The sequence below is a fragment of the Argopecten irradians genome, chromosome 16 (assembly GCF_041381155.1).
Source record: "Argopecten irradians isolate NY chromosome 16, Ai_NY, whole genome shotgun sequence".
Taxonomy (NCBI): domain Eukaryota; kingdom Metazoa; phylum Mollusca; class Bivalvia; order Pectinida; family Pectinidae; genus Argopecten; species Argopecten irradians.
In genome coordinates, this window is record NC_091149.1 from 5,758,701 (window position 1) to 5,830,789 (window position 72,089).

The 72,089-nt window shown below is 37.4% G+C and overlaps 1 protein-coding gene across 1 annotated transcript; it reads left to right on the forward strand.

The window, feature by feature from the left end:
* The first annotated feature begins 25,049 nt into the window (after positions 1-25,049).
* Positions 25,050-36,061, forward strand: LOC138311000 (C-type mannose receptor 2-like). The gene is made up of 3 exons (XM_069252414.1): positions 25,050-25,791; positions 34,029-34,205; positions 34,869-36,061. Exons 1-3 carry the CDS (start codon positions 25,491-25,493, stop codon positions 35,114-35,116), a joined length of 726 nt encoding a protein of 241 aa, XP_069108515.1. The 5' UTR covers positions 25,050-25,490; the 3' UTR covers positions 35,117-36,061.
* The last annotated feature ends 36,028 nt before the right edge of the window (positions 36,062-72,089 follow it).

A 72,089-nucleotide genomic window follows, 5' to 3' on the forward strand; every position in this document is an offset into this window, starting at 1 on the left:
TGTACTGACCATATGTAGATACACTGCAGTGTCTACAGATATATGTATGTTATGTACTGACCATATTGTAGATACACTGTAGTGTCTTCACATATATGTGTCTTATGTCTTGACCATATAGTAGATACACTGCAGTGTCAACAGATATATGTGTGTTATGTACTGACCATATTGTAGATACACTGCAGTGTCTACAGATATATGTATGTTATGTACTGACCATATTGTAGATACTCTGCAGTGTCTACACATATATGTGTGTTTGTCTTGACCATATTGTAGATACACTGCAGTGTCAACAGATATATGTGTGTTATGTACTGACCATATTGTAGATACAATAAAGTGTCAACAGATATATGTGTGTTATGTACTGACCAATATTGTAGGTACTCTGCAGTGTCTACACATATATGTGCATGTACTGACCATATTGTAGATACACTGTGTGTCTATACATGTATATGTGTTTTATGCATTGACCATATTGTAGATAAACTGCTGTGTCTACACATGAATGATACGCTTCAGTGTTTACATATATTGATTCATATCTTTGCCATATATGAATGTTATGTCTTGACCATATTGCAGTATCTACATAAGCATGTGCATTGCATGTACTATGTCTTATTCAGATTGTAGACACACTGCAGTGTCTACCTGTATATATGTTATGTATTGTCATACACGTATGTAGTCTTTGTTTAGTCATACTTGTGTGATAACAATTCCAAAGAATTGACTTCACTTTTACTACATGTGCACTTTTGATATAGCTATGAATAAATCCATAAACATGTATCTGAACATTGTTTTCTGACATATGCTCTTTTTACAAATGATTTGCTATGATAAAAAAATGTATTATTTCAACATGAAACAATTCAAAAATCATATATGATTATTTCAATAAAGAAAGCAGAAAGATATGATGAAAATGCTGAGTCTCATTACAGGGTTATGTTAAATACATCTGACCCCTTTCCAATTTGTGTAACATACATGTACATTTTTTTAGCCTAATCTTTTTCTGGACAAATATCAATAGTATCTCTATCACAGAGCATAATATTTTACATTTGTGTCAATTGAAGCATGAAGAACTTTACAGGCAAAATATGTTTATACATTTTGTATCTCTGCTCAAGTTGCCCTGTCACTTCCCATCAGAAAACCATAATTTGGATTACATGTAAATGCATATGCAGTAATAAAGAAGATGATGTATAAGATTCAGTTGACTTATTTGTATTATCAGACAAGCTGCATTTTTAATGTTTTTAGTGCAAATAGTACATTGCATGTGTCAATCTTTGATTTGAGATTAAGAGCAGAATTTTTATTGATGCTGAATCTATCTGTACTATACATGATGTACATGTATATAGGTATGTATATGAAAGGTGTCGTTATTCTAAATGATTGTATCTCTGCAACTTTCACTACATAAGTTAACATGATCTATCCAAATTGAACACTTTTTTTAAGAATTGTAAAAAAAAAAGTAGAACTTTGTGTTTGTGTCAGGATCCCCCTAAAATTTCAAAACATAGATTCCTTTGTTTTCATTTCATATGTTTTGTTTACATGTCAATAGACTATTTTTGCTAAACTGGACTGGATCAATTAGTTGACCTCCTCCTGGAGGACAATTCTAGTTTGTATTTGAAGAACAAATTCATTACAGTAAAAATTTGAAGAATCATATTTAAAAAAAAATATATATAAAAATGATCTGGATATTAAATATCATTATAGATTATCTAATATATTTTGTCATTGACACTTAAATTGTTTATTTCCATTACTTGTAATCAGTAATTTTCTAAATATCAATCAAAATGTATATATTTAAAATAAAGATAAGATATCATAGTCAGTATTTGAAGTTAATCTAGTATAACAATCCACAAAATATGTATGGGTATATATATCGTATCAATGTTTTTTTTTATATTTACACGGCATATACATGTAGCTTATGTATATATGTGTTTAGTTCTATTGGTATTGATACAAATTAATATTTACGATGAGGTTACGGCATATTAGGTACAATGTATATACTTACACGCATGCACATTGTACATATATGTGTCACGTACGTACAGTAGATCTACATGTATATCGGCTGATAACACATCCATGTTAATTAGGTCCTCAGTGATTATGAAAGTGTCACTCATAAAGATGTCCTAGTCAATCAATACTAACAATTTAGCTATAAACATTCGGGCCACCATAGAAAATAATCGGCGTCGGACACGTGTGCTTCAACACATGTAACTTTTAGAGATGAAAGTCTGGGGAAATCCCCGTTACTAAAAATAGTTTTATCTGTCGTCGTCAAGATATATTTGCTGAATTAATTTTATTTTTTGAATACAGTCAAAGAAATCACTGTAAACATGTTTCTTGACATTTTTGCGTAAGATTTCAGAGTTTTTTTAACTGCAAAATTGAGGACCATTATCCGTGTGTTCTGGTAAAGTCGCCGATCGGTTTCGCACAGGTGCTTGTGAAACCGATCAACGTCAAGTCGTGGGACTGAGCAATTTTCCGTGGATGCATCTGTTGATTTATGGAGTCGTAGTATTGTTAATATGGTATGTTATGAATGATAAATTTGTGTGTATTGTTCAGTATTTTCCTGACTTTCATCGTATCTATAAGTTATGCCAGATTGGTGAGAAAAAATGGTTAAAACTGACCACATATTGCTATGTATCGCGTAAAACCACACATCACACGTACTTTTTAGATGAAATCTTTGTTTTTGAAAAAAAATGTTTGTAGATATTGCAAGATAAATATAAAATTGGGATACTAAGTTATCAACAGTATGAAGTTCAAGCATTATTTTTCAGTACTTTTTGATTAGCGAGGGATTCAATATCGGGTCCGTGCACTGAATGTTACGCCGACAGAAAGACAACGTCATCAATTTAAAATGTTCCGTTTTTCAGTCTGCATCTTTTTTAAACTCAATAAAACATCATGAAGACATTGTTAAATGAAAATTTCTTAAGGACACAAACTATTACTTGTTATCTCTAGTTTTTAGCAGATATAATCAGTATCTCGATAGCTCCTAAAATAAGGGAGTTACGACGATTCGTTCAACACCGACACGTTATTGGCGTAGTTTGGCGTATCTGGGAGTTAAGGGGTTAACTCAAGGCCAAAAGTGAGGTGGTGCCAAGGTAGGCATTAGGAAAGATAAAGTCAGTTAGGAAGAAGAGAAAAGATAAGATCCTAAATTAAGTCGCCTTTTACGATCATGCAATAGGGGCAGCAGGTAAAATTCTAACGCCCTACCTGCATGGCCATCAACAGTACGGTCCATGGACCTTTTGCTTTATTATCTTTATGAAATTCACAAAAGCACTCTTTGATTAATGTTGAAAAGAGCCTGCAATCTTACCAGAGCAGATCCTTAACACAACTAGATTGATCCCTATTACACATGGAGAGCGTACAGTTTATCTACATCTGTGGACATCCTATTAATCACCAGGGTCATTAAAGATGCTCCACCGCCGACAGACCAAAAATGATATTCATCATTTGAAAAATAATTGGTGTTTAATTCGTGTATATAATAGTCTAATTGACACAAAAAATAATATAAGATAATTTACTTTGCCTTTGGTACATGCACATTCAGTATTTCATTTCATATAGGATATAGTGGTACGGATTTTTTTCGGGATGCAATTAATTATTTTTCATATTTTTAACTTGAAGTAAAATTAGAAGCTCAAACTTTCCAATTGTGGTAATGGTGTAAAGTGAGTATCTTTTGTAACTGAAGAAAAATAGTAAATCGTCTGCTCCTGATTTTAATAGTGAAAAATACCATTTGTCAGCGGTGGAGCATCTTTAATGGATGACCTATTGTCATCATGCACCGTCCGTCGTCGTGCGCCGTCCGCCGTGCGTAAACAGTTCATTCAAACGACTTCTTTTCAATAACCGAAAGTTTGTTTTTTTGTATGAGTTTTACGGCCCATCGACAACTAAGGTCCATTTAGGGCCAAACTACAAGTCATGCATTAATATCAGGATAAAAGATCAGGGTAAGAAAAGGCAAGTAAGGACTAAAACACAGATTGTAACGTTTTATTTGATAAAAAAGGTTTGCATGGGATAAAATAGTTTTTGGCTAAAACACATGAGAAAACTCATGCACAATGTTGATGAAACGATGAAATGTTGAGTTGATACGATGATATGATGAGAAAACGTTCATATTTTGTTTAAAATACCGATCTCTTTGAGATGATTGAAAATACGATTATGTCTCACGGCATGAAACAAAGTGTAACATGTCGGAGACATCATAGTACTTATATCGTATGTGTTTTAAAATCAATACAATGCAATAAAACATGCTCCATTGTGAGAGGAGAAATCACATGCATGGCTCTCCGACTGGACAGGTTAGGATTTAGTGTAGGTTGTATTTTAAACAGTTTATTGTTTGTTTCGGTAGACCACCTTTGTTGCCAATGGTGTTTAATGTGTGACTGAATGTAAGGTTTGATGTCGTTGTAAGGTAATTTCAAATGTGTTTGTGCAAGGCGAAGAGCAGTCTTAGCTGCTTTATCGGCCTTTTCATTTCCCTTTATACCCACATGGCTGGGAATCCAGAGATAAGTAATTTGAGTTTTAGAAGACAATCGAAATGTTCGGATCAAAAGATTTTGGATTAATGTGTTTTCTAGGGTTTCTTGATTTCAAAGCCTGATGAACCGAAAGAGAGTCGGAACAGATAATTGCCTTTTCAATGCGGTGTTCTTCGATATGGTCAAGCGCCAGACCGATAGCACATGCTTCCGCAGAGAAAATGGAGGCAACATCCGGGAGTCGGATAGAGGAGCAGTGATTAGATGTACAGCATGCTGCCGCAACATTATCACCATCTTTTGATCCGTCAGTGTAGATCTGAACATGGTCAGGGAAAGCCCTTATGCACTCCCGAAAGGAGAATTTGTGTTCTTCGGGTAATGCACTGGATTTTGCCCTCTCATTTAGAGATAAATTGATATCAGGTGTTTGAATGAGCCCATGGTGGTACATCCGATACGGTGTACTCGTCAATGGTGTCGAAATTCATATTTAGTTCCAGCAAAAAAATTGAAATTCTGATGACAAATGTTGGTATGAGCTTTTGATTTTGTGTAAATATTTCTTGATGTTGTGGATTGAATACAAGGTTAAATGCGGGATTTTGGGGTTGGACTTCAGTTGAGCAGCATACTGTAAGGATAATTTCTTTCGTCGATCGTCTAGAGATGGCTCATTAGCTTCCACATGAGAGACTCTTCACAGGTGTTGTTCGAAAAGCTCCAAGTGCGAGACGCAGTCCCTGACTCTGTATAGGGTCAAGCATCTGTAGATAGGAGCTGCGAGCCGATCCATAGACCATAGAACCGTAGTCAAGTTTTTGATCTAATAAGTGCCCGATAGATACGTAGAAGCATTTCACGGTCTGCACCCCAATCAGAATGGGGAAGAACACGTAGAATGTTCAGCGCCTTCGAGCACTTATCCTTCAGATGTTTGATATGTGGAACAAAAGACAGTTTCGAATCAAATACTAGTCCAAGAAATTTAGTTTGTTCAACTACTGGAATTTTAATTCCACTGAGTCTGAGGTCAGGATCATTGTGTGGTTTTCGTTTTTGACAGAAGTGCATACAGACAGTTTTTGATCTTGAAAATCTAAAGCCATTTTCGTCAGCCCAATTTTGTAATTTGCCTAAACATTGTTGTAGTTGTCGTTCTATAGTGTGCATGTTTTTTGATCTGTAACAGATCAAGAAATCATCCACAAACAGAGACCCTTCCGTAGATTGACCAAGACATTTAGTTATGCTGGTAATTTTTAATCCAAAAAAGTGTGATAGACAGGATACCACCCTGAGGGACGCCCATCTTCTGTGTTTCTGTTTCTGAATAAGTTGAACCCGTTCGAACTTTGAAATGCCTGTCAGATATAAAATTTGAAATAAACCTTGGCAAATTACCACGTATACCGATATCATGGAGATCGTTCATGATTCCATATTGCCAAGTTGTGTCGTATGCCTTTTCAAGGTCAAAGAATACGGCCACAAGATGTTCTTTCTTGGCAAATGCTTCTCGTATAAATGTTTCTAGTCTAACTAAGTGGTCTATCATTCCCCTGCGGTTTCTAAAGCCGCTTTGCAAAGGACTTAAAATATTGTTTGATTCCAGGAACCAAACTAATCTAGTATTTATCATACGTTCTAGAGTTTTACAAATACAACTCGTCAATGAAATAGGACGATAGTTATTGGCATCAGTAGCATCTTTCCCGGGCTTCGGAAGGGGTATAATATTAGATTCCTTCCAGGACTCGGGAATTTTGCCAGAAGAGTAAACTTGATTAAATATAGTTAAAAGACATTTTAGTGAAGAGTCTGGTAATTGCTTTAAAAACATATATGGAATTTCGTCTGGTCCAGCTGCCGAGTCCTTTGATTTCTCAAGGGACTCGAGCAATTCAGGTATCTCGAAAGGCCTATTGTAACTTTCACTATTGGAGGATTTAAAATTAAGACGTCTCTTTTCCTTTTCTTTTTTAAATTTTTGAATTTTTTTGGAATGATTTTTGACAGATGAATTTTTAGCAAAATTTTTGGCAAAGGCGTCAGCTATTTCGGATTTTGAAGAATTTTTTTTATTTTTGTTAATGAGGTGGGAGGATGGTGTTGCTTTTCTTTTCCCACTGATTTTACCAACCTTTTCCAAACTTTCTTCGAAGTTGTATTGGAGTTAATTTTTGAAACGTACTCTTTCCAAGTACTTTTCTTGTCGGACTAAATAGGCCGATGTAAAAATCACCACAACGAGAACAAATTATAGCATATATCACACACTTCGATTTGCAATTCATGTTTGCTTTTACAGTAAAATGCAAGCCATTTTTAAACACATATGTACTACATTCAATAATAATTGGACATGTACCGCGTCTAGGTGTCTTACATTTCGACACCACGGAGTTATTGAACCTGGAACTTGTTAAAGATGCTCCACCGCCGACAGAGCATAAATGATGTTCATTATTGGAACAGTATTGGTGTTTAATCGTGTTTGTTTGTTTGTTTGATTAATTAACGTCCTATTAACAGCTATGGTCATGTAAGGACGGCCTCCCATGTATGCGATGTGTTGCGTGTATGTTGTGCGAGGTGCGTGTTTTAGGAGACTGCGGTATATTCATGTTGTGTCTTCTTGTATAGTGGAACTGTTGCCCTTTTTATAGTGCTATATCACTGAAGCATGCCGCCGAAGACACCAAGCAACACACCCCACCCGGTCACATTATACTGACAACGGGCGAACCAGTCGTCCCACTCCCTGTATGCTGAGCGCTAAGCAGGAGCAGAAACTACCACTTTTATAGACTTTGGTGTGTCTCGGCCAGGGGACAGAACCCAGAGCCTTCCTCACAGGGGCGGACGCTCAACTCAAGGCCAAAAGTGAGGCAGTGCCAAGGGAGGCATTAGGAAAGATAAAGTTAGTTAGGAAGAAGAGAAAAGATAAGATCCTAAATTTAGTCGCCTTTTACGATCATGCAATAGGGACAGCAGGTACAATTCTAACGCCCTACCTGCAGGGCCAGTTTAATCGTGTATATATATGTCTAATTAACACAAAAAATGATATAAAAATATTTTATTTTGCCTTTGGTGCAAGCGCAATCAGTACTTCATTCCATATAGGATATAATGGCACGGAATTTTTTCGGGATGCAATTAATTATTTTTCATATTTTGAACTTGAAGTAAAATTAGAAGCTCAAACTGTTGAATGGTGGTAATGGTGTAAAGTAAGTAACTTTTGTAACTGAAGAAAAATACTAAATCGTCTGCTCCTGTTTTTGATAGTGAAAAATTACTATTTGTCAGCGGTGGAGCATCTTTAATATGTGTTTTAAATTTTTACGTTGTCTTCTACTCTGCAAAATTGTATGGTTTTCAAAAATTCTTTCTTATACGATCACTACTTTGCATTAACTCATTACGTTTATTTTTAATCACAGGAAAAATATTGAAATTTCTTGGATTAAAAGTAGAAAAAAAGGAATCAAAGCATGTTCATGTATACGGGATATAAAAGGTCCCTTTTCAATTGCCATTTTAATACCATGCTCTATTACTTCAACATGATATCATTGAGCCTTAAGATATTGATGTAACTATAATCTAATATCTTGTATTTTCGTCTCACTAACAATTATAATAATCCTTGAGGCGAGATTAAAAGGAATGTTCATGTATATATCAATGCCTTCCAAAAGAAGGCAATGTTTTAGTACATAACGGATTGAAGAAAATAATTAAAAAATATATGTACGATCAAAGCCAGTGAACAGCGCTAATAGCGACAATGACGTCATTTTTGACAATATGACGTACGTGACGCACGAAACAAAAAGAGCGCCAAACCATAGTCCCGGGACTATGGCTACATAGTGCCTGGGAATTGAACCAATGAACATGCGATAAAAAGTCACGTTATGTACTCAATATATATATGGTGTCAGATTTAACTGTATTAAGTTTCATTAAGCATACTTTATGCTACATTTTTGTTTTATGTTTTTCATTGTTTAGGTAGCTGTCCATACCTAAAAGGATATTTAGAAAACAGGAAGTTGAATATATGTTACAAACTGCATGTGGGAGGACCAAGGAATGTGTATGATTTCATGATTAAGTGTACATCAGAAGGTGGAAAATTTCTACGGATTACGTCACAGGAAATACACGACCACATCGCAGCTTTTCTAAGTATGAAACTACAATATGTTTTAACCAATATTGGTTAAATATGACTTTAAAAACGTTGTATGTCTAGAAGCGTTTCGAATGACACTCTGACGAACACAGGGTGACTTATGACGGAGGGCCGTCCCTATTTCCTTTGAGGGTAGTCGTATACCTGCCTATTGGCAGTTAAGGCTATTTGGTGCTGAACAGATCAGGAACAAAATTGTCAAGATTTGAGATATACTCATTCACCCCTGAAATTTTACATTGGTATGTTCTAGTCCTTGATTTGGAAGAGTATAAATATTTTAAGGGGTAAATGGAAAAAAATCTTTAGTTAAGATAAAATGGGTAAGTTTATTCAAACAAATACATTTGGGTTAAGTGTAGTATTTTACGCTATGCAGCCATAATGTCTTTAGAGCTATAATATTGAGACGGTCCATACACTTGTCAAAATACAGATACAACCGTACCTGGCCTGTTTGTACTTCAAACGCAACCTACCTCGTTATCAATCTGATTAAAATACAGATCCTTATTATCACTACGTTTGATAAGAGGATCTGAGAAAATCCCATTAGGGGTCATGTCCAGGTGACCTTTGAAAATGGCCAATCAAATTGCTACTTGCAAAATTTTGACAGTGAATTTCAGGGGACGAAATTGTTGGAAAAAACTGTCAGAATTATTTTGGTGTACGTGGCCATCTCGCCCAAAGAGCACAACAAAGCTGATTGTGTATGTTTATTGGGACGAAATATCGATTTCAATTGATGTAGCAAGGTGTAGAAAATGGATTTGGTATGAATTCCACGTGGTATAAAGGTCATCTGGACGTGACCCCCGATGGGATTTTGTCAGATCCTTCATTTAACGGAGTGGTTATAAGGATCTGTATTTTAATCAGATTGCCTCGTTATTGGATATTGTCGATAAAGACTCCCATCAATAGCTTGTTTGTTAAGTGTAACGGTCAGTCCACAGGTCAGGGGTCATTAAGGGCCAAATTTTATATTTAAAAACAAACTTGTCATCTTCATACAATCCTTCGAAATAAATAAGTTTAATTCAAATTACTTGCAGTTAGTTAATTTAAAGCATGAACAAATTCACAAAGTTATTTAAAATTATCAGGTAAATCGGATGGGAAAAAGTTTATCATATTTGTATTATCATTAGGTGATGCAGGCCCAATTTTTCAATATAACCTACGGTAATTCGATGTATGGTATTTTACTTGGTGAGTAAATAAATCTAACGCATGGTTTGGTTTATTCAAATAACGTCCTAGGTAGGGCATGGTTAGTTACATAGATGAGGTAAGGATATCAAAGGCCCACTACCTTTTCGAAGCAAAATTTAAAGGTTTCTTAAAAAACATTATTAACAAAAGAAAATGCCTATCCATGGCCTAAGATGAGGTTACAACACCAAACATATGCAAGATTTCCTGCGTAATAATGATAACTGTGGAGATTCAACTACTGCGCGGTATTTAGGACGACGGAGGGAAACATAAGACGACCCGCGTTATGAAAATGAACATTTTATTTGTTTTAATCAAAATTTTCTGAAGATGATGATGAGTGTAGTATCAAAGATGAGTTAATAATTTTTGCTACTCTACAAAATAATCGATCTCGTTTTACATTCCCGTTTTAAAAAATTAAAGCCGTTCTGGAAAGGTAATGGGCACTATAAAAAGGGCAAAAGTTCCACTATACAAGAAGACACAACATGAATATACCGCAGTCTCCCAAAACACGCACCTCGCACAACATACACTCAACACACGACATACATGGGGGGCCGTCCTTACATGACCATATGCTAATAGGTCGTTAATTGAATCAAACAAACCTTTAACAGTCGTGGTCATTTAAAGGCGGCCTTCTATGTGTGCAAGGTGCTGCGGTGTATGAATGTGTGTATGCTGTTGGAGGCTATCGTATATTATTATAGTCTCCATGTAATATTTGAACGCTGGCCCTTTTTCGTGGTGCTATCTTACTGACACATCCCACCGACGACACCAAACACATCCCATCCGGTCACATTATACTGCCTACGGGAGAACCAACGTACCGTTCAACTCTCTAAATGCTAAGCGTTTACGTGGCGGGTTTTATTAGTTTAACGTCCTATTAACAGCTAGGATCAAGGTCATGCCAGGTGTGTTGGTGGAGGAAAGTCGGAGTACCCGGATAAAAAAAAAACACCGACCAGTGGTCAGTACCTGGCAAGTGCCCGACATGGAATTCGAACTCGCGACCCAGAGGTAGAGGACTTGTGGTAATATGTTGAGACATCTTAACCACTTGGCCACAGCGTTTACGCGCACCAATACAATACATGTATAATTCAAATACTAATACCGATGTTAATACACAGATTTAAAAAAAATCTCGAGTTAAACAATAACCATTAATTATTTTTTTTTTTTGCTTTTTCAGCACATGTGGCGCGCTATGAAAGAGTATTTATCCAAGGCTCAGATCAAACTACTGAAGGAATATTCAGATTTGACGACGGCTCACTGATGACATACTTCAACTGGCACAGCACGCAACCAAACAATATCGGTAACGAGGATTTTATTGCCATCAGTACCGTTCATGAATTCAAGTGGGTTGACATCAAGGGTATAGATATGTCTAAGTCCTCCTCCTTCATCTGTGAGATTGATATGACCTGACTGATAATGACAATTGTTGGTTATAGATGAAACTAGAACTGTTGTCATAGTGGACGAATAATAACCCCTTTATGTCGGGACTCTGTGTCCCAAATTGTATCAAAAACTCTGTCAAGTAATTTAGGAGGAGTTAGCCCGACAAAGTTGTGTTTATAGACTGAAAACCAGATTCCAGTATGCCATCCTTCCCTTCGTTACTTAGGGTATAATGAATGCACATTCAGATTGTTTCAAGCCACAACTCAAATTAACATTCTCGAATTTGAAAACTGGTATGTGTAGATTGATGTTTTTCCCATATAAATTAAATCTTTTTCTTTTTGTTACAAGCCTCTGACAGCTGGAGTGGCTTATAATGGGAAAAATATGAGGATTTGGGGGATTTGCAAGCAACGCCCGTCCCCTGCCGTCTAGTACATTTTCAAATCTACGGCAAATTATCATTATTTCTTAGTTATGCTTTTGGATTATATTATGGTAAAAAGTTTGAAGCAATTCTGTTGATGTGTTGTCAAGTAATCATTTCTCGTTAGTATAATATGACCGGGTGGAGTGAGTTGTTTGGTGTCTTCGGCTTCATGTTTCAATGATTTAGCACTATAAAAAGGGTAACAGTTCCACTTTACAAGACGGACACAACACGAATATACAGCAGTGTCCCAAAACATGCACTACGCACATCATACACATATACACCACATACATTGGAGACCGTCCTTACATGACCCTGACTGTTAATAGGACGTAAATTAAACTCATACAAAATTTTTTTTACTCTTATGTTACCATGAAAAAAATCTATTTATTTATTATCACCTGGTAACTAAACCATTATAGACAGACCAATCTGATTAAAATACAGATCCTGATTATCACTGCGTTGGATAAGAGCTCTATTGGACGGAGTGGTTATAAAAATGTGTTTTTTAATCAGATTGTAGACAGACAGACAGATGAACAAACATTATGGTCCCCTCTGGTTTCACCAGCAGGTGACTTATAACAACCTGACGACCGGCAATATCCTTTACGCTAGAAATACTATAAGTATCCAAATGTATAACAGAAAATCTACCTATCTAATCTTTGGTAGGTCACATTCTGCTTCCCAATGGCCCTGATCCGTCATAATACCTACCATGTCACTTTGGTGGCGTAGCCGTCACGTATGAAGGCCGACAGCGGCCGGAAAACAAGAGGCCCATGGGCCTTAACGGTCATCTGACTCATGGCACAAAACAACAAAGTCACAGTATAAAGTATTGGTTAACGATTAATATAAACAATACAAGGAACTCCTTAGTTGAATATGTAAGTTTCTGAAAAAGGTAAATGTCATTTGTTGAACAAACTTGGTAGCCCTTCATCCAAATATGGTCGAAACCCATTCAAGGATTAATATAAGGAGGAGTCAGATTTTAAAGCCATTTCAGCAAAGCTCCCATTTTGGACCTCGGTCATACTATCCCCATGGGTCTTACCTCGGTCCTTTATAAAATATGATTGTCCTTACCTAAAGTTCCCCCTTCTGAATCAATCAAAACCACTATAGACCAATTTTCATTGAGATCGGAGACTGAAACTTTAAAACAGGAAGTGGGCCAGCGGCCATCTTGGAATACCAAAATCTTTACGAAAATGTTTGCATGTTGTTCGGCATCAATTAAAACCCCCTATAGACCATTTTTCATTGAGATCGGAGACTGAAACCTTAAACAGGAAGTGGGCCAGCGACCATCTTGGAATACCAAAATCTTTACGAAAATGTTTGCATGTTGTTCAGCATCAATTAAAACCCCTATAGACCAATTTTCATTGAGATCTGGAATGAACCCGAACACAGGAAGTGGGCCAGCGGCCATCTTGGAATACCAAAATCTTTACGAAAATGTTTGCATGTTGTTCGGCATCAATTAAAACCCCTATATACCAATTTTCATTGAGATCGGAGACTGAAACCTTAAAACAGGAAGTGGGCCAGCGGCCAACTTGGAATACCAAAATCTTTACGAAAATGTTTGCATGTTGTTCGGCATCAATTAAAACCCCTATAGACCAATTTTCATTGAGATCGGAGACTGAAACCTTAAAACAGGAAGTGAGCCAGCTAAAATTAAGAAAATTTGCCCTTTTGGGGCCCCACCCCTCAGTTCCTAGGGTTCAGACCAGACTCATTTATGTAAAATATAATTGTGATTCCCCAATGATGCTTCACACCAAATATGGATAAAATTCATCCGAGGATGGAGGAGGAGTAGGACTTTAAAGCTAATATTAAGAAAATTTCCCCATTTGGGGCCCCACCCCTCAGCCCCTAGGGGTCGGACCAGGCTCATTTGTAATATGATTGTCCTTCCCCAATGATGTTTCACACCAAATATGGATGAAATCCATCCAAGGATGAAGGAGGAGAAGGATTTTAAAGCTAAAATTAAGAAAATTTCCCCATTTGGGGCCCCACCTCTCAGCCCCTAGGGGTTGGACCAGGCTCATTTATATCAAATATGATTGTCCGTCCCCAATGATGTTTCACATCAAATATGGATGAAATCCATCTAAGGATGAAGGAGGAGTAGGATTTTAAAGCTAAAATTAAGAAAATTTGCCCATTTGGGGCCCCACCCCTCAGCCCCTAGGGGTTGGACCATGCTCATTTACATCAAATATGATTATCCTTCCCCAATAATGTTTTACACTAAATATAGATGAAATCCATCCAAGGATGAAGGAGGAGTAGGATTTTAAAGCTAAAATTAAGAAAATTTGCCCTTTTGGGGCCCCACCCCTCAGCCCCTAGGGGTTGGACCAGGCTCATTTATATCAAATAAGATTGTCCGTCCCAAATAATGTTTCACACCAAATATGGATGAAATCCATCCAAGGATGAAGTAGGAGTAGGTTTTTAAAGCTAAAATTAAGAAAATTTGCCCTTTTGAGGCCCCCCACCATTCAGCCCCTAGGGGTCAGACCAAGCTCATTTATATAAAATATGATTGTCTTTCATCAATAATGTTTCACACCAAATATGGATGAAATCCATCCAAGGATGAAGGAGGAGTAGGATTTTAAAGCTTAAAATAAGAAAATTCGCCCTTTTGGGGCCCCACCCCTCAGCCCCTAGGGGTCACACCTATCTCAAATATATAAAATATGAATGTCCTTACCTAATGATGTTTCACACTAAATATGGATGAAATCCATCCAAGGATGAAGGAGGAGTAGGATTTTAAAGCTAAAATAAGAAAATTTGCCCTTTTGGGGCCCCACCCCTCAGCCCCTAGGGGTCGGACCAGGCTCATTTATATAAAATATGATTGTCCTTCCCCAATGATGTTTCAAACCAAATATGGATGAAATCCATCCAAGGATGAAGGAGGAGTAGGATTTTAAAGCTAAAATTAAGAAAATTTGCCCTTTTGTGGCCCTGCCCCTCTGACCCTAGGGGTCGGACCAGGCTCATTTATATAAAATATGATTGTCCTTCCCTAATGAAGTTTCACACCAAATATGGATGAAATCCATCCAAGGATGAAGGAGGAGTAGGATTTTAAATCTAAAATTAAGAAAATTTGCCCTTTTGAGGCCCTGCCCCTCTGACCCTAGGGGTCGGACCAAGCTCATTTATATAAAATATGATTGTCCTTCCCCAATGAAGTTTCACACCAAATATGGATGAAATCCATCCAAGGATGAAGGAGGAGTAGGATTTTAAAGCTTAAAATAAGAAAATTTGCCCTTTTGGTGCCCCACCCCTCAGCCCCTAGGGGTCGGACCAGGCTCATTTATATAAAATATGATTGTCCTTCCCTAATGATGCTTCAAACCAAATATGGATGAAATCCATCAAAGGATGAAGGAGGAGTAGGCTTTTGTATAAATAGTCTTACGCACGACGCACGGCGGACGGCGCACGACGACGGACGAAACACGATGACAATAGGTCATCCTGACCTTCGGTCAGATGACCTAAAAAACCCTTCTGATAGTGGATGTGTACGACAAACGACTTTATTTTCAAGTATACAATAAAAATATTTTGTGTCATCTATAAATTCGTGGTTCAGAGCTCTTCTGTATACAAGTTTCATGCACTTTTTTATTTTTATTTTTATTTTTTTGCGTTCAAACTCTCGCTAAATTACACAAAAGTTTGTATGTCGCAAATATGAAGTGGTTGAATAGTATATAGGCTTAAATTTTACCGTTATTGTGAAGAAATGTCAATGTGAAAAATAAGTGTTTTACACAATATGATGGGCTTCAATATTAGCGGTTTTCTCTAAAATAAATTTGTAATCGATTACACAGTATAAAGTAAAATTACCAATAGGTCCATATTCAGTTGAATTGTATTAAAAGTAAAAACATGTAAAAATAATAACAAGAGGCCCAAAGGGCCTTAACGGTCATCTGACTACCTTGGCCATAGTAAAATTAATTATATATGGTGTCCCTTTGTCAGGACCATGTCAGGATCATTTTCAATTTCTTTCAACAAATTTTATTTCAAACAAGAGGCCCAAGGGCCTTAACATATAGGAAATTAATTAGATATATATAGTGTCATGGTAGTCATCTTCGATTTGGGATCAACCAGATCTAGATGTAACAATACTTTGTCTGGACCATATCAGGATCATTTCATGCAAGTTTCAGCCAAATCGCACCGGCAGAACTTGAGAAGAAGTTCAAAATGTGTTTTCAAGATGGCGGCTGTGGCGGCCATCTTGGATTTTGGATCAACCCGAAAAATAACAACACTTTGTCGGGACCATGTCAGGATCATTTCACTCAAGTTTCAGCCAAATCGCACCGGTAGAACTTGAGAAGAAGTTCAAAATGTGTTTTCAAGATGGCGGCTGTGGCGGCCATCTTGGATTTTGGATCAACCCGAAAAATAACAACACTTTGTCGGGACCATGTCAGGATCATTTCATGCAAGTTTCAGCCAAATCGCACCGGTAGAACTTGAGAAGAAGTTAAAAATGTGTTTTCAAGATGGCGGCTGTGGCGGCCATCTTGGATTTCGGATCGACCCGAAAAATAACAACACTTTGTCGGGACCATGTCAGGATCATTTCATGCAAGTTTCAGCCAAATCGCACCGGTAGAACTTGAGAAGAAGTTCAAAATGTGTTTTCAAGATGGCGGCTGTGGCGGCCATCTTGGATTTCGGATCGACCCGAAAAATAACAACACTTTGTCGGGACCATGTCAGGATCATTTCATGCAAGTTTCAGCCAAATCGCACCGGTAGAACTTGAGAAGAAGTTCAAAATGTGTTTTCAAGATGGCGCCTGTGGCGGCCATCTTAAATTTCGGATCGACCCGAAAAAATAACAACACTTTGTCGGGACCATGTCAGGATCATTTCATGCAAGTTTCAGCCAAATTACACCGGTAGAACTTGAGAAGAAGTTCAAAATGTGTTTTCAAGATGGCGGCTGTGGCGGCCATCTTGGATTTCGGATCGACCCGAAAAATAACAACACTTTGTCGGGACCATGTCAGGATCATTTCACGCAAGTTTCAGCCTAATCGCACTGGTAGAACTTGAGAAGAAGTTCAAAATGTGAAAAGTTAACGCACGGCGCACGGCGGACGACGACGGACAGTTAACGCACGGCGCACGGCGGACGACGACGGACGAAACATGATGACTATAGGTCATCCTGACCCTTCGGGTCAGATGACCTAAAAACAACTAAAAATGATGTTCGTACCTAACTTTAAAAAAAATTAAACAAGTCAAATGGAACATTCATTGTTAAATTCCTTATCGGAAAATTAATTGCACACTTGAGCATGGGAGTATTCCATTTAAATACAGGGTTAAGCGTCAGATCTGTTGTTTTTGTATATAAATATTTGATAAAAATTGTCATGACATAAACATTTTTAGAAAATATTTTCTGTACATAATTTTGTACATAACTATTTTTCATGACAAAAAATATTTTCAGAAAATAAAAGTTGTACTTTAATATCAGTGAATATTTAAGTACGAAAAACGTTTTGTAGCAGTTGTTTTTGCAGGCCGCTGTCGGCCATCGTACTCACGCACGTGTTGTGGTCCGTTTCCCGTCCATATCATTCACGTTTCTGAGTTCGACCTTGATTTTTCTCTGCGCGAGACTGTACAGTGTATCTTGATAATGCGTTCTGCTTTGTCCCTATTAATAAGTTCATTGAGCCATCCCTTTACCATCGACCTCAAGCTCCACATGCGTGATAAACTTTGACCTAATGATCATCTCACTCGGACATCTACCTGCCGTCACTTTTTTTTGCTTGATATTTATTTCATCCGGCTGTGTTTAAATTATAAAACGATGCAATATTTGTTAGTACATGTATTGGAATGGTTTAGAATTGGTTACAGCGCACAGAGTTTAAGTATTGTTGTTACAGCACACAGTGTTTAAATGATGTTATCAATTTGCCCTGCAGGTAGGGCGTAGAATTGTACCTGCTGCCCCTATTGCATGATCGTAAAAGGCGACTAAATTTAGGATCTTATCTTTTCTCTTTTTCATAACTGACTTTATCTTTCCTAATGCCTCCCTTGGCACCGCCTCACTTTTGGCCTTGAGTTGAGCGTTCGCCCCTGTGAGGAAGGCTCTGGGTTCTGTCCCCTGGCCGAGACACACCAAAGTCTATAAAAGTGGTAGTTTCTGCTCCTGCTTAGCGTTCAGCATACAGGGAGTGGGACGACTGGTTCGCCCGTTGTCAGTATAATGTGACCGGGTGGGGTGTGTTGCTTGGTGTCTTCGGCGGCATGCTTCAGTGATATAGCACTATAAAAAGGGCAACAGTTCCACTATACAAGAAGACACAACACAAACATACCGCAGTCTCCCAGTACACTCACCTCGCACAACATACACGCAACACACCGCATAAAATATCAATTTGAAATATTACAGGATAAGAAAAATGATAAATTCCTATCTAGATATTAGGGGAAGGAAATATTTACCATCGGATTAGATTCACGACAGTCTAACCCCTTGCACGTCTCGAATCTCATCCTTCGGTAGATATTTCTCTGTGACCTATCCCCAACGTAGAGAATGGTCCTATTAAAATCCATTGTCCAAGATTCGTACTGAATCGATCGCTACTCGGCTGAATGCTCCTTGGAGAGTTATTGGTTTGTGGCAAAGAGGAGAAGGCTGTGTTTACAATAGAAGAGATAAATGTAGTTCAATGCTTACGATCTACCGTAATCATAGCACAGGTGAACATGAGTTATCTTTCCTAGCATGTGACTAACATTGGAATTGAGCGATATAGCAAAACTTGTTTTTCCTAGAATGGTATCAATATTTGAGTATAATCGAGTAAAAAGAATTATCTTTTCTACCATGATTTCAAAAACTGGAGAAAAATTAACATACTTTGTAGTTTTAGCATGGTATCATCATCTAAGTAGAGTGGAATTATTAAAAATCCTTACATGGGACAATATTTGAATAGGGTAAGGTGTCTTTCCTAGCACGGAAGTGGCTTCAATATTGTAAAATTAAAATATGCCAAGTATGTATATTCGTTCTACCACGGGACCATCCTTGGAGTAGACCAATAGATGAGACCCTAGGATCACATAAGTCACATGCTTTTTTAAAAGACCTTAAGAACATTCAATCAATGAAGAGTATTTTAGAGTATTTTATTCTACCATATCTCTGAGTGGAGAAGATTTTTGAGATGTGGTGTTCAAGTACGAATATACGTACCCACCCTACTATACCTTTCTAAAAGTCTGTTGAACTACAATTTTGCAGCTAGTGTTCGAAGTTAATATTTACGAAATCCCATAGAAACTGTCACAATTTTCTTGAAACTTTGCATATCGAAAGTACTACTAGTTGTTCCTTTAAACTGATATTACTTATTAGGGCTGTTTAATTATGAATGTCAATGATCATGTCACTTTAGTGTAGGGCATGTGTTAAAGGTGCGACAGCAGCGTTTTTGTGTTGGTCAAAATTTCAATATGGCTGCTGTGACATGCAGGATGCAACGCACCACTTCTTTGTTAGTATATCTAGCAATATTGTAGCTCAAAAGATTTTTCTGCTATATATTTCCAGTTTGTGATTCCAGAGTCCGATGTAAGTGAAAAAAATTATACAGTATTAATTTTAGATGCTACATATCATGGTTACACCTTTGCAAATATTGGTAACATGGTAACAAAACGGAGGCCTCCGATTGGTTGAAATTTAGATATTGTCAGATTGAAGTGAAAATTGGTAAATAGGGGTTACGAAGTTTGCTGAATAATATAGTATTACTTTCAAAAAGATTGGTTGCAATTGAAACAAAATGGAGGCCTCTGATTGGTTCAAATTTAAATGAGTAAAATTTTGTATGAGATAATAACAGTTTTAAATACTTTGTTGTCATTGTAACGAAATAAAGGTCCACTAATTGGACAAAATTGAGATTTTATCCTATATTTTATTATTTGAAAATCAAATGGTACTCCCTCTTTATCCATTTAAATTCAATTTAAAATAGTTTTATCTACGTAAGAGGTATGGATAATTTTATTTTTTAACTTTTGATTTAATGTTGGTTACTATTATATATTTTCCAAGAATTATTTGATTTCCGATATTACCCCAAAGAACATATCAAGTTGTTTGAGTTTTTCTACTGGTAGGGAAAATGGAGGAATAAAATAGCGCTAATTTCATAGTATATATGTTAGTTTATACAATTATATCATAAATTGTTGTTTTAATGTGGTATTTATGATTAATTTTGAATTTATATTCATCTAGGGTAGATATTGATTTTTTTAGAAAATTCTCCCGGCTTCATTTTAGCCTTTGTAATGTAATTTTCCCGGATTTCATTTTTTTTTTTAAAAGCTATCCGTTATAACAAGAGATCCCAGAGGGATCTTGGCGCCCACCAAAGAATGATCTACATCTAACAAAGGAAAGATGGATCTTTTCTCTACTTTTTAAACTTTTTCAAAGATACTACATATAAAATTTGAGACAGATCGCTTCAGTACCTTTTGAGAAATAGCGTTAACAAACTTTAACTATCAAAATCCAAGATGACTCCTTGGCGGCCATCTTGTTGATCAATCGGTCCCAAATCACAATATGCACAACTAGAGCCCTAGGGGAACCTACATGTGAAATTTGAGAAAGATCCATACAACACTTTCTGAGAAATAGCGATAACAAATTAAACTTTGACTATAAAATCCAAGATGGCTGCCTGGCAGTAATTTTGTTGACCGATCAGTCCCAAATCACAATATGCACAACTAGGGCCCTAGGGGAACCTACATATGAATTTTGAGACAGATCCCTTCAGTGCTTTCCGAGAAATAGCGATAACAAACTTTGAATAACAAAATCCACGATGGCTGCCTGGCGGCCATCTTGTTAACCGATCGGTCCCAAAATGCAATATGCACAACAAGGGCCCTAGGGGAACCTACATATTAAATTTGAGAAAGATCCCTTCAGCACTTTTTGAGAAATGGGGATATCAAACCTTAACTATCAAAATCCAAGATGGCCGCCTGGCGGCCATCTTGTTTTTCCTATCAAAATCTGTATGGCACAAATAGGGACCAAGGGTAACCTCCATGTGAAGTTTGAACAAAATCCCTACAGTAGTTCTCAAGAAATATCGCTAACAAACTTCAACTGCCAAAATCAAAGATGGCTGCCTGGCGGCCATCTTGTTTTTCTGATCAGCCTCAAAATCTGTATGGCTCAACTAGGAACCAAGGGTAACCTTCATGTGAAGTTTGAACAAAATCCCTTCATTAGTTCTCAAGAAATATCGATAACAAACTTCAACTGCCAAAATCAAAGATGGCTGCCTGGCGGCCATCTTGTTTTTCCGATCAGCCTCAAAATCTGTATGGCACAAATATGGACCAAGGGGACCCTCCATGTGAAGTTTGAACAAAATCCCTGCAGCTGTTTTTAAGAAATAGTGATAACAAGCATTGTTTACGGACGGGCCACGGACGCAGGGCGATTTGAATAGATGGTGGGCTAAAAATATACCTATAGCTATTGTTCTAAAAAGATTTAAAAGTGTGGACAAAATCGATAACATGCACAAGAGCAAACCCAATATCCTCAATTTTTGCTATCAAAAGATTGAGTTTTTTGGCTAGAAATATCAATTTGAAGTAAAAAAAAAAAAATAGTAACGCCGACAGAGCATTAATGATACTCATCAATTTAACTAAACGTGGTAATTAGTCGTGTATATATACGGCTAATTAACACAAAAATATGAAATAGTTCATTTTGCATTTGGTGCATTTGCAATTACGATTAAACCCCAATTACAGTTAAATTGATGAGTATAGTTTATGCGCTGGCAGTGGAGCATCTTTTTTTTTTTTTTTTTTTGATTTTACAGTTAAGTTAGAGGCACAAACCTTTCAATGGTGTTAATGGTGTAAAGTAAGTGACTTTTGTAACTGAATAAAAATACAATATTGTCTGCTCCTGTTTTTGATAGAGAAAAAATACCATTTATCATCGGTGTTCAAAAGGTGGATACAAGGGATACCCTTGCCACATACCCAAAGTATTGTTAGGAAGCATCATCTTAGTTTTTTATGCCGTTTTTAAAAAATACGAAACAGATAAAAAGAAAAGCACATAAAAAGTAGTTATGTGCATGGTACTTAGACCTTTAACACTGCAAACTTGGGGAAAAAATCGGAGCGTGTGCGGATTTTGCAACCCCAAATTTTAGTCAATTGTACCCCTTTTGGCCCCTGGGGCCATATAATTTACAATTTTGATTGGCCATGTGTTTAAATAGCTTTAAATGTTTGCAATAAATTTGCTTTATCACTTTTGGCGTGCATAGTTTCAATAAATTTGCTTTATCACTTTTGGAGAAGTCCAAAATGTACGCACCGACGACGGACAATTAGAATAGGTCACTTGAGACTTTGTCTCAGGTGGTCTAAAATGTAATAGCTTGTTTCACTCCCGGGACCCCGTCCCCGAACTCCAGACCAGCTTCGAGGGTTTGTCAATATATTTCCAAAGGTGCGATCGTATAGTTTTGATTTTCAATACCCCTACAGTGGTCAGCAGACGAATGCCAGAGTAGACACACACACGCCGAAATGTTACAGCTGTTGAACCCTATCTGTGAACGACGAAAGTACTATACTACTGTAGCGAGTGTACATTGTATTGAATGAGTTTTGTTTGTTTGTTTGAGTTTTACGGCCCATCGACAACTAAGGTCATTCAGGGCCAAACTACAAGTCAGGCATTAATATCAGGATAAAAGATCAGGGTAAGAAAAGGCATGTAAGGATTAAAACACAGATTATAACGTTTATTTGATAAAAAAAGGTTTGCATGGGATAAAATAGTTTTGGCTAAAAAACACGAGAAAACTCATGCAAAATGTTGATGAAACGATGAAATGTTGAGTTGATATGATGATATGATGAGAAAAACGTTCATATTTTATCTAAAATACCGATTTCTTTGAGATAATTAAAAATACGATGATGTCTCACGGCATGAATCAAAGTGTACATGTCGGAGACATCGTAGTGCTTATCTCGTATGTGCTTAAAATCAATACAGTGCACTAAAATATGCTCCACTGTGAGAGGAGAATCAGATGCATGGCATGTGGGAGGATCCTCCCCTCTCAATAGATAGGAATGTGTAAAATATGTGTGTCCAGTTCGGAGCCGAGAGAGAACAACTTCCTCTCTGCGGTCTCTCCGACTGGAGAGTTTAGGATTAAGTGTAGGTTGTATTTTAAACAGTTTATTGTTTGTTTCGGTAGACCACCTTTGTTGCCAATGGTGTTTGATGGCTGAGTGAATTGAAGGTTTGATGTCGGTGTATGGTAGTTTCAAATCTGTTTGTGCTAGGCGAAGAGCAGTCTTAGCTGCTTTATCAGCCTGTTCATTCCCCTTTATACCCACATGACTGGGAATCCAGAGTATTTCTAGGACATCTTGATTTCAAAGCCTGAAGAACCGAAAGAGAGTCTGAACAGATGATTGCGGTGTTCTTCGATGTGGTCAAGAGCCAGATCGCCCCTGTGAGGAAGGCTCTGGGTTCTGTCCCCTGGCCGAGACACACCAAAGTCTATAAAAGTGGTAGTTTCTGCTCCTGCTTAGCGTTCAGCATACAGGGAGTGGGACGACTGGTTCGCCCGTTGTCAGTGTAATGTGACCGGGTGGGGTGTGTTGCTTGGTGTCTTCAGCGGTATGCTTCAGTGATATAGCACTATAAAAAGGGCAACAGTTCCACTATACAAGAAGACACAACACTAACATACCGCAGTTTTCCCAAAACACGCACCTCGCACAACATACACGCAACACACCGCATACATGGGAGGCCGTCCTTACATGACCATAGCTGTTAATAGGACGTTAATAAATCAAACAAACAAAGTACACAGGGGAGGAAAATCCCCATGGACGTTGGCTGCTTAACCGGCCTTGCAAGTCGCCCATTTTAGCTGTGCAGCCCCTTTTATAACCCAATCCACATAGTAATACATGTGCCATCGCACATCCATTCTGACTGATCCAATCTATGGGCATATGCGCAGTAAGCGTGGAACCTCTTCCGACAACTCACCAATATACGGTCGTCTCGAGGGTAAACGCTGCTAAAAAGCACAACCAGAACCGAACATGGAATGCTTATATATAGCCCTACCCTACCGGTGTCGCATAAACAGATGAAAATACTGAAAGGGGCCACAGCAATTAAGGTACAAAAACTAAAATAATAAACATCATATATAAGGCAAGTGACCCGTATTCCCACAAAAATATAATCAAGAAACCGATGTGATTGTGATTGGCTGCCGTCTACACAACCAAATGTGCAATCCGATTAAAATCCAGATCCTTATAACCACTCCGTTCCATAGAGGATCGGACAACATCCCATAACGAGTCAGGTTCGTATGATTTTATACCACCTGTACTTCAGATCAAAAGCATTTTCTACACATTGCTACATCAATTGAAAACACAATTTCATTCAATTTTACATACACAATGAGCTTTGTTGTTGCTCTGGCGAAATGACGACGTACAGGGAACAACCAACTAAATAAAAAAAGACCTTTGAAATGGCCCCTGTGTATACAAGATTGAGCCCAGGATAGAATTTTAACCCGGCCGCTGATAGGCTGGCTAATTATGAATTTCAAAAGTAAAAATGTTTTCTGACAGGTAATATTCCTAGATGTGAATTTGGAAATTCATATTGAGATTCAGGTTCAAATATCAATTTTGATAGTGAATAGGTAAAAACATAAGAATTTCAGGATTTGTTAGTGCAAAATACGCCTGATTTCAATTAAGCTACCCTGGTTGGAGTTTGAGCAGAAGGACCCAAACTTTTTTTCCATCTAGTGTTATATGAGAACCTAGACTTTAATTATAGAACACAATAGCTAACTAATATTTCTTTGTTTTAATGATACAGTACAAAACTTTAACAAAGTTTAACACTGTGGTCTATGTAAAATTATTTAGTTGGTTGCTCTCTACAGCAGGTACAATTATAACATCCTGCAGGTCACAATTTTAAATGCACATGCTCTATTGTAGGATGGTCTCAATCTTTTCTGTGTAATGCTTTTTACACATTACGGAGATATAAGTAGTTACAGTTTTATATTTCAAAAAAATATACTAAACTGTTCTCTGTTTACTGAGTATCTTTAAACTTTGACCTTTCCAGTCAGTTAGCGGCAGTGTAAGTATTTATTTACAATTTACTATAAATTCTTAATAGGCACATGGTTCTCAACTCAGTCACGCCTCCACAATCGCAAAATCAATTAACCATACAAAAAAAAAACAAAAAAAAACGTAATCTGTCAGAGTTCTCGCACACTGCAGTCCTTTTAGGTTCATAACGGCGAGTACACCTCTTCTTGCATATATCGTTACATTATTTTGAAGGGAAAAAACAATGTTGTTTGTGGTGGAAATGGGCAAGGTTGTGCTGTACCTTCTAATGGTGGTCCGTGTCTCGTCGTTCTTCGGTTATACAACTCACGGTATAACAGGAGTATATCCCCAGACTACCCCTGGCCTTGTGGTTCCTGGTAATACCTCCCGCCATATCTGCTTGATACTCTGTGGGGAAGACATTAATTGTATGTCCATCTTTACCAATGGCGGACAGTCATGTCATCTGTTTTATAATGGGTTCGTAGACAACACTGTGCTGTCGCCAGGTCCAGGATGGAACCTTTACAATGTCTATTCAGGTAATGAATGTTTTTGTTTTAGGTCATCTTACCACGAAACCCTTCACGAAAATTGGGAATTTCATGGCCCTCGGTTCTAAAGATTTTCCCCTAGGATGGAGGTAAAGTTTCCTATAGTTCATATTCTAAAAGCGCATTTATGGGCGAGCATTTGTTGCTCAATATGCATACAAATGACTAGAACTTGGCCCTAAACATCAATCTGATTAAAATACAGATCCTTTTCGCAATCCTACAAGAATTGTTCCAGTGTACATATACAATTAGCTTCCTTGTGTTCTTTGGATGAGATGGCAATTTACATGTACACAAAAATAACTCTAACAGCATTTTCAAACTTTTTTTTTTCATTTTCAAGATTTAGCAATTTGATTTCCAAATGTCACCTGGACATGATTCCTCTTCTTTTATATCACACGTAGTGGTAATAAGGATCTGTATCTTAATCAGATTACTCTAATTATGAACTAACTTTGTTCTCCCTTAACGTCTCGCTTGACCCGCCTCACTTTTGGCCTTTTGTTGAGGGCTCGCCCCTGTAAGGTATGCTCTCGGTTCTGTTCTCTGGCCGAAACACACCCAAAGTCTACGATCATGCAATAGAGACGGTAGGCACAATTCTAACACATTACCTGCAGGCAAGGGTTGAGAGCCGGTGCCGGGGGCCCAATGGGGAGAAAATGACTGAAATATAAAAACAAATCACTAACTGACTTTAAAGCAAAATGAGTGTTATGGGCCAATTTATTGTTGATATGTCAGATCAGGTGGTGACCAGTAAGTCCAATGGACCTTTTGTTTTATTTCATCATGAAATTCACAAAAAAACCTCTTTGATTAATGTTGAAAAGAGACTGCATTCTGACCAGAGCAGATCCTTAACACAGCTAGATTGATCCCTATTACACATGATGAACGTACAGTTTATCTACATCTGTGGACATCCTATTAATCACCAGGGTCATTAAACGACGACTTCACATGTGTTCAGTGGGTTGCCGTGTGTGAACGTATGCGTTTCAGGAGGTTGCGGTATTATATACGTGTTGTGTCTCATTGTGATAGTAGAACTCGTGTTCATCATATTGTTATTTTTAGCTCACTTGGCCCTTCGGGCCAGGTTAGCTAAAATGTCCTGGCGCGGCGTCCGTCAACATTTCTTTTAAACCGCTACTAGTCATAGCGTTCTGCATAGATTGTAACAAAATTTGACCAAGGAGAACAGAACTTGTATAAATTTTGGCTCTGACCCCCCGGTGGCAGTAGGGGCGGGGTCCAATAAGGGAAAGAGAGGTTAATCCTATAAACCGCTACTTGTTCTAGAGTTCTGCATGGATTGTGACCAAATTTGACCCCAAACATCCTTGAGAGAAGGGGAACAGAACTTGTATAAATTTTGGCTCTGACCCTGGGGGCAAGAGGGGTGGGACCCAGTAGGAGAAATAGAGGTTAATCCTATAAATCGCGACTTGTTCTAGAGTTCTGCATGGATTTATACCAAATTTGGCCCCAAACATCCTTGGGGTAAGGAAAACAGAGCTTGTATAAGATATTTTGGCTCTGACCTCTGGGGGCAGGAGGAGCAGGGTCCAATAGGGGAAATAGAGGTAGATCCTATAAATCGCTACTTGTCCTAGAGTTCTGCATGGATTGTGACCAAATTTGGCCACAAATATCCTTGGGGGAAGGGGGAATAGAAGTTGTATAAATTTTGGCTCTGACCTCTGGGGGCAGGAGGGGTGAGGCCAAATAGGGGAATTAGAGGTAAATATTCAAATTCTTTCAGAAAAGAAACAATGAACCTGTATTCAGAACATTACTTGGCATTACAAAACAGGTAAGCGATACTGGCCCTCTGGGCCTCTTGTTTAAAAACTTCAACAGTATGTCCATGTATGTCTGGCAGGCTTCCTCGAAGAACAATTACTCTGAAACAAAATCATTCTTTTTTCATGAAATCATCGGACGTTTTGCATGATTTATACAGTCTCGTTGTTCTGATAAAGGTGTATAACAATAGCCGAATATAAACCCGTAACAAAAGTCTATCATTTTACTCAATCTACACAAACAAATTCATTCATTACATGATCAGCAGTAGTGGCTTAACACACCCTTTGTATATAAGGTTACAAATGTAATTGATACCGGCACGTTGTTATATACAATTAAATAATGCATGTGAATGTTTATACCATATTACCTAAATGACACTTGTATTGATAGACAAAATATATATGGCATTTATAAAACAATAAACTTATTGATTTATCAATAACTAAGTCAATTTCAAATGATCGGAAAGCTTGTCTTGTTCTCCTTGTTATAATAGGGAAAAATCGTGTCCTTAATATAATGTTAATTTCAAACATGCAGACAGAACGAGGATTCGATTTTATAAGTCAGTGAATCCCTAGTGATCGGGTGGTGTAGTGGTTAAGCCACTCGGCTTTCGGGGTTCGATCCCCGGCACGGACGTGAAAAGGTCAGGGGTCACCTGCCCGATCACGTGGGTTTTCTCCGGGCACTCCGGTTTCCTCCCACACTAAGACCCCTCGCGCGCTTACATCCGGGCCATCGAGAGTGATTTACATAAGTTGTATAACTTGTTTCTCAATCGATCGTAAAATAAATAAAGTTTATATTTATATTTTTAATCCCTAGTATAAAATATGTATGTCTGTCAGAAGAACAATTGCTTTGAAACAAAATCATTAATTGTTTCATGAAATCATCGGATACTTTTTATGATATATACATTCCCGTTGTTCTTTAGAAAGGCGTATAACAATACCTGAATTTAAACCCTTAACGAAAGTCATTTCCCAAAGTTTACATAAAAATGGTTAACAATGGTGGCTGAGCACATCCCTTTGTTTATAAGGTTATTTGATATTTTTTTGTTTGTTTGTTTGATTCATTCATTGTGTCATTCGAACGCTCAACTCAAGGCCAAAAGTGAGGCGTGAGGAGGTAAACCCCCCCCGGTGCCAAGGGAGGCATTAGGAAAGATAAAGTCAGTTAGGAAGAAGAGAAAAGATAAGATCCTAAATTTAGTCGCCTTTTACGATCATGCAATAGGGGCAGCAGGTACAATTCTAACGCCCTACCTGCAGGGCATATCTTTGGGAAGTAAAACTTCTCACTGACTCTGTCTAACATGTCCTGTATTCCACTATGTGCTGTCAATAAAGAGTCATGATAGTTGTGCAACACAAAAGGAATAAATGTTTTTGGTACACAAAACTGGTAATGACACATAGAGTTTGTTCGTTGAGACTTGGCTATCCGAGAAGGATACAAAAGTGAATCAAACATGATAAAAGCCGAGCTCTCCAATAGTAACTGTCTAGCTTCCTTCTGAGAAGTTGGTAAAATGTCTGACTGAAGATATTCGATCATACACTTAAGATCAGGATCAGGAAGAATTAAAGAATGACTCGGATATAACATTAACATCACAACCCGAGTCAAGCAATGCTTGAACTTTTAAATAATGAATCTTAACAGACAAACATAAGTTTACTATCAACATTTTCTTGAGAATCATCACTATCTGTACATGTAGAAGGCTCACTATCAAAAACACTTCAAATGTTATTGTTATGTAGTGCTGTGCGCTCTGGCGATAGGCTACGATGCCTAAATATATACATACAGAGTCTAGTTCCTTCCTCCCGAGAGACCGTGACTGCCTCTCGGGACATACGCGTTTCCCGAATGTGGTGAGGGACCAATGGTAGCTTGGTATCGCAGACACCGCGGGGCAATGTGTCCATTTTGTCCACAGATTTGACAGCTGGTCTTGGCTGCTCATTCTCCTTCGCCGTCCCAATTACACTGTGTCTTGAAATGTCCATCCCCGTGACACTTGTGACAAGCACCTGCATAAATTTTGAGATCTCGAGATTGCATTTGAGGTCGTCGTGATCCAGTCCTATCATTTGAGAGTTGTGAATGACTTGCAACATGTGTATTCATACACTGACCCACCAATTTGGTCAAATACTCCACTTGGCGACTAGGTTCCGTAATGGTGTTATGGCTGTCAACATCGAGCTCCTTCTTCTGGACTGCTGCCACAACATAGATAGGCCAAGGATTCTCCGTCTGTCGCCATCCAGAAGCCTCACCGAGCTTTGCCTGAGTTAAAGCGGTCATTATGTCTTTAGATGCAAAGCTTATTTGGCAATCCGCTAATAAACTTTCCCAAATTCTAATAGTCTGATTTGCATCATTTGCCAAGCATAATGCCCTTTTCCATTGGCATGAAAATCTTCGATTGTCTGACCAGCTGATTATGTAAGGTTTGAAAAGTTCTCCATTTCAAGAATCAGTGAAAGAAAGAAAGAGTTTTCTCCACTGTTGAGAATTTTTTTTTTCCTGTAAATGAAAGGCAGCTACTTTTCGAGAATCTTGACCTAAGTCATTCAAGTTCAGGAATTGAGCATATGACTCAAACTGGGAAAACTGGGATAGAAACTTTAATGGATTTTCGTGGGGATACCCAGAAAATGTATCACACACCACTTTACTAGCCTTAGTATTTACATCAATGTCGTTTGATGAGGTTATACATTTAACACGGCTGTTACTATCCAATTTAGACAATGATCGTAAATGCGTTATATTGCCTAAAAGTAACCGTTTAAATTAATGTTCTAACTGTTCAACAACTGGAGTCCATGGACTTAACTATGGGTCCAGGTGATGACGTGTTGGTAAAAGGTAACAGTTTTACAAAATTTGGTGACAATATATCAGAACATCTGTCCGATGTATGTGAAGGACTCTGGTTCGAGGAAGCATCCCAGTTTTCCATGTTATGTACCAGTCACAGAGTGTCCATATTTTTCCCGCTCAACCATCGTGCGGCTGACCACGTGGGAAAAAAGCACACCACCGTGATTTCCAAACAACGTTATTTTCATGCAATAATGGCAACCGCACATTGTTCACTGATGTTTTAAATACCTCGAGACTTCGGATTCTCCACCATGTGATCGGGGAATTATTCATATTTCAATATTTCAGATACGCACACAATAACACTACAGCTTCTTCTTAATCTCCGTTTTCTTTATTTGTCTCCTTTACAAATGAGTTCCAAACATATTATAATAAATGCCGCATGGGACTATTCAGTAGGTCAATTATATATAGTGACAAGAAGCAAACAATCACTTGAAACATCTTCACCAATTCCATATACACAACAAAATGGTAAACTCACGGTCCTTTTATGTTCAAAGAATGCGAAATGCAACATGCGGATAGCAGCCTAGTATTAAACAAGTAGTAAATAAATGACATTGGAAAGTGTATGGTTCATATTTAAATACTAACAAAGATAATAACACTTTGCTCGGTCATTTGCGTTGTTTGTTGAAAAAAGCGCACTTTTTTCGGATGTTTATTTGTTTGTTTGATTAATTAACGTCCTATTAACAGCCATGGTCATGTAAGGACGGCCTCCCATGTATGCGGTGTGTTGTGCGAGGTGCGTGTTTTGGGAGACTGCGGTATATTCATGTTGTGTCTTCTTGTATAGTGGAACTGTTGCCCTTTTAAGGTCACCTGAGACGAAGTCTCAAGTGACATATTCTTATCGCCTTTTGTTGTCGTTGTCTGTCGCATGTCCGTAAACAATTTACATTTTCGACTTCTTCTCAAAAACCGCTTAAGCAAATTCAATGAAATTTTGCACAAACCTTTTAAGGCATAAGGCAAATCACAATTGTGAACTATATGGTCCCCACTCCGCTGGGGGCTCTGGGAGGGGCCAAAAGGGGTAAAATTGACTATAATTTCAAAAATCTTCTCCACTCACAGATGTGATGGAATCAAATATTCTTCACAGATAGAAAAGTCTAAAGGTCCTTTACAAAAATTGTGAATTATATGACCCTGGGGTCTCTAGTTTCCCCCTGGGGAGGGGGTTAACTTTACTATAGTTTATGTAGGGAAAACACATTTTTGAGCATTTTTTTGTCATTTGTAAAAGCAAATGAGTCAAATGTTGCCAGAATTATCCCTATGAAATGGCCATTGAATCCTATTAACAAATTTTCCATGACTGACTCCCAGGGGCCTTAGGGGTGGGGCCAAAAGGGGTCAAATAAGCTAAAACTTCAAAAACCTTCTTCTGAAATTCTGGTACTGGTAGAATCAAATACTCTTCATAGATAGAAAAGTCTTTAGGTCCTTTACAAAAATTGTGAATGCTTAGTTTTGATAGGAAATGAGTCAAACTTGGTAAGAATTATTAGCCTGAAATAGCATTTTAACACCATATCCATATTGGTCCTGGCTAACCCCTAGAGACAAGAGCGGCGGGGCTAAAAGTGGTCAAAATGGCTAAAATTTCAAAAATCTTCTTCTGAAATCACAGATTTGATGGAACCAAATAATTTCTATAGATTAAAAAGTGAAATTTATAAAATCGCTGACACTGACTGACTTCTAGTTTGGTTTTGTTGTTTAACGTTTGCAAAGCAAATTGGAATTTGAACCAACTTTGCTATGCTCTTTCTGTAGCAGCACTCAGGTGACCGTCAAGGCCTCTTGGGCCTCTTGTTATAGTGCTTTATCACTGAAGCATGCCGCCAGAGACGCCAAGCAACACACCCCACCCGGTCACATTATACTGACAAAGGGGGAACCAGTCGTCCCACTCCCTAAATGCTGAGCGCTAAGCAGGAGCAGAAACAACCACTTTTATAGACTTTGATGTGTGTCGGCCAGGGAACAGAACCCAGAGTCTTCCTTACAGGAGCGAACCCTCAACTCAAGGCCAAGTTAAGGCGCACCGCAAGGGAGGCATTAGGAAAGATCAATTCGGTTAGGAAGAAGAGAAAAGATAAGATCTAAAATTTAGTCGCCTTTTACGATCATGCAATAGGGGCAGCTTACCTGCAGGGCCATTTCTCGGATGTAACATAAGAATTTCAATCGTAATCTGTGCAAAACATACGATTAGCGTAGCTGGGTTTAGTTAACAGGACCCAGTTGTGCGGTGAAAATATAAAATACTTTGAAATTGGACTACGAGATCTTTCACCAGCGGCCATATTTGTTCCAACTTGGAACCCTAAAAAATGTATCGCTCACCTGTTTCAGGTTAAAAACACAAGCTACCAACTTTAAGGCTTTATAATTGACTAAATCTATTTATTTCCACAAACGGATTTTACAGAATTTGCTATATTTCCGCGATAGGGCCCAGCCCCTCTGGTCCCTGGGGGAACAGCCCCACCGTTTAAACAAAATTGGTTCCACTTCACACAAGGAAGCATAAGACTAAATTAGAACTAAATCCATTCATTCCCACAGAAGAAGGTTTTTAAATAAATATTTTCCCTATTGAGCCCCGCCCTTCATTTATACAAGATCGGTTCCCCTTCACACAAGCATGCGCATGCTTCTGACCAAATTAGAACTGAATCTCTTCATTCCCACAAATGAAAAAGGATTTAAAAGAATGTACTATATTTCCCCTATTGGGTCCCGCCCCTCAGGGTTCTGGGGGTCAGGGTCACCGTTAAAACAAAATTAGTTTCCCTTCACCCAAGGAACCTTCAGACCAATTTAGAACTGAATCCTTCCATTCTTACAGAAGGATTTAGAATTTGCTATGTGTCACCTATTGGGCCCCGCCCCTTAGGCCTCTGGGGGCCAGGGTCACCGTTTAAACAAGATTGATTCCCTCACACCCAATGAAGCTTTAGACCAAATTTGGTGAAAATACATTCAGCCGTTCATGAAAATTTATATTTGTGAAAAGTTGACGGAAGACGGACGCCGTGCCATTACATAAGCTCACCGGCCCTTTGGGTCAGTGAGTGCCATTACATAAGCTCACCAGCCCTTTGGGCCAGGTAAGCTAATAAACAGTTCCAGACGAACCATTTAGCTGAATGTCGGGATAGTTCCGGGGAAAAAAAACCTGGAACGTTCCGCTACACGGAACACACTCTAAGTAGTTAAAGTTTATTACGATTATCATGTGACGCAGAATCTTATCCGAACTAGGAGTAGTCCGATCCTGCACTGGGTCTGTATTCATACATCATTGCGATTACACTAATTTGAACGCAAATCCCCTCCGATGAATTATATAGGGGCATACAAATGTATATATATTTATTGTGTCAGATTTAATTGTATTAAGTTTCATTAAACATACTTTATGCTACACCGGCCCTTTGTTTTATGTTTTATATTTTATCATTGTTGAGGTGGCTGCCCATTCCTAAAAGGATATGTAGAAAACAGGAAGTTGAACATATGTTACAAACTGCATTTGGGAGGACCATTAGATGCTCCCAGCTTCAAGGCTACGTGTGCTTCGGAAGGTGGAGAATTTATCAGGATTACGTCACAGGAAATACAAGACCACATCGAAACTTTTCTAAGTATGAATCCCAAGGATGTTTATGACAATTTTTTTTATTAAAATCATCATGTCTAATAGCGTTTTGATTTAAATTTTGTCAAACACATGGTGTGACTAACCGCAAAGCTACCATTAGGTTATTTGCAGCTAAACAACAACATCCGTTTGTCAACAATTATTGTTTTTGCTATTCCTCAGAAAGTACTGAAGGGATCTTCTCATATGAAAATTCTCGGATTGATCGGTCACCAAAATGGCCGACAAGCAGGAATATTTTATTTTGATAGTTGCAATTCGTTACCGCTTCTTCTTAGAAAGTACTGAAGAGACCTGTCTTTTTTTGTCTGATTTTGGATATAGATGACCCAAGTTTTGCATATTGTACACTGTAGTTTAGGACAAACCGGTGAATAAAAAGGTCAATAGATTATATTGTTGATTGGTGCCAAGATCTCTTAAATCTCTTGCTAAGTGTAGCCGTATACCACCGACCAATTTGGTTCAAATGTCTTGATTACTTAATGTCTAGAAGCGTTTTGAATCAAACTTACGGAAGTAGGGTGACGAACAACGAAAAACAATCCCTAAGTTATCCGCAAGGGTGACGGTATCACAAAGTATAAAACGATGTCTAAAATTAACCATATTTAAATACAGCTACTAAAATTGTGTCTTTAAACAGGTGTTACAACGTCACACTCGATGGTGATCATCCAAGGCTCGGATCGGATCAGTAAAGGGACATTTCAATTTGAAGACGGTACTCCCATGGTTTACTTTAACTGGGACGATAATGAGCCTAACGATCCAAATGGCGATACGATTTTCATTATCGACAACTCTGTGAACTTTAAGTGGCAGGACGGTCGTGGAACAGATCACACTTCTACTTATACTTCCTCTTTTATCTGTGAAGTAAGAATGGATTGATGTACACATAGGCCACCAACTACAATCGATGGATGGGTCATCCCCACATCTGATTAAAGTACAGATCCTAATTTGAATGGCGTCAGATTACACAGTTGGTTCAGTGAACCAGCAGCCAATCATAATCTCTTTCGGTTTCCGGAATCACATTTTTGTGGGGATATAGGTCACGCGCCTGATATATATTAATTATTTTAGTGTTTGTACCATTATTGTTGTTGTTCCTGTGAGTGTTTCCATCTGTTTGGTGTGACACCAGTAGGGTAACATTCCACGTGCGTATCCGGTTGTGTATTATAGCGGCTATCTGTTTTAGCTCACTTGGCCCGAAGGGCGGGTGAGGTTATGTAATGGTGCGGCGTCCGTCAACATTTCCTTTAAATCGCTACTAGTCATATAATTCTGACGGATTGTAACCAAATTTGGCCCGAAACATACTTGGGGAAAGGGGAACAGAAATGGCATCAATTTTTGCTCTGACCTCCCGGGGGCAGGAGGGGCGGGGCCCAATACGGAGAATAGTGGTAACTCCTATAAATTGCTACATGTCCTAGAGCTCTGCATGGATTGTAACCAAATTTGGCCCGCAACATCCTTGTGGGAATTGGAGTTTGTATAAATTTTTGCCCTGACCCCCCCCCCCCCCCCCCCTTCCCGGGAACAGGAGGAGCGAGGCAATATGGGGGAAATAGAGATAAATCCTTTATATCACTTACTAGTACTAGAGTTCTACATGGGTTGTTACCAAATATGACCAGAACATTCTTGAGGGAAGGGCAACAGAGTTTGTATAAATGTTCGCCTCCCAGGTATGCAGTACTTAGAGTGTATGTAGTACACAGTGCATGTTTTCTTAATGCCTCCATTGGCACCGCCTCACCTTTGGCCTTGAGATGAGCGTTCGCCCCTTTGAGGAAGGCTCTAGGTTCTATCCCCTGGCCGAGACACACCAAAGTCTATAAAAGTGGTAGTTTCTGCTCCTGCTTGGCGTTCAGCATACAGGGAGTGGGACGACTGGTTCGCCCGTTGTCAGTATAATGTGACCGGGTGGGGTGTGTTGCTTGGGTCTTGTCTTCGGCGGCATGCTTCAGTGATATAGCACTATAAAAAGGGCAACAGTTCCACTATACAAGATATTATAAATCATATTTCCTCGATGACTTTTGTTGATGACGTCATCAACATTGTGAAATGATTTAGTTTACCAGAGGAAAGGAATTCCTGTTTTCTGCCAGAATTTGTGTGATTGCTAGTACTGGATTTCTATAGTAATGATGCCATACCAGCTGTGATATCCTAGGCCTTTACTCGATCGGCTCCGGATCATGTACTGTATAATCATTACATCCAGATGTCATACGGCTAACGGAATCCAGACCACTTTGAGTGACTTGTGTGTTTGCAGTTTGTTTATTGTTGACTTTTCACGTTAAGAAGATACACGGTTCCAGTCTGACATTTTAAAATCCATCCTCAACTTTAGATCTACAGAAACTGTCGCCGATATGAAAAGAAAACAAACTCTTGTTTTTTACATTTAAATAATAACTAGTCTTTATCTGAACTTTATTGTATTGAAAGTTATTCATCAATTTGAACCTTTTATCTAGCCCATGATTTTCACAATTGTGTTTAATTGCCCTTCTGCCATTAATTGATTATATTGCACAGCATAAATGTTTTCTAAATGCAAATGTATGTTTTCTCAGATAAATATATCAGAAATATACTATGTTAATTAAGAGCGAAATCTCTACTGATATTACTGTGAATAACATGTCATATTTGGTAAACATTTCCAGAGATAAGCATATAATTCATACATACCAACATTTGGAGTTGATGAATGATAACTGTAAACATTGATTGTAGTAGTTTTTTGAAGGTTTTGGGATTTCATTATTTGTGACTTTGTGATATACTATGGAATTGTATGATTTTGAGGAACCATAAGGCCATGCTGAGGTTTTTTTTCCAGCGCGTATATAAAGCTACGGTCAGGCTGATAGGGATAGATATAAAGCTGGCAGGTTAAGAATGTGTATTGTTGATATATTGTAAGTTTTATTATGGTCATTTACTCTATAACTTTACAATCACAGGGTCATATGACGCAACATGTTGATACTGTTATAAAAACTGTTAGTTGAGTATTGCCAGAACAAACGAAATGGATGCAATTTAATTATAAAAATGTACTACTACCTTTGCTATTGATGTCTTAAAAATCTTTAGCTCGATAAAACGTTTCTCAGGTTTAACTAGATATTTTGGTTGACTATAAATTCTGTGTATCTTTGTATCTTAAATCTCTTTCATCTTTGCTATTTTGTTTGTATGGTGTATAAATGATCCATCTTGAGCTCAATGGAAAGTGTGAGCGTGAGTGTTTAAGATATAGAATTGCTTTGTATTAAAAAGATTTTGTACTGCAACAAAAAGTAAACATAAATTTTCTTGTAATTAAGTTCAATATTTCTTCATATCACTTCATTTTCTATTGTAAATTTTAATCTACTACACCTATGGTAAATTGTGTAAGCCCAATTTTATTTTTGTGGGCGGGGATGTTGTGTATATGGTTATATGGGTGAAAGTAGATTACTTGGTCTAAGGGATATAATTGAACTCTAACTTATATGAGTTATTTCCCTTTAAACACGGCATGGTGGAGAATCTTAACCCGGGATGATGTGAGTGACGATTTATACAGTATGGACGTTAGCTGTGCTGGCGGAGGCTAGATAAGCCTCATGATGTCACTGTAACTGTATTGTACCTGTGTCGGTGATGGACCACGTGTTGTCGCTTTGTGTCGCCATGTTGAAATTTCGGCGGTGTAAACATTTTGTCAGACTTTTACTTTACATGTTCACATGCATTTGAAAAGGAACTTATTGAAACCTTTATGTTTAAATGATTCCATGATCCAGGAAGTCGCAATATTATCATTTGACTATGTATTATTAGATCAGAACTGATTGAGAAATATGATCTGCAGTTTCCCGCACGGCAAACAGAGTTTAGTCAGCTTAATATACTGTATAATATCGGACAGTTTGTAAAGTTAAGATACCAACAAGATGTCCAATGACGATTTGAAGATTTTGTTAATTTCAATATATGTTCAGTATCGATATCAGTGACGAACAATATCAATTGATTTTGAGAAGATAGATTTCCCGAGATTATCCTGAACGGAAAAGAAGCACGCACCTGCCAGCTTTCTCGTACCTGCACCCTCTGTTCAGTAGCCGCTTTCCGTATAAATTCAAGATATTCCCTAAAACTGTTCTATGTGATATGAAGACAGAAGAAGCTGTCCTAATTGTTCCATTAAAACTGTTTATGATTTGAAAGTTTCGTGTACGCTACAGAAAAGATGACTAGACTTCTGGATGCATTGTCTAATGAACATTAAGCTATACATTTCTTTTTTTTTACTTCACTGCATTTAACATTTGTTGATTTTAAAATATCTTTTTTATTTGGAAAAAAAAAATAATAATGATTTATTTGTGGTTCTTAAAATTTATTATTTACATTTTTTTTAGAAATACTGAAATGGTAGAATCAAATACTTTTGCATAAATAGAAAGTCATAAGGTCCTTTACAAAAATTGTGAATTTGACCCCATGGTCTCACGTTTTCCCCCCTGGGGGTATTAAGTTTTATAGTTTAAATAGGGAAAAACACACATATTTGCATTGGAAACCATGTCAAACTTGTTAGAGTAAATTAGTCCCTGATTAGCATTGTAATAATCTATACACATTGTTCCTGCCGAACCCCTGGGAGACAGTAGGGGTGTGGCTAAAAATGGTCCAATTATGGCTAATACATCAAAAAAATCTTCTTCTCTGGAAACCCCCAGTAATCGCGGTCATTTCATAAATAGAAATGGTCTTAAGTCCTTTACAAAAATTGTGAAATATATACCCAGGGGTTCTCACGTTTTTCCCCCTTTGGGGGTGAAAAACACATTTATGTGCATTACTGGTTCTTTAATTTTAACTTCACTGCATAACAATTTAGTTGATCATTATTACAAAAATATCTTTTTTATTTGGAAAAAAATAATAATGATTTATTTGTGGTTCTTAAAATTTATATTTACATTTTTTTTTAATAATTCAACATACATTTAAATTTACTCTGTTTAAATATGCCTTAATTTTTTTGTCAACATTGGTATTTGAATATGCTAGTGAATCATTTTGCAAAACATCATTGTTTTCCAAATAATAAATGTTTTTCTCAAGATAAATTATGTCAGAAAAAATACTATTACATAATCAAGAACGAAATCTCTGCTAACATTACTGTAGATAACATTTCCTATTTGGATTACATTTACTATAGTAAAGGATGAACATGTACATGTATATTAATGTTGAATTGATTTAGGGATGTTTTATTTAATGTGTGAATTATATGCAAATATGCCTTTATGTTACATGTAGTAATAGTTTTTACTGTGATACGTTGATATTGATGTATTTTAATTGTATGATTTCTGGGGAACTGTAAGGCCACGCTGAGATATTTGTCACGCTGAGATATTTGTCAGCGCGTATATAAAGCTACGATAAGGCTGACGGGGATAAATATAAAGCTGGTATATATGTTCATATTGTAAATTTTGTAAGTTCAATTACGCTATTACTTCAAATCACATGGTCTAAGGACACAACATGATGATGCTGCAATTATATAGCAGTTAGTTGAGTATTGCCAGAACAAACAATTATATTTATATGACTGTCATAATAATGTGTTGTTAAGATTGTTAAATTTTGATCTTGAGCTTGATAAAATGTACTAAACTTTATAACCATTTTGAAATTTTCTAGTACTCCTAGTTTAGCTGACTGTTGCAGATAATTGTATGGAAATGTTGGGTTTTCTTATGTAATACATGTATTGATAAATTTGACAAATTGCACAGAAAAAGTATTGAAGTGTGAAAGTGTACTTGTAGCTTGGCCAGCTCAGGAAATTATAAGAGATTTGTGTAACTGTAGTCGGTAGTAATTTCTCATTTTACCAATTTATATCTTGATTGCCTATGCCCTACACTATATATATAACGTTGAATTTAAAATAGTGAAGCAATTGCCAGACTAAACTTATATGGATTTTTAGGTCATCTGACCCAAAGGGTCAGGATGACCTATTGTCATCATGCACCGTCCGTCGTCGTGCGCCGTCCGCCGTCAGCCGTCCGTAAACTTTTCATTCAAACGACTTCTTCTCAATAACCGGAAGGCCCAGGGTACTCATATTTGGCCTGTAGGTTGCTGGGATGAAGGGCTACCAAGTTTGTTCAAATAAATGACTTTGACCTTCATTCAAGGTCACAGGGGTCAAATAGGCTAAAATCCTTTAAACAACTTCTTCTCAAAAACCAGAAGGCCTAGGGTACTGATAATAGGCCTGTAGGCATGCTGGGATGAAGGGCTACCAAGTTTGTTCAAATGAATGACCTTGACCTTCATTCAAGGTCAAAGGAGTCAAATAGGCTAAAATCTTTAAACGACTTCTTCTCAAGAACCAGAAGGCCCAGGGTACTGATATTGGGCCCGTACGATGCTGGGAGGAAAGGCTACCAAGTTTGTTCAAATAAATGACCTTGATCTTCATTTAAGGTCACAGGGGTCAAAAAGGCTATAATCCTTTAAACAACATCTTGTGAATAATGAAGAGGTTTAGAGACCTGATATTAGGCCTGTGGCATGCTGGGATGAAGGGCTACCAAGTTTGTTCAAATGGAAATGACCTTGAACCTTCATTCAAGGTCACAGGGCGTCAAATAGGCTAAAATCTTTTAAACGACTTCTTCTCAAGAACCAGAAGGCCCAGGGTACTGATATTGGGCCTGTGACATGCTGGGATGAAGGGCTACCAAGTTTTTGTTCAAATGAATGACCTTGACCTTCATTCAAGGTCAAAGGGGTCAAATAGGCTAAAATCCTTTAAACAACTTCTTGTGAATAACTAAGAGGCCTAGAGACCTGATATTAGGCCTGTGACATGCTGGGATGAAGGGCTACCAGTTTGTTCAAATGAATGACCTTGATCTTCATTCAAGGTCAAAGGGGTCAAATAGGCTAAAATCCTTTAAACAACTTCTTGTGAATAACTAAGAGGCCTAGAGACCTGATATTAGGCCTGTATGATGCTGGGATGAAGGGCTACCAAGTTTGTTCAAATGAATGACCTTGACCTTCATTCAAGGTTAAAGGGGTCAAATAGGCTAAAATCTTTAAACGACTTCTTCTCAAGAACCAGAAGGCCCAGGGTACTGATATTGGGCATGTAGGATGCTGGGATGAAGGGCTACCAAGATTGTTCAAATAAATGACCTTGACCTTCATTCAAGGTCACAGGGGTCAAATAGGCTAAAATCCTTTAAACGACTTCTTAAGAACCAGAAGGCCCAGGGTACTGATATTGGACCTGTAGGATGCTGGGATGAAGGGCTACCAAGTTTGTTCAAATAAATAACCTTGACCTTTTTTTCAAGGTCACAGGGGTCAAATAGGCTAAAATCCTTTTAAACAACTTCTTGTGAATAACTAAGAGGCCTAGAGACCTGATATTAGGCCTGTGGCATGCTGGGATGAAGGGCCACCAAGTTTGTTCAAATGAATGACCTTGACCTTCATTCAAGGTCGAAGGGGTCAAAAAGGCTTAAATCTTTAAACGACTTCTTCTCAAGAACCAGAAGGCCCAGGGTACTGATATTGGGCCTGTGACATTCTGGGATGAAGGGCTACCACGTTGTTCAAATGAATGACCTTGAGCTTCATTCAAGGTCAAAGGGGTCAAATAGGCTAAAATCCTTTAAACAACTTCTTGTGAATAACTAAGAGAGGCCTAGAGACCTGATATTAGGCCTGTAGGATGCTGGGATGAAGGGCTACGAAGTTTGTTCAAATGAATGACCTTGATCTTCATTCAAAGTCAAAGGGGTCAAATAAGCTAAAATCCTTTAAACAACTTCTTGTGAATAACTAAGAGGCCTAGAGACCTGATATTAGGCCTGTGGCATGCTGGGATGAAGGGCTACCAAGTTTGTTCAAATGAATGACCTTGACCTTCATTCAAGGTCAAAGGGGTCAAATAGGCTAAAATTTTTAAACGTCTTCTTCTCAAGAACCAGAAGGCCCAGGGTACTGATATAGGGCCTGTAGGATGCTGGGATGAAGGTCTACCAAGTTTGTTCAAATGAATGACCTTGATCTTCATTCAAGGTCATAGGGGTCAAATAGGCTAAAATCTTTAAACGACTATGTTGTATTGTACTAATAGTCAGATGATCGTTAAGGCCCATGGGCCTCTTGTTAGGTCATCTGACCCGAAGGGTCAGGATGACCTATTGTCATCATGCACCGTCCGTCGTCGTGCGACGTCCGTAAACTTTTCATTCAAACGACTTCTTCTCAACAACCAGAAGGCCCAGTGTACTCATATTTGGCCTGCAGGTTGCTGGGATGGAGGGCTACCAAGTTTGTTCAAAATGAATGACCTTGACCTTCATTCAAGGTCAAAGGGGTCAAATAGGCTAAAATCTTTAAACGACTTCTTCTCAAGAACCAGAAGGCCCAGGGTACTGATATTGGGCATGTAGGATGCTGGGATGAAGGGCTACCAAGTTTGTTCAAATAAATGACCTTGACCTTCATTCAAGGTCAAAGGGGTCAAAAAGGCTAAAATCCTTTAAACAACTTCTTCTCAAGAACCAGAAGGCCCAGGGTACTGATATTGGGCCTGTAGGATGCTGTGATGAAGGGCTACCAAGTTTGTTCAAATAAATGACCTTGACCTTCATTCAAGGTCACAGGGGTCAAATAGGCTAAAATCCTTTAAACGACTTCTTCTCAAGAACCAGAAGGCCCAGGGTACTGATATTTGGCCTGTGACATGCTGGGATGAAGGGCTACCAAGATTGTTCCAATGAATGACCTTGATCTTCATTCAAGGTCACAGGGGTCAAAAAGGCTAAAATCTTTAAACGACTTCTTCTCGAGAACCAGAAGGCCCAGGGTACTGATATTGGGCCCGTACGATGCTGGGAGGAAAGGCTACCAAGTTTGTTCAAATAAATGACCTTGATCTTCATTTAAGGTCACAGGGGTCAAAAAGGCTATAATCATTTAAACAACATCTTGTGAATAATGAAGAGGTTTAGAGACCTGATATTAGGCCTGTGGCATGCTGGGATGAAGGGCTACCAAGTTTGTTCAAATGGATGACCTTGAATGAAGAACAAGGTCACGGGCGTTATATAGGCTGAAATCTTTAAATGACTTCTTCTCAAGAACCAGAAGGCCCAGGGTACTCATATTGGGCTTGCAGCATGCTGGGATGAAGGGCTACCAAGATTGTTCAAATGAAGGACCATGACCTTCATTCAAGGTCACATGGGTCAAATAGGCTAAAATCCTTTAAACAACTTCTTGTCAATAACTAACAGGCCTAGAGACCTGATATTAGGCCTGTGGCATGCTGGGATGAAGGGCTACCAAGATTGTTCAAATGAAGGACCATGACCTTCATTCAAGGTCACATGGGTCAAATAGGCTAAAATCCTTTAAACAACTTCTTGTCAATAACTAACAGGCCTAGAGACCTGATATTAGGCCTGTGGCATGCTGGGATGAAGGGCTACCAAGATTGTTCAAATGAATCACCTTGATCTTCATTCAAGGTCATGGGGGTCAAAAAGGCTAAAATCTTTAAAGGCCCACTACCTTTCCGGAGCAAAATTTAAAGGTTTCTTAAAACATTAATAACAAAAGAAAATATATATTGATGGCTTAAGATGAAGTTACAACACCAAACAAGATTTCCTGTCTAATGTACGATAACAGTGGAGATTCATTTCGCTGTTTTGCCGTCTGGCACAGTGATAGTCAACTACCGCACGGCATTTAGGACGACGGCAGGAAACATAAAACGACCCATGTTATGAAAATTAAAATTTTATTTATTCTAATTAAACAGTTCTGAAGGTGATAAGTGTGCTAGTAAACATATAGTTAATAACTTCTGCGACTCTACAAAATTATTGATCACGTTTTACATTCCTATTTTAAAAATTAAAAGCCGTTTCGGAAAGTTAGTGGCCCTTTAAACGACTATGTTGTATTGTACTAATAGTCAGATGACCGTTAAGGCCCATGGGCCTCTTGTTTTCTAGGCATGTCATTTATAATAGTCTACTTTTTATTTTGATGTAAACAAATGTAAAGAAAAGTGTACTTTTTATGTAATATTGTTTTTTTTTGTATAGTACATGTAGTCACTTGATAGTTCATTTCAAAATTGGGGACCAATTTTTGTTTGGCGGGGGGATGTTATATATATGTGTTTCTCAAATATATATTTTATTGAGTGTGTATCTGGAATTTTAATGTCTTTGTACGTTATTTTGTACTATTCCGGAATATGTGTCCGGCCATCACCGTAAACTCTTATGTACCTGTAGACGTTGAAAATAAATGTTGGAAGGAGACAGACGTTTTTTGTTTCACTGCAAGCGATTACCTACATTACAACTATAAAGACGACAGCAGATCCTTATTACCACTCTGTTAAATATCTGGATCTGATAATATCCCATACGGGGTCACTTCCGGATGACCTTTAAACCACGTTTACTGCAGATCAAATCTATTTTCTACACATTATTATATCACTTGACAACGCTATTTCGGCCCCATATACATACACAATTAGCTTTGTTGTGCTCTTTGGGCGAGATGATTACATAAACTGAAATAATTCTGACAGAGGTTTTCAAACAATTTCGTCCTCTGAAATTTATCTTCAAGATTTGTAGGCAGCAATTTGATTAGCAATTTCCAAAGATCACCTGAACATGACCCCTAATGGGCGGATCAGGTCAGAGAAATCACTATATTTGGTAGTAAACACGCAATCATGTCATCACTAGTTACCCATAATAACAACTTCATATTTCGGCCAAATGGCATGAATGATGGTAGGCAACTCGTTTTCTACATTTTTACGGTGAAACAGATAATTAGTGCAAATTTTGGGAATTGCGCATGTTACCCAATGTAGCAGCATGGCTACTTAAAAGCGTTTTACTATTTTTACTACAAAAATTTTTTGGAGGGTAAATGAAAGCGAATTAGACGCTTCGGAATTATTCATCCGCGACGACAAAAAAGATTATTTTAGTTTGATGCAAAGTAAATTTATGAGATAAATATATTCAATAAAAGTTTATATGAAACATAAAGTATTTGTTCAATGTAGCTGACGCACACTTCACACGACTTTGGAGATATGAGATCCACGTCCTTCGGGGAGGATTTATTTATAATTTCTTAGATCCTTCGCCCACTTCATTGTGTTCGATATTGAACCGTAACTTTGTCAACACGTGGATTAATTGTTTTATAATACACACATGACAGAGACAAGAGGATATGTTTATATACTGACCTCTTGTCAGAGGGTCCCACGAGACCCAGTCCACCCCAATGACTTTGAATCGTAGGACGAACAAGACACACGAGGTTAAAATATATATTTGTTGAAAGCACTCTGCACGTCGACCCGGTCGGGGATAATTTTTCCGTTTCTTTATACCAATTGTTAATCTAAAAAATGTTTTGTATCATGTATAAATATAAATCATTAATGTATTGTTCATATTTTTCCAAATTTCTAAGGAAAAAACAACGTTATAACATGCCTTGCGTCTCAAAATGTAACAAAGCCATGTGTTTCTTTAAAAAAAAGTAGCCCCTTTACGTTGAATGTTACATGCTAGTTATTGGTAAAAAACAAATTCAATGTAGTTCCAAGTGTAAATATATATTTGTTGAAATTCGACTTTGGAGATATAACCACGTCCCGGGAGGATTTTCACCCCACAAAATTAATTGTACATGACCATTAAAACCGTGATTAAAAAATCGTTATGTATTTAATTAACCCCAAATATATATTTTGAAATTCAATCAGTTTCCCAACTTTGGAAATGAAACCACGATCCGCGGGGGGTATTCTCCCAAATGGTACAAAACACGTGGTTTGAATTAAAAAATTTGCTGTTATGACCATTTGGAGACATGTACTGTTTGTTTGTTTATTTGATTTATTAACTTCTGTGCAGATATGTATGTTTAAACTTCGACATAATCCTTAAAATCATTGTCATGGAGCGAACATCGTGGAAGAAATGATACAATCATCTTAATTTTATATTCGGTACTGGTACGTACACCATTGGCATTTACATTACGACATCAAGGTATATGACTTCAATACGAAATGTTAATATTTGTTTGTCGAATACGTATCACACACACGGAATCTATGAACTTGCATGACAAAATGCCCATTTAAGGGTAAAATCTTGGGATGTAGGTACTGCAGTGTCAAATGTTAGTCCCATGGTAGGAAAGAAACCCTGTTGACCTCATCCTACTCAAATGTTGGTCCCATGTTAGGAAAACAACTCTTGAAAAATAGTCATAACATTAACAGTTTTCAACTGAAGTAGACAAATGAGGCATCAACATGACCACAATAGAACAAAAAATACATTTCAGGACCAAAATATCCAATACATATAGTGATATCTACGCAGGAAATGAAAAAATCTTATTTTTAAGCCTCAAATAATGGTGATTTTTCAGCAAGAGGAAGCAGGAAGAGCTCCCACATCCCTGAATCCGATGTTGCTGATGTTAACTCTGACCATGGACGGTTGACAAGTTAGAACCACAATGGTAACCCGGTAATGTAATGTCACATCAGGTCATCGAGGTCGAAGACGACACTCTTTAAACGCTCATAATTTCATAACCGTATGCTACACAGCATGTGTGTTTCGTTCTTCAGGTAGATCGCGACAATGCACGTTTTTTTCGCATTTCATGTTATTTGAAATTATGTCAAGGTCGCTAGGGGGGTCAAACAAAGGTCAAAAATGAACTTTAACGTAGAAATGTTCTGAAAGACGCATGTGATAGAACATACTCTCAGGCACATAAAATGACCAACTTCAAGGTCATATGATTCAAAATGGCGGAGATATATGACATCAAAAATCATAATTTTAGCTTTTATTTGTCCTTGCGCGAGACGTTTCAGCGCATTTAAACCTGTATGTACAGTCTTGATTTTCGTACCTGTGTTGTATAAACTTTTGTTTTCAAAATATATGAATTTCAAGGGGTTTATATAGAAAAAAGAGGAAATATAGCCCTACAAATATGGCAATTTGTTCCATTCTTTATTTTTTTCCGTTAATTTGTGAGTTCGTAGGGCCTTCATCATTTAATGTAGGGTGTTAATTTTTTTTGTAAAATTAGACATTGGCATATGTTATTTTAAGGGTTTTAATTTCAAAGAAAAAGCTTAAAAATTGGCGAAAATATAGCCCTGCAAATATGGCGTTTCGTTCATTTTTTAACGTAAATTTTACCGTAATTTATGAAATTTCCAAGAAAAATGTTTTGAATTGGATGTGAAAGAGCATGCTCCTAGACACCTATTATGACCAATTTCAAGGTCATATGATTGAAAATAGCGGAGATATAGGACATCAAAATCGAAATTTTAGTTTTAATTTGTCCTTGCGCCATGTGTTTCAGCGCCTTAAAACTAGTATGTATGGTGTTGATTTTTGGTACCTGTGTTGTATAAACTTTTGTCTGCAAACCCTAAGAATTTTCAAGGGGTTATATAGAAAAATGGCGGAAATAAAGCTCTCCAAATATGGGTAATTTGTTCCATTCCTTATTATTTTCCGTAATTTGTAGCTCGTAAGCTTTACATTTAATGTTTGAAACATTGTATAGTAGGGCGGCGTATAGCCCTATATTCGTACTTGAACAGTAGGGCCACATTTCAAAAATCTTCTTCTCTACTGAGATATATGGTAGAATACTATACTCTTCATAGATTGAATGTTCTTAAGGTCTTTTAAAAAAGCATGTGACTTATGTGATCCTAAGGTCTCATCTTTTGGTCTACTCCAAGGAAGGTCCCGTGGTAGAACGAATATACATACCTGGCATATTTTAATTTTACAATATTGAAGCTACTCCCGTGCTAGGAAAGACACCTTACCCTATTCAAATATTGTCCCATTTAAGGATTTTTAATAATTCCACTCTACTTAAATGGTGATACCATGCTAAAACTACAAAGTATGTTATTTTTTCTCCAGTTTTGAAACCATGGTAGAAAAGATAATTCTTTTTACTCGATTATACTCAAATATTGATACCATTCTAGGAAAGACATGTTTTGCTATATCGCTCATTTCCAATGTTAGTCACATGCTAGGAAAGATAACTCATATTCACCTGTGCAATGATTACGGTATATCGTCAGCAGTGAACTACATTATCTCTTCTATTGTAAACACAGCCTTCTCCTCTTTGCCACAAACCAATAACTCTCCAAGGAACATATAGCCGAGTAGCAATCGATTCAGTACGAATCCTGGACACTGGATTTTAACAGGACCATTTTCAATGTTGAGGGTAGGTCACAGAGAAATATCTACCGAAGGATGTGACTCGAGACGTGCCAGGGGTTAGACTGTCGTGAATCTAATCCGATTGTAAATATTTCCTTTACCTAATATCTAGGTAGGGAATTATCATTTTTCTTACCCTGTAATATTTCAAATCTTACCCTGTAATATTTCAAATTGATAACATCATTTAAACACTGTATGCTGTAACAACATCATTTAAACTCTGTGCTCTGTAACAAACGAATTTCTTAACCATTCAAATACTAACAAATATTGCATCCTTTTATACAATTTCAACACAGCCGGATGAAATAAACATCAAGCAAAAAAAAGTGACGGCAGGTAGATGTCCGAATGAGATCATTATGTCAAAGTTTATCACGCATGTGGAGCTTGAGGTCGATGATAAAGGGATGTCTCATTGAACTTATTAATAGTGACAAAGGAGAACGCATTATCAAGATACACTGTACAGTCTCGCGCAGGGAAAAATCAAGGTCGAACTCAGAAACGTGAATGATAGGGACGGGAAACGGACCACAACACGTGCGTGAGTACGATGGCCGACACCGGCCTGCAGAAAACAACTGCTACAAAACGTTTTTCGTACTTAAATATTCATTGATATTTAAGTACAACTTTTATTTTCTGAAAATATTTTTGTCATGAAAAATAGTTATGTTTAAAATAATGATGTACAGAAAATATTTTCTAAAAATATTTTTGTCATCACAATTTTTATCAAATATTTATGTACAAAAACAACATGTTTGACGCTAAACCCTGTATTTAAATGGAATACTCCCATGCGCAGGTGTGCAATTAATTTTTCCGATAAGGAATTCAACAATGAATGTTCCATTTGCCTTGTTTAATTTTTTTTAAAGTTAGATACGAACATCGTTTTGTAGGAGTTGTTTTCGCCGGCCGCTGTCGGCCATCATAGGTGAGGGCTATGCCACCAAAGAGAGTGATGGTAGGTATTATGACGGATCAGGGCCATTGGGAGCAAGCAGGAGATAGATAGATTTTCTGATTATTCATTTGGATACTTATAGTATTTCTAGCGTAAAGGATATTGCCGGTCGTCAGGTTTGTTATAAGTCACCTGCCGGTGAAACCAGAGGGGACCATAATGTTTGTCCATCTGTCTGTCTGTCTACAGTCTGATTGAAAAACACATTTTTATAACCACTCCGTTCAATAGAGCTCTTATCCAACGCAGTGATAATCAGGATCTGTACTTTAATCAGATTGGTCTGTCTATAATAGTTTAGTTTCCAGGTGATAATAAATAAATGGATTTTTTATGGTAGCATAAGAGTAAATGTTTTTGTATGCGTTTAATTTACGTCCTATTAACAGTCAGGGTCATGTACGGACGGTCTCCAATGTATGTGGTGTGTATGTGTATGATGTGCGTAGTGCATGTTTTGGGACACTGCTGTATATTCGTGTTGTGTCCGTCTTGTATAGTGGAACTGTTACCCTCTTTATAGTGCTAAATCATTGAAGCATGCAGCCGAAGACACCAAATAACACACTCCACCCGGTCATATTATACTAACAACGGGAAATGATAACTTGAGAACACATCAACAGAATTGCTTCAAACTTTATACAATGATATAATCTAAAAGCATAACTAAGAAATAATGATAATTTGCCGTAGATTTGAAAATGTACTTGACGGCAGGGGACGGGCGTTGCTTGCAAATCACCCCAAATGCTCATATTTTTGCCATTATAAGCCACTCCAGTAAGAACAGTTTTAGACAATAATAATTATGTCAAACAGTTGTTTTAAAAAAGGTGTGTTTACATGATAACCGAGAAGCCTGGTTGTCGATCAACTGTCAGAGGCTTGTAACAAAAAGAAAAAAGATTAATTTATATGGAAAAAACATCAATCTACACATACCAGTTTTCAAATTCGAGAATGTTAATTTGAGTTGTGGCTAGAAACAATCTGAATGTGCATTCATTATACCCCCCGTAACGAAGATAAGGGAAGGATGGCATACTGGAATCTGGTTTTCAGTCTATAAACACAACTTTGTCGGGCTAACTCCTCCTAAATTACTTGACAGAGTTTTTGATACAATTTGGGACACAGAATCCCGACATAAAAGAGAGTCGAGTAAACTATATAGGGTCCTACAATGTCCCCTGTTAATGGAGCTATTACTTAATTTGTGCAGCTGACGGAGGCGTTATTATTCGTCCACTATGGCAACAGTTCTAGTTTCATCTAAAACAAACACTTGTCATTATCTTTCAGGCCATATCAATCTCACAGATGGAGGACAAAGACATAGCTATATCGTTGATGTCAACCCACTTGAATTGATGAACGGTACTGATGGCAATAAAATCCTCGCTACCGGCATTGTTTGGTTGCGTGCTGTGCCAGTTGAAGTATGTCGTCAGTGAGTCGTCGTCAAATCTGAATATTCCTTCAGTAGTTTGATCTGAGCCTTGGATAAATACTCTTTCATAGCACGCACTTATTTGCTGAAAAAGCAAAAAAAAATAATTAATGGTTATTGTTTAACTCGAGATTTTTTTTAAATCTGTGTATTAACATCGGTATTAGTATTTGAATTATACATGTATTGTATTGGTGCGCGTAAACGCTGTGGCCAAGTGGTTAAGATGTCTCAACATATTACCACAAGTCCTCCACCTCTGGGTCGCAAGTTCGAATTCCATGTCGGGCACTTGCCAGGTACTGACCACTGGTCGGTGGTTTTTTATCCGGGTACTCTGACTCTCCTCCACCAACACACCTGGCATGTGCTTGATCCTAGCTGTTAATAGTACGTTAAACTAATAAAACCCGCCACATAAACGCTCAGCATTTAGGGAGTGGGACGGTACGGTGGTAACCGGATGGGTTGTGTTTGGTGTCTTCGGTGGGATGTTTTAGTAAGATAGCACCACAAAAAAGGGCCAGCATTCAAATATTACAAGGATTGTTTGTTTGTTTGTTTGATTTATTAACGCCCTATTAACAGCTATGGTCATGTAAGGACGGCCTCCCATGTATGCGGTGTGTGGACAACAATACTATACTATAGCCTTCAACAACATACACACCGCAGCACCTTGCACAGATAGGAGGCTGCCTTTAAATGATCACGACTGTTAAAGGCCCATTACCTTTCCAAAACGGCTTTTAATTTTTAAAACGGGAATGTAAAACGAGATGAATAATTTTGTAGAGTAGCAAAAGTTATTAACTCATCTTTAATACTACACTCATCAATATCTTCAGAACATTTTGAATTAAAACAAATAAAATGTTAATTTTCATAACGCGGGTCGTCTTATGTTTCCCGCCGTTGTCCTAAAATGTCTTAAATTTTGCTTCGAAAGGTAGTGGGCCTTTGATATCCTTACCTCATCTATGTAACTAACCATTGCCCTACCTAGGACGTTATGTGAATAAACAAAACCAAGCGTTACATTTATTTACTCACCAAGTAAAATACCATACATCGAATAACCGTAGGTTATATTGAAAAACTGGGCCTGCATCACCTAATAACAATACAAATATGATAAACTTTTTCCCATCCGAATTACCTGATAATTTTAAATCTCGCTACTAAAATTTTAAATAACATTGTGAATTTGTTCATGCTTTAATTTAACTAATTGTAAGTAATTTGAATTAAACTTGTTTATTTCGAAGGATTGTATGAAGATGACAAGTTTGTTTTTAAATATAAAATTTTGGCCCTTAATGACCCCTGACCAGTGGACTGACCGTTACACTTTACAAACAAGCTATTGATAGAGTTTTTATTGACAATATCCAATAACAATCTAGGTTGCGTTTGAAGTACAAACAGACCAGGTCCGGTTGTATCTGTATTTTGACAAGTTTATAGACCGTCCATATATTATAGCTCTAAAGCTCTAAAGACATTATGACTGTCTAGCGTAGAATACTACACTTAAACAGATGCATTTGATTGAATAAACTTGCCCATTTTATCTTAACTGAAGATTTATTTTCCATTTACCCCTGAAGACATTTATACTCTTCCAAATCAATGACTAGAACATACCAATGTGAAATTTCAGGGGTGAATGAGTATATCTCAAGATTTTGTTCCTGACTTGTTCAGCACCAAATAGCCTTATCTATCAATAGGCCGGTATACGACTACCCTCAAAGGAAATAGGGACGGCCCTCCATCATAAGTCACCCTGTGTTCGTCAAAGTGTCATTCGGTTAAAACATATTGTAGTTCATACTTAGAAAAGCTGCAATGTGGTCGTGTATTTCCCGTGACGTAATCCGTAGTAATTCTCCACCTTCTGACGCACACGTGGCCATGAAATCATACACATTCCTTGGTCCTCCAATATGTAGTTTGTAACATATATTCAACTTCCTGTTTTCTAAATATCCTTTTAGGTATGGACAGCCACCTAAACAATGATAAAACAAAATTGTAGCATAAAGTATGCTTAATGAAACATAATACAGTTGAATCTGACACAATATATAGTATATTGAGTACATAACATGACTTTTTAGGTCATCTGACCCGAAGGGTCAGGATGACCTATAGTCATCATGCTTCGTCCGTCGTCGTGCGCCGTCCGCCGTCCGTAAACTTTTCACATTTTGAACTTCTTCTCAAGTTCTACTGGTGCGATTTGGCTGAAACTTGCATGAAATGATCCTGACATGGTCCTGACAAAGTGTTGTTATTTTTCGGGTCGATCCGAAATCCAAGATGGCCGCCACAGCCGCCATCTTGAAAACACATTTTGAACTTCTTCTCAAGTTCTACCAGTGCGATTTGGCTGAGACTTGCATGAAATGATCCTGACATGGTTCTGACAAAGTGTTGTTATTTTTCGGGTCGATCCGAAATCCAAGATGGCCGCCACAGCCGCCATCTTGAAAACACATTTTGAACTTCTCTAAGTTCTACCAGTGCGATTTGGCTGAGACTTGCATGAAATGATCCTGACATGGTCCCGACAAAGTGTTCTTATTTTTCGGGTCGATCCAAAAATCCAAGATGGCCGCCACAGCCGCCATCTTGAAAACACATTTTGAACTTCTTCTCAAGTTCTACCGGTGCGATTTGGCTGAAACTTGTATGAAATGATCCTGACATGGTCCCGACAAAGTGTTCTTATTTTTCGGGTCGATCAAAAATCCAAGATGGCCGCCACAGCCGCCATCTTGAAAACACATTTTGAACTTCTTCTCAAGTTCAACCGGTGCGATTTGGCTGAAACTTGTATGAAATGATCCTGACATGGTCCCGACAAAAGTATTCTTATTTTTCGGGTCGATCAAAAATCCAAGATGGCCGCCATCTTGAAAACACATTTTGAACTTCTTCTCAAGTTCTACCAGTGCGATTTGGCTGAAACTTGCATGAAATGATCCTGACATGGTCCCGACAAAGTGTTCTTATTTTTCGGGTCGATCAAAAATCCAAGATGGCCGCCACAGCCGCCATCTTGAAAACACATTTTGAACTTCTTCTCAAGTTCAACCGGTGCGATTTGGCTGAAACTTGCATGAAATGATCCTGACATGGTCCCGACAAAGTATTCTTATTTTTCGGGTCGATCAAAATCCAAGATGGCCGCCACAGCCGCCATCTTGAAAACACATTTTGAACTTCTTCTCAAGTTCTAACAGTGCGATTTGGCTGAAACTTGTATGAAATGATCCTGACATGGTCCCGACAAAGTGTTTTTTATTTTTCGGGTCGATCAAAAATCCAAGATGGCCGCCACAGCCGCCATCTTGAAAACACATTTTGAACTTCTTCTCAAGTTCTACCGGTGCGATTTGGCTGAGACTTGCATGAAATGATCCTGACATGGTCCCGACAAAGTGTTCTTATTTTTCGGGTCGATCAAAAATCCAAGATGGCCGCCACAGCCGCCATCTTGAAAACACATTTTGAACTTCTTCTCAAGTTCTACCAGTGCGATTTGGCTGAAACTTGTATGAAATGATCCTGACATGGTCCCGACAAAGTGTTTTTATTTTTCGGGTCGATCAAAATCCAAGATGGCCGCCACAGCCGCCATCTTGAAAACACATTTTGAACTTCTTCTCAAGTTCAACCGGTGCGATTTGGCTGAAACTTGTATGAAATGATCCTGACATGGTCCCCGACAAAGTATTCTTATTTTTCGGGTCGATCCGAAATCCAAGATGGCCGCCATCTTGAAAACACATTTTGAACTTCTTCTCAAGTTCTAACAGTGCGATTTGGGCTGAAACTTGTATGAAATGATCCTGACATGGTCCCGACAAAGTGTTCTTATTTTTCGGGTCGATCCAAAAATCCAAGATGGCCGCCACAGCCGCCATCTTGAAAACACATTTTGAACTTCTTCTCAAGTTCTACCGGTGCAATTTGGCTGAGACTTGCATGAAATGATCCTGACATGGTCCCGACAAAGTGTTGTTATTTTTCGGGTCGATCCGAAATCCAAGATGGCCGCCACAGCCGCCATCTTGAAAACACATTTTGAACTTCTTCTCAAGTTCTACCGGTGCGATTTGGCTGAAACTTGCATGAAATGATCCTGACATGGTCCCGACAAAGTGTTGTTATTTTTCGGGTCGATCCGAAATCCAAGATGGCCGCCACAGCCGCCATCTTGAAAACACATTTTGAACTTCTTCTCAGTTCTACCAGTACGATTTGGCTGAAACTTGCATGAAATGATCCTGACATGGTCCCGACAAAGTGTTCTTATTTTTCGGGTCGATCAAAATCCAAGATGGGCCGCCATCTTGAAAACACATTTTGAACTTCTTCTCAAGTTCTAACCGGTGCGATTTGGCTGAAACTTGCATGAAATGATCCTGACATGGTCCCGACAAAGTGTTTCTTATTTTTTCGGGTCGATCAAAATCCAAGATGGCCGCCACAGCCGCCATCTTGAAAACACATTTTGAACTTCTTCTCAAGTTCAACCGGTGCGATTTGGCTGAAACTTGCATGAAATGATCCTGACATGGTCCCGACAAAGTATTCTTATTTTTCGGGTCGATCAAAATCCAAGATGGCCGCCACAGCCGCCATCTTGAAAACACATTTTGAACTTCTTCTCAAGTTCTACCAGTGCGATTTGGCTGAAACTTGCATGAAATGATCCTGACATGGTCCCGACAAAGTGTTCTTATTTTTCGGGTCGATCCGAAATCCAAGATGGCTGCCACAGCCGCCATCTTGAAAACACATTTTGAACTTCTTCTCAAGTTCTACCAGTGCGATTTGGCTGAAACTTGCATGAAATGATCCTGACATGGTCCCGACAAAGTGTTCTTATTTTTCGGGTTGATCCGAAATCCAAGATGGCCGCCACAGCTGCCATCTTGAAAACACATTTTGAACTTCTTCTCAAGTTCTACCGGTTCGATTTGGCTGAAACTTGCATGAAAGGAGCCTGACATGGTCCCAACAAAGTGTTGTTACATCTCTGGTTGATCCCCAATCGAAGATGGCAACCATGACACTATATCTAATTAATTTCCTATATGATTATTGCCAAGGTACTTAGATGACCGTTAAGGCCCATGGGCCTCTTGTTATCGCCTGTTCATTGGTTCAGTCCCCAGGCACTATTTAGGAATAGTCCCGGGACTATGGTTTGGCGCGTTTTTTGTTTCGTACGTCACGTACATCATATTGACAAAAATGACGTCATTGTCGCTATAAATGTTTAGCGCTGTTCACTGGCACTGATCGTACATATATATATTTTTTATTATTTTCTTCATTCCATTATGTACTAAAACAGTATTGCCATCTTTTGGAAGACATTGATATATACATGTAAATATATATACATATGCCTCTATAATTAATGGGAGGGGAGTTCAAATACTGCAGGTAGGGGCGTTAGAATTGTACCTGCTGCCCCTATTGCATGATCGTAAAAGGCGACGAAATTTAGGATCTTATCTTTTCTCTTCTTCCTAACTCACTTTATCTTTCCTAATGCCTCCCTTGGCACCGCCTCACTTTTGGCCTTGAGTTGAGCGTTCGCCCCTGTGAGGAAGGCTCTGGGCTCTGTCCCCTGGCCGAGACACACCAAAGTCTATAAAAAGTGTGTAGTTTCTGCTCCCTGCTTAGCGCTCAGCATACATGGGAGTGGACGACTGGTTCGCCCGTTGTCCCAGTATAATGTGACCGGGGTGTGGTGTGATTGCTTGGTGTCTTCGGCGGCATAACTTCAGTGATATAGCACTATAAAAAAGGTGCCAACAGTTCCACTATACAAGAAGACTCCAACATGAAATATACCGCAGTCACTCCCAAAACACGCACCTCGCAAAACATACACTCAATACACTGGGCATACATTGGAAGCCGTCCTTACATGACCATAGCTGTTATAAAAGGACGTTAATTAATCAAACAAACAAACAAAACAACATCAAATTAGCGTAATAGAAATGACGTGTATACATACAGGGTGCACATTTGGACTACTTTTTGTTTACGCTTTGATAAGATATACGTTATGATAATTTAAACAAACTTTAACTACATAGTTTACATTTCAACTTTTCACATATTACAGATTTGCTTTGAATTCATTATAAACTAAAAGCCGTTTTCGGTCTCCTATTGGTTTCAAGATGGATCCTTAGGCGGCACATAATATTAATCTCGTCAGAACTTGGCTGACAGTAGGAAATTTTACGATGAAATGTGACCATGACAAAGTTTACTCGTTATATCTTGACGGATTTCAAAATAACATTAAAGAGTTGTTATAAGATCCAATTAAATGTGTATTTTAAATCAAAACGTAATACGTGTTCAAAGCATTGTAACGGCAATAAACAACAAAATGAATCGCTGGTTGGGACTACAACCGAGGGACTTTCTTCACGAATGTTCGGGAATTCCATAGTTACGTTAGTAAAAGTGTGTGACTCCTCTCACCTGAATAGTATACAGAGCATCTAAAAACAATTCTGGTAGCGATCAAAAGATCACGTACAGGTTTTAAGGGAAAAAAGAGAGAGAAAACAAGCACATTCTTGGAATTTCCATCCCCCGCTTTCAGGACATATTGTAGGTAAACATTATTGAGGTTATGTTTAACTTTGGTTGAAACATGAAAAAATAAACTGAAGTCTTATTCAGAAGTAAGATGTGTAAAAAAATGTCTGCTGAAAGTGACTATTAAACTTGGCTGAACTCTTAAGGCATTTAACTTGTATACTTACTTTTAAGAAAGTCGGTTTACATTTGTTACAATTATTCCATAGGAGATGGCAGAGAATGACGTTTAGTACATCAAAAGGCCATAACTCCACAACATAATGTCGGCCAAAAGTGGCAATCGAACTTGGCCAAGCCCTTAAGGCGTTTGACTTTGTTACTAAGTTTGAAGAAAATTGGTTAATATTTATTAGAGTAATTGCAGGAAAACGGAAGAAAATGACTTTTTTTATTAATCAAAGGGCCATAACTCTGCTAAATAAGATCCGTCGCAAGTGGCGATCAAACTTGGGCGAGCCCTTGGGACATTTCATTTTGTTACCAAGTTTGAAGAAAATCGGTTAATATTTATTACAGTTATTGTACGGAAGTGGCAGAAAATGACTTTGTTTCATTAAATCAAATGACAATAACTCTGCTAATTAAGATCTGCCAAAAGTGGCGATCGAACTTGGCTAAGCCCTTAAGGCATTTAACTTTGTTTTAACAATATTAGTTTTAACATTTGTTAGTTATCACACAGAAACTGCAGAAAAATGACATTTATGGTAAATTAAAGGGCCATAACTCTGATAAATTACATCCGCTGAAAGAGTTGATCGACCTGGCCAGGCACTTAAGGCATTCAACCTTATTGTACGGGAGTGGCAAAAACTGACTTTTTTATTTAAGAAAAGGGCTATAACTCCGCTAAATAAGATCCGTTGAAAGTCGCGATCGAACTTGGCAGAGTCTTTAAAGCCACACTATAAGTAACTATCAACAAACATTCAAGTTAAATTCGACTCCGATATTGTAAGTATTTGTAGATGTAGTTGAAATTAAGATATATTAAAGAATATTTATAATTGGATTTTTAATAACTTTGGTACAGCAGTTGTTGAAAGTCGATACATGTAAACATGCCTTCATTTTAAACTGGTCGCCATAGAAGTTACGATTATTGCTGAACGTAAGGCGGAAAGTTCATGATTCGTTTTCGGAAGAGTTCGGACAGACGTTACGTAGCTACGGTAGTCACATGACGTTCTCGGCAACGACGTTACAATGTCGTCTAACTTTGGTTATCTTGACTTCGATTTAGTCCTGTCTCTGCATGATTTACAACAGGATTTTTATTCAACATTCTTCTAAATCATGAAAAAATAAGAAAGATACGCATATTGGGCCTTTAAGACATTAAAGCTTGTCACCAAGTTTGAAGAAAATCGGTTTACATTTATTACAGTTATTGCACGGAAACGAAGTGTCACAGACAGACGGACAAACTCAAATTAATTTCCACCCGTTTCAGAGAAATTAATTTCCACCCGTTTCAGAGAAAGCGGGGGATAAAAAACAGCAAGCAAACAATTGAATTCCATGAATTGTTGAACTTGCCTCTGTCCAGTTGCCATTCATATTGATAATGAATACCAACTGAAAGACGTTCAATGCTAATATTTGCACTTGGTTAAAATTTTATGATGAAACCCCAAGGGATTTTGCGTCAATAATGAAATAATCATTCGTTATCGTCAAGGATGGAACATCCATTTGAAGAGTCATTTTCCGTGATCGCTGGTATGACAATTGAGACATCACAATGATAATGATGTCATAATATGTTTGTTTTCTGTTTGTTTGATTAATTAACTTCCTATTAACAGCTATGGTCATGCAAGGACGGCCTCCCACGTATGCCGTGTGTTGCGTGTATGTTGTGCGAGGTGCATGTTTTGGGAGACTGCGGTATATTCTTGCTGTGTCTTCTTGTATAGTGGAACTGTTGCCCTTTTTATAGTGCTATATCACTGAAGCATTCCGCCGAAGACACCAAGCAACACACCCCACCCGGTCACATTATACTGACAACGGGCGAACCAGTCGTCCCACTCCTTGTATGCTGAGCGCTAAGCAGGAGCAGAAACTACCACTTTTATAGACTTTGGTGTGTCTCGGCCAGGGGACAGAACCCAGAGCCTTCCTCACAAGGGCGAACGTTCAACTCAATGCCAAAAGTGAGGCGGTGCCAAGGGAGGCATTAGGAAAGATAAAGTCAGTTAGGAAGAAAAGAAAAGATAAGATTCTAAATCTAGTCGCCTTTTACGATCATGCAATAGGGGCAGCATGTACAATTCTAACGCCCTACCTGCAGGGCCTACGTCATAATAAGCGCTGGAATTTCATATACGACATAAATAACAACTGCGCGTGGTAAGGTTACATAAGGGACTGTATTGATAATATAAATATATCAATATGAGTAGCGGGAGACTACGGAACAGCCAGAGTCATGTAAAGACGGCCTCCAATGTATGGTACGTGGTTTGGGAGACTGCGGTATATTCGTGTTGTGTCTTCTTGAATAGTGGAATTATTGTCCTTTTCATACTGTTATATTTCTGAAGCATGTCGCCGAAGGCACCAAACAACACGCCCCGCACGGTCACGTTTGCTGTTAATGACGTCAATTAATTAAACAAAGCTCTCTTTCCCATGGGGGTCAGCTACGACAAAATTGGATATATGTTAAAATGCTAATAGGTATATCCAAGTATCACTCCAATACCTATAAAATTTAGCAAATATGTTTCCCCTATATATAGTACATTTGACCCCCTCTTCAGAGGAAAATCCGTACCACAGGGCCATAAAATTCACAATTTTATAGAGGATCTTTCAATCTATGAAGAGTATTTGATTCCATCACAGCTGTAAATTCAGAAGAGGTATTTGACATTTTGGCCTTTTTGACACCTTTTGGCTCCTGGTATTCAGCCACAACCAATTTGGATATGAAGTTAAAACGCTATCTAAGGCTTATAATTATAGCAATCTGACTGAAATACAGATCCTCATAACCACTCCGTTCTCTTCTCAAACGTAGTGATAATAAGGATCTGTATTTTAATCAGATTGATAATTATAGCAATTTGATTAAAATACAGATCCTTATTACATTGTATCACTACGTTTGATAAGAAAATTTGTCATGTCCAGGTGACCTTTGGAAATTATATTTTTTACCTGCTTGAAATTGAAAATTAAAAAGTATGAAAAAGCTCTCAGTTTTTGCGTGTATCAACTCGCTCAAAGAACACAAGAAAGCTAATTGTATATATATATACTGGGGTGAAATGGCGTTTTCAATTCACGAAGGATTGTTGTAATGATCTGTATTTTAATCAGATAGATAATTATAGCCAAGTTTTAGTCATTTCCTAGGCATATTGAGGTCATAAATGCGTTTTTATATTAAGCTATAGAAAAAACCCCCTCGGGGAATATCTTGAAACCGCAAGGCCATGAAATTCACATTTTTTTAAAAGGATCTTGTGGTAAGAAGGTCTAAAATATACATAAACCATTACCTGAAATAGACATTGTAAAGATTCCATCCTGGAGCTGGAGAGAGTAAATTGTTGTCTACGAATCCATCATAAAAATGATGACATTGTCCGGCATTGGTAAAGATGGACATACAGTTAATGTCTTCCCCACAGAGTATCAAGCAGATGTGACGGGAGGTATTACCAGGAACCACAACGCCAGGGGTAGTCTGGGGATAGACCCCCGTTATACCGCAAGTTGTATAACCGAAGAAAGACGAGACACGGACCACCATTATAAGGTAAAGCACAACTTTGCCCATTTCCACCACAAACAACATTTTTTTCTTTAAAGCTGCCTCCAAAATAATGTAACGATATATGCAAAAATAATTGTACTCGCCGTTACGTAATTTGAAAGAATCCTGTGTGTGATAACTTTTAGACAAAATGTCTTCTGACTGTCGATGGACCGTTCAAGTAAATCAAACACATATATATACTAATTTTTATTTAATATATGGTGTTTGCAGGAAAGATATCAAAAATTATTGCATATTCTACACACTTAATTAACGTACAGACAGTATTAGTTTGATGCCCCCTTTTTTTTCTTTTTCAGTCTGATAGCATTGAATAATTTATGCTACAGACATTATCGCAAATTATCTGAAATGATCATAATTAACAAGTAACTAGATACACATGTATATTGATGTCTTTGGCTGTTTACAGGACGTTCAGTTATTCAAGTAGACAAGATTTTAGGAATTTTATTTACGTCTCATTTCAGAACAAATGCAACATTAGCACTGTACTGCTATTCTTGCGACAAATCATATGTATATTGTAATTTAAATTAAATGGAACTATAAAAAGGGCAACAGTTCCACTTTACAAGAAGACACAACATGAATATACCGCAGTCTCCCAAAACACGCACCTCGCACAACATACACGCAAGCACTGCATACATGGGAGGTCGTCCTTACATGACCATGACCATAGCTGTTAATAGGTTAATTAATTAACCTATTAAACAAACAAACAAAAATTAAATGGCTTACAAAATATCACAGACATCATTATACACTTCTTGTAATATTGTAATCTTCGCAACATCCATCAGCACTCCGTAGTACTTCAAAACATTGCTTCTGAAGACATGAACGAAAATATGTCCCTCAGAAAAAACGGATTCCTCTAGAAAGCGAAGGGAGCAGCACTTGCGCAGATACATCCTCCTGCATAGCTGATACAATATCGACTATTCGTATTTAACTAGTGTCTTGCATTATTGAATGAGTGGTCATAAATTAAGTTCACATGTTTCATTTCAGAGCTAAACTCGATTTGTGCTCTTCTAAGAAGAGAAGTTTTCTCGGAAGATCTTCCACCTCATAGATGGAAGAGCTTCCAGAAGCAGAAGAGCTACAAGTCGAGTGAAGGGAAGTTATAGTCTAAAAGTAGTGAGGGCGAATCGAGTTAAGCTTTGTCCTCTGATCATGTAAAACGTGACAGTGAAGGAAAATATATCGAGTCGTCTTTGTTTGTGGGGCTCCTTTAGGGGGTAATTTCAAATAATATAGTAGAAAGGATTGCGGTTCTAATAGGATGTTTGCGTAGTGCCTGGGTGGGAATGTACATTGTAACCAGACTTCTCCCATCTCAGCATCTCTAATTGTACTGACACTCCTTCATCAAGCTGAGGCATGTATCTGCATCATGTGTGAATTTTATAGGCATGTAAAATCCCAAGGGTGATGAGAAATATTTCGTGGTTGTACTTAATAAACTTGTTATATACACCTAGTAAACAAAATGAAGCTAATAAATTCCTTTCCATAACTTTAAAATAACATGGTAACATGCATGAGGGAGATGTATTTTAACAAGAGCGATATGTGCCCAATTTGTCAACAAATGTTGCAACACCTTTGGAGGGAAAAACGAGACTAGGAGACCTTGCAACAAGTCAACAATGTTTATTTACAGTTTGCAAAGGTGTATTTTATGAAATAAATGGTTAGGTCGCATGTCTAGAACATATAAGTGTTACAAAGATCCCCTGTTAACCCCATCATAACCGCAAAACGTTACAACGATGTGCGGTCCGTGCAATGTCAATGTGCGGTAGGAACGGTGTCTGGACGATTGTTATCGTGGGTTGATATAATTTTAGGAATTCAATTTAATGAGTAAACATACGAAACGATGATGGGTTTTATTTTATACTGTTATTGAAGTACATGGTAAATCTAAATGTGATATATATAAAGATATCCATTAAATAATAAATATCATTTCATTTTGTTTTTGTTTTTTACTTGACAGTTTATATACATGTACGTTGGGCTGCTATACAGTCCTACTGTACTGGCAAATTAGACCTGTACAATGTTGATTTACTACGTATTAAATAAACGTCTTCAAACTTTTTTTTTGATTGTGAACTTAACAATATTTCAGTCAAATTTGATTGTATATAAATAACTAAAACAAATCATATAAATATTTTAAAGCAGGACAGCTTAATTTATTAAAACTATTGTCATGTGGTCTCATTAAGATTTAGATATTCAAACTTAACTATACGCAAAATCGTTTGAAAAATACAGTGTACAATGTACATGTACATATTCATGTATATGTAGCTATATTTCTTCTAGCTAGATTGTAGGTTTTACCAGAAATTTATATAGTATATCATCTAAATATTTGGTTTTACGTACGTTCATTCAGGTATTCACATCCTTTTCTATACAGTAGGTAATATATGGTGCATATGGGGTAAGGAGCCCATTGATTGCTATTTTAGCGTGTTTGAATACATTTTTTTACACCGCAACGATAATAAGCTCCAACTTATTTTTCATGGTTAGGGAAAACTGAAATTTAGGAACGAAAAGACCAAGATTTATCATGCAACTACAGAATCATAGATACAAAATGTATTTGATTTCACAAAATTTTATTTGACATAACTTGTGCGCCTAAATTGTATATTTGTTTAGGCTTACAAGAAACCAAATGACAAAATTATTTTTGTGTTTCTTATCACTGGAAAATATTGTATTACGCTTTTTAAGATAACGTTCAATACGATCATCAATTCTGTTGTAACAATGTTAAATTTTACAAAATTTCCCCTGTTAACCCCATCACACCGTTAACGTTGTGTAACCGCAAAACGTTTACCACGATGTGATCCGTGCAATTGCGGTAGGAACGGTGTCTGGGGCGATTGTTTATCGTGGTTGATATAAATTTAGTAAACATACGTAAAAACGAAACGATGATGGGGTTTTTATTTATACTGTATTGAAGACATGGTAAATCTAAATGTGATATATATAAAGGATATCCATTAAATAATAAATATCATTTTGTTTTGTTTTGTTTACTTGACAGTTTATATACATGTACTTGGGGCTGCTATACAGTCTACTATACTGGCAAATTTACCTGTACAATGTTGATTTACTACGTAGTAATTAAACATCTTCAAACTTTTTTTTATTGTGAACTTAACAATATTTCAGTCAAATTTGATTGTATATAAATAACTAAAAAAATCATATAAATATTTTAAAGCAGGACAGCTTAATTTATTAAAACTATTGTCATGTGGTCTCATTAAGATTTAGATATTCAAACTAAACTATACGCAAAATCGTTTGAAAAATACAGTGTACATGTACACATGCATGTATACGTAGCTACATTTCTTCTAGCTAGATTGTAGGTTTTACCAGAAATTTATATATCATCTAAATATTTGGTTTTACGTACGTTCATTCAGGTATTCACATCCTTTTCTATACTAGATCTGTTGGACTAGTATATATGTATACCTGAACCAGGATATTAGTTAAACTGAAGGTAAAACAATTCATGGCCAGAGGGCAGAATTAGTGTCAGAGCGGCAAAATAGACATACAATTGCTAGCTATATATGTACTGTAGGTATGTTTGTGCTGGGGCTGGGGTATAAGGGAGCCCATTGGTTATTGTCTCGTAGCGTGTTTGAAATACATATATATAAATGTACATGTATACATGTACCGGCCGGTAGTATTAAATTGACTATTAATAAATCCCTCTCCCCTCATGAAAAAAGATAAATAAAATACAAATAAGATACAAAACAATGTGTATACATTATCTTAATTTTGAGAAAAAAAGTCAATATTACAACAAGTATTCTTAATTGAAAGAATAAGCGCAATTTTACTAAACTAATCAGGTTATACAGGTACAGAGGCAGTCACAGCATGCTATCAAATGAACTGAATGCTATAATGGACCCCCTTGGGTTAAAGAAAATAGGTATACCTTACCTGTGACGCCTGAATGATCATCATCTCAGGTAAGTTGTCACCTTCTTAGGTGGTGGGATGGGGAAAGAGGGAGAAAAGTGTATGTGACAGACTTTTGTACCAATTACATTGGGTATACTACACATGTACATATGTACATCTACGTACATATAATATGATGATAAAATATTGTATCTTATGTGTATGTGTAAACACATTAAAATGTCTGTTGACAACATGAATTATATATGACACTCCACATTATTTTATGTTCATGACATCACTTTTAGTTAATAAATTTATTTAATCTTCTAATATATGTACATAACATAATATAGATTTCATGTTTATATATAATATATTTAGAGATCGTCCAAACTGACAATAAAATGAATAAATCAAAATTAAATGTATATCAATCAAAATATATTTCAAATATTATGATGAAATATTACATGTGTAGAAACATATGTTTAAACAGAAATTAATTATTAGATTTCGATATCACTAAAATGACATTACAAGCAAATTAGAGTCTTCAATACGATCCGTTTATGGAATGATTTCGCAAATTTGATTGACTGATCGTCCCGATCGCACAGCTGTGCGGTACTAGACCACACCGCGATCCAAACCGCACAGCTGTGCGCACGCAGATCCAAACCGCACAGCTGTGCGCACGCAGTTTTTGGAACGTTGTGCGGTCACACAACTGTACAACCCTATCATACTAACTACAAACATGCTCCCATCCTATCTAATATTGCATATCTCTATAGTCCTATATGGGACAAGAACTTATTCCTTTAGCACTCTGCCCAAAAAATGAAGGAACATGATACAGGCGCTAAATGACAATGAAATAATATGCATGACAAGTACACATAAGATACATGGGCACTCTCCTACATCAAACACAGGACCATGACACAAAATATATTCCCATAAAATACAATATATTTAAAAGCTCCGCTACATATATTTTTCAGACTTTTAATGTGTACTTAAATTGTATTCTGTTCTGATATATATAGGAGGTTCAAACTATTTCTGAAGACATATCTCCTCATAACTTATAAACACGCATTATATGTACCTGGTTTTCATGTCCATGGTGGAATTCGGCAAATATGAGATGTATTTGGAACCATATCATCCATAATTATTCTGAATTTTTATTGAAACTAATTGAAATAATTTATTCAACACAAATCATTATTCATACCAGGAATTTACTAGTTTTATCCTAATCCTAAAAATGTTTCAATATATGTCTGCAAATCTATGGTACCACATACGCTTTTTATGACCACTTCATCATTTTTGGCTGACCGTCGGTATTCTGAGGGTTCTTTCTCAAATGTTTTGTTTGTTTGATTTTTGTTTTTTTAGTTTTACGGCCCATCGACAACTAAGGTCATTTAGGGCCAGAGCAAACATTAAACAATTGCCTTTTAACTTACATTCAGTGATTAAATCTCAGACAGAAAAAAATATCTCTATCTTTCATAAATCAATACACACGATCACAGGAATGAATTACATGTAGTCACCTAGTGAAACACAGGCAGCCTTGTAAATAATAAAAAGTACTTCACTCTCATATGATTTGAAAATTGCGGTAAAATAGTTTTTGTATAGATTGATAGTTCTTTCTTTTGATGAAATGTATATATTCTTGCTTAATGCACATGTATTTAATTCTTGTGAGTTATATTTTAATGGAGTTAAAAAACTCCCGACGTACATCGAAAGTATGAATGATAGCCACAAGTTTTGAAAGAACTACGGTATGATTCTGTGAGATAGCACTATAACATGGACAAACGTCTCCACTATTGTAAAGGGACACAAAACATACCACAGCCTCAATGACTGTCTTCGACTCCAAAGGTTATTACTCGAGCAGTCGAAATTTTATACAGAAGGTTAAGGTCGTTTTCAGAACCGTTATATTTGGAGAAACTGATAAAATTGAAAATAGTGGAAAGAGGATGGCCGTTTTCATTAATTTGAAACAACCTGTTCGGCCGTTTGGTAAATTTACTCTTCTCCCTGCTATAAATCCTAATTGACCTGCAGTTTGTGATACAAGCTTAGAAGGACATTGTCAAGACTTGTTTGAAATAATATAAAATCACAAGATTCGTCATTAATTCATGAACGAACGACTAGAAGTCCAATCAGTCTAACTATATAAACGACAAGAATTCCACGGAAGTAGATGTGTCGCCTGCACAGCAGTTAAGAACATCACAAAGATAGTTAAAGAGTTGAAAATATTGTTAATAATTAAGTTATCATATCCCGTAGCTCTCTTGCAAATATTGACAGATTTAGACCAGTATCAAACCCATCATTGATATAAAAAATAAACATAATTTGGTTAAATCAGCTAATAAATAAAAAAAAATTATTGAGCGGAAACCAATTCAATAAACTATCTGTTTTGACGGTTTTAAAGTAACGTAATTCTTATAAATACTGACGGGTTTTGACCAGTATCAAACCCATTTTAGATTTTATTGATATAAAGCAATATATGAATTAGGTTGAAATCGGACAATACATATTATTACTTTTCGTGGTTTTCCCGCCAATCTCATTGGACGTCGGTACCCCACGTGACTTCCTATAAAACAATGATCGACTGATAAAAGTTGATTGAAAAAAATTGATTGACCGATCTGTCTATAAATAGATAGGGATTTCCCGATCCAGTGCATCAAAGCGTCGAAGTCATTAAAGCGTTTCAATGCGTTATGCATTAAAACGTTGATAAATTAAGCGTTTCTAAGATGCCTATTTTGTTGGTACGCATTTTCGTCAAACACAGCGAATGATAGATGGTTTGCCTCTCTGCCGGTAGTCTTGATGAGAAATGCAACATTTTAACAACGTCGGAGCTACAAATACAAAGACGTAATTATGATACACGTAAGGGCGGTGCTTTTATTTAGACAGTAAAATAAGCTATACACGTCGTTTATCGGACATTGAGCACTATGAAAACTACGTCCTCGGTCGATAAGTTTTCTTTGGTCAATAAAAACATGCATCGACCTCATCAAAATGCTATAATTGTAAAGTTATCGCACGGAAACCTTTTCCTAGACGACGTCGTCGACACGGACAAAGATATACTTCGTCTGTCGCGCTTGCGTTGCAGGCGACACAAAAAAGGCCTTACTCTCGAGAGTAAAACATTCGACTAACAGAATTGAACTTTACTATTTACCTCACTCATACATGAGAGTTACAAGTCGAAGGAAGCACAAAATCAACCGACATTCACACAAACACATCGCATACTTGGGAAGTCTCAAATAACCATGACTGTTCATAGAACATAAGACATTTATTCGTACAGATCCAGAGTAGAAGGGGTCCAAAACAGGGCCCTGCTGGATACCATATAAAACATAACTTATATGAAGATTAATATAATTTCTCTCTACCTTGAGGGTAGAGATTTCGCTGTCCTATCCCCTACCTTGTATCAAAACTATTTAATTACAGACTTTGTACAGGGTTAACATTAACAAAGTACGTGATGGTAGGTGAACTTCACGATGATCGTTAGGTCGAAGGTCAGCACGGGCGTAAGGTTCGAGATGAAATGTGATATGAGTTGCCCAAATGGACTGCACATGTTTAAGTTTATTTACATATGATTACAAATTTCGTTCTATCATTTCTACGCGTGCAGGTTGTCTTGCTTGGGTAAATACAGTAATCTTACCCTGACCGGAACTGAAGATATCTCTGTCCAATGGGTTTTAACCTGTTTTTTCTCATACCTGCACGTTTAATACTGGCTGTTCAAGGGCAATACACTCATATTGCCTGAGGCTGTATTGCATGGCTACCCATGCAATAAAGCATCATGACGTCACAGCGTCAACAAAATTACTATTTCTAGGTACAATTTTCATATATGAGGAATTGACATGCAGTTCCATTTTATTTCGAAAATGGCGGACAATCAGTAGCAAAATTGCAATAAAAAGTCGAGGTATGCATGGAAAAATGTCTTTCATATGTAGATGTGAAGGATAGGGATATTCTTCCTTTCGGATCACAAAATGTTGTAAAACCCTCGGCAAGCCATGGGTTTTACAACATTTTGTGAACCTGGGGTAGAATATCCCTATCCTTCATATCCACATGTGAAATAGTCTTGTTGTCTTGTAGGGTTTTGTTTTTCAACATACTTTTACTGGTATAAGAAATTCATTTAACTTAATACCGACAAAACAAGTTTCTTGGGTAATCCATTCGATGCATCATTGGTTGGCTGCTTATTTACATTAATTATTTGCAACAGTTAATTAAGGACTGTATGCAATGTGTTTGTGTTTATATTGGGATGCTGTGGTATGTTGTGTTGTGTCTTGGCGATAGTGAGTACGTAGTTTGACAATTTTATAGTGCTATCTCACAGTACCATACAGTAGACACCGAACAGCACACACCACTCGGTCACATTAGTTGGGATGATCTTGTCTGCTTCATTCATCGTTTGCCGTTGGAGGCATCATGTGTTCATCAATCCATTCTGATTTCACAGATAAAAGAGAACATATAATCCGGATCTATTGCAGCACCATCATGCCACTTGAAGTCACCAGAGTTGTCGACGATTATGTAGATCATATCGTTACCAGGATGATCAGGTTTACCGTCAGCCCAGTTGAAATATACCATGGGGGTACCGTCTGCAAATTTATATATCCCTTTACTGTCACGGTCCGAGCCTTGGATGAGGATGTTGTTGTATGATGTTATAACACCTGTGCAAAGACATAATTTTAATTAAAAATATAGTTATTTTAAGACATCATCGCATTTCGTTCATTTCGTTATTTTTTATCCCATTATCATCAGTTGGTAAACTATTAATTTAAGAATTGGATAGGAGTTATATTCAACTCATTCTATTAGTCCTTTCACAATGCGTCTATATTTATCGACTATTTTGAACTTTTTAATACATCATCGGTGAGGTGCATGAATTTCATTACCATTCCGTTTGTATGTTTATATGCTTCCAGTTCCATAATCCTTTTATCGACTATTTAAACCTTAATGCACATTGGTGTACAAAATCGGCAAGGTGCTTGAATATATAGAGAGATGCAAGCGTTTTTATGCTTATACGCTTCCAGTTCCAAACGTATTTTTGTGATAAGTGTTTAATCCAGGTACGTTCTTGATTACTGACAATTGCATATGTAAATCGTTGCAAAGAGTTAATATTTAATTTATGTTTATGTAATCATAAGCCAAAGACCAACAGAATATAGTTATTCAATACGTAGATCTCACTTCCGGTATTTCATGCGCATAGGCATAACGGATGTACACAGACTCTACACACGACAAGGAAAACAATAGGGCGAGCGTACTCTGCTCGCCCTAAAAAATAAACAAACCAAACCTTTCATTAATGATGCAAAATAATATAATAGGCAAACATCACGTGATGACTACAAAATACGATAAAAAAAATGCATAAAACAATACTTTTTGGAGAGGAAGAGCTTTCGCTAATATTTCAGATTTGTTTAGGGTAAAGACATCCTATAACTCACAACTGTATTCAAAAACGGGCAAAACAAATTATGTATTTATCAAAAAAAAAGATATTCCTTCTTTTCGGACGTTGAGGATTTTTTGTTTCATTATTGGTGTATACATGTATATTGCCTTTATATGGTCTCCCCACTTGCCATTATAATTAGAAATAACTCCCAAATGCCTATGACAATTAGTAAAATTTCTAAAAAAAATCCATCAAAATTAATGTCCCATCCTGCGTCAATATCTACAATAAAGCTAAAGACAAATACTATCTTAGTTTTCTCGGGATTACATGAGACTAGCCAGATATTAGACCACAGATTCAGATATTCCGGATCTCTATTCAAAACGGGTTTAATTTCAAGACATGAAGGTATATGTTATCAATATGCAATATCATTACTATAAATCAAAAATGAAAGAGGGGCAATAATAGATCCTTAGAGAACACCTGCTAAAATTTAATTAATAGGAGATGAAAGGAAAAATTATTTATAAATACCCTAAGTCTTCTATTAAGCAAATATTTTTCAATCAAATTGTAATTTGTTTTTCAACATATTCCGTTTTAATTTAACGAATAAATCCTTGTAGTGCCAAACACGATCGGAAGCCTCGAGATATCACAAAAATTATAGACATGTTTCCTTTCTTCAGGAGCGATTCAAACATTATCAAATAGTTGAATAAGCATGCGTAAAATCAGACAGGTGTTAGTATAATAAATGATTATAAAAAAAATAATTATGCAATATTTATAAATTACTCTTTCAAAACATTTATCACAGCAGACCATACAGATATAAACCTTTATAAGTGATGACGAATCGAGAATGCCTGTCATCTTTCTTAAACAGTGGCACAACTTTAACAATTCTTTTTATCGTACTTTTCCAGAAAGTAATGATTAGAAAGGATCTTTCTCGATTTCCAATAGTTTTCAATGGTTTTCATGATATCTCGAATAGTATTTATAAACTTACCAT

Excerpts from the sequence above, each read along its gene's own strand:
- LOC138311000 (XM_069252414.1), top strand. The coding sequence starts at position 25,491 with ATGTTGTTTGTGGTGGAAATGGGCAAGGTTGTGCTGTACCTTCTAATG. Across the intron at positions 25,792-34,028 it reads CCTTTACAATGTCTATTCAG|GTGGCTGCCCATTCCTAAAA; the intron begins GTAATGAATGTT and ends ATCATTGTTGAG. Across the intron at positions 34,206-34,868 it reads CCACATCGAAACTTTTCTAA|GTGTTACAACGTCACACTCG; the intron begins GTATGAATCCCA and ends GTCTTTAAACAG.